This window comes from Ranitomeya variabilis, chromosome 1 (genome assembly GCF_051348905.1).
Source record: "Ranitomeya variabilis isolate aRanVar5 chromosome 1, aRanVar5.hap1, whole genome shotgun sequence".
NCBI lineage: Eukaryota > Metazoa > Chordata > Amphibia > Anura > Dendrobatidae > Ranitomeya > Ranitomeya variabilis.
The window spans coordinates 214,071,298-214,143,386 of record NC_135232.1 but is presented as its reverse complement, the minus strand read 5'-3'; positions in this window follow the sequence as shown (position 1 = coordinate 214,143,386).

Sequence of the window (72,089 nt, the reverse complement as noted above, 5' to 3'; positions counted from 1 at the left end):
GATGTAAGGCAACAGCATCCTGAAGACGTTTGGATAGGCCTCTGCGGAATAGCCCCTGAAGGGCAGCATCGTTCCAGGAGACTTCCGCTGCCCACTGTCGGAACCCCGAACAAGACCACTCAGCTGAATGTCGACCCTGATGTGCATTCATTACCATATCCTCAGCCAAACGGACCCTGTCTGGTTCATCATAGATGTGACCCAGGGCCTCAAAAAAAACATCAACAGTCATCCATTTGGGAGCAGAGGAAGCAAAAGAAAAAGCCCAGGCTTGTGGGGCACCCCGAAGAAAGGAAATAGTGACCCCCACCCTCTGAAACTCATCCCCAGATAAACGGGGCCTCAGGGAGAAAAACAGCTTACACCCCTCCCTGAAAGCCCTGAATTCCTTTTTGTCTCCAGAGAAGGGGTCAGGCAGTTTAACCAGAGACTCGGGGGACATAAGTGATACATCCCTACCCCCAGAACCAAGAGCCCCAGCAGAAACAGCCCCCTGCACTGTGTCCACCAGCTGCTGCTGGGATTGAGCCATTGTGCGCTGTTCTACGTTTAGTTTCTGGAACATTCGTGTCAGATGTTTTACTTGATCTGACAACACCTGCATGGGATCAATGATACAAGTTTTTTTTTTTTCTTCAAGAAAAGGAAAAAAAACAGTAAGGATCGTTTATAATGTCAGGTAAAGACCTTTGGTAACCTCTACCCCAGCTACAGAGGATGCAGAAAGGGAAATGCAGAGGACTCTTTCCCACAGGTACAAAGGGTCGAGGGTCCGAAGTCTATAGTAGGTCTATCAGCAGCCAGGAGTCAGGACCTGAGGAGAGTGGAGGTGCTCTGGAGTACTTTGCACCAACAAGACCTGTGGTCACATGACCGCACTTCAGAGAAGGGGGCGGAGCTACTGCAAAGCCCCACTGGGAGCCGACAGCAGCACAGGAAAGAAAAAGTGAAGAGGAGAAAACAGTAGTCAGGTCAGCAAAGCAATAATATCATACACTGAGAGGGCGGTGTGGTACAGCAGGAATAAACGGAGGGAGGTCAGGACGTAGCCGAAGGTCATACACAAAGAGGGCGGTGAAGTACAGCAGGGACAACCAAAGGAATATCAAGATGTAGCCAAAGGTCATGCACAAAGAGAGCGGCGACGTACAGAATCAGCAGACGGAAGACTTAAACAGGGACGAGACCAGATCAAAAACCAAGCAGACATACAAGGATAGGCATGAAGCACAGGCAGAGCAGGGTCAGACACACTGAGCTTAGAGTATAAACGACAGAGAATGACCCCACAAAGAGGCAATAAAAACCCTCTCAAGATCCTAAAAAAGAGGCTATCCACATTAACACTTAAACCACCTAACCAGCAAACCCAGCGAACCATGACACATCCAGCTCATCAATAGTTGTATCTTGGCCATGAAAATTGCCATCTGCATCATGTCAGTGCAATGACAGTTGGAAAAATGTGAAATGAAGTCTGTGCATCCATTCAGATGCCAAAAGGTGGACATCCAGGCAAAATAACAGGGTCAACAAGTTAGCTCATCTGGCACAAAAAACATGGCAGTGGAGATGGCTCATATGCTTCATAATAGTGGGTTCACAGATGAAGATGGAAGTACCTAGTGTGACGCACATTACACAAGTCTGGAATGGTGGCCCAAAAGGAGGTGAAGAAGCCTCAACTTCAATATTGTCATAAGAAGCGTTGGTTTGAGTTTGCAAACAAGTGCTAAAGGTGGACATTTAAAGAGCGATGACAGGATAGTCAATAGACTAGGCTCTGATAGGTGCAAATGGGTATGAAAGAAACAAGGAAAAGAGTCTAACATATTGAGAAATTAAAGGAAATGTCAAGGTTGGTGGATGAGGTCTTATGATATGGGGTTGTTTCACAGCCAAAGCCACTGGATACTTGACCAGGATCGATGGTTGTATTAATGCTGAGCTGTAAGTGAGTATCCTACAAGATGAGTTACATCATACACTCAAGTACTATGGGTATGAAAAGGACGGCATAGTGTTCCAAGTGGACAACAACACGAAGCATATGTCAAGATTGGCAAATAAATGGTTCAATGACAATGACATAGAGGTGTTGAAATGGCCCCAACAGTAGTCAAATCTCAACTCAATCAAACACTTGTGAGTAGAATTGAAGAAAAAGCTGTGTACATACTCAAGTGAGTTGGCCAGTATGCACCAACAGTGCGAATGTGTAAAAGAGACCTGAGATCAAATTTTCGGCGACACATGTTTGTATCTGTTCGAGTACATGCCCAAATGAATTCAAACACTGTTGAAAGCTAAAGGTGGATTACAAAATACTGAAAATTAAAATTTAGATCTTTAACCCCTTCATGTCAGGAGTTATATTCGTTTTTGCATTTTCGTTTTTTTGCACCTCTTCTTCCCAGAGCCGTAACTTTTTTTATTTTGCTGTCAATATGGCAATGTGAGGGTTTATTTTTTGTGGGACAACTTGTACTTTTGAACGACACCATTGCTTTTAACATATCATGAAAACGGGAAAAAATTCCAAGTGCAGTGAAATTGCAAAAAAAGTGCAATTCCACAATTGTTTTTTGTTTTGCTTTTTTACTATGTTCACTGAATGCTAAAATTGACCTGCCATTATGATTCTCCAGGTTATTACAAGTTCATAGACACCAAACATGTCTAGGTTGCTTTTTTATCTAATTTGTGGAAACATTTTTCCAAAGTTTGTTAAAAAAATTGTGCCATTTTACGATGCCTATAGCGTTTCCATTTTTTTGTGATCTCTGTTTGGGTGAGGGCTTACAGCTGACATGTGGAAGAAAAGATGTGGGCTCACCACCAGAGCCCACATCTAAGGGAGTGTGTCCGATATTGGCGTATTATTACTCCCGATATCGGAAAGGGGTTAAGAGTAAAACAGTAACATTGCAATGGCATGACAAGAATCTGCATAACTAATCATATGCTAAATAGTTGCAAGTCAAATTTAAGTATGAGATACCCAAGATGATTGTCTGTAAAATGATGGCAGTCTCAAGTTCAAGGCAGAAGTGGATAATGACATATGGAGCCTGAAAGTCAAAAGTTCAAATCATTGTTACCCTTTTGCACTTCCCTGTAGGTATTATGGTCAGATGATCACAGTCATAGGAACTAGAGATGAGTCTTTTGGAATTCGAGTTTATCAAATTTTCTCCAAAAATTTGACTGGCAGCTAATAAATTTTCACAAATGTCAATACTATTGTGAATGAGAGAATGGCTAATGAAATCATTTATTAACTAGTGATGAGCGAACATACTCGTTACTCGAGATTTCCTGAGCACACTCGAGTGTCCTCCGAGTATTTTTTAATGCTCGGAGATTTATTTTTTTTCGCCTCAGCTGGATGATTTACAGGTACTAGCCTGCTTGATTACATGTGGGAATTCCCTAGCAACCAGACAACCCCCACATGTACTTAACCTGGCTAATAGCTGTAAATCATTCAGCTGAGACGATGAAAACTGAATCTCCGAGCACTAAAAAATACTCAGAGGACACCCGAGCATGCTCGGGAAATCTTGAGTAACGAGTGTATTCTCTCATCACTATTATTAACCTTACATAAGCTAGTTCAAATGTGGTGTGGCAAGATGGCGTCTGCATGATAGAACTACACCCTGGAAGGAATCCTTGGAATGTGAAGTAGATACACTGAAGATCATATATGGAACAGACCTCACATGGACCTATCACAGACTGACACCATGGCTGCTCAGAAGATGTGTAACGCCCTCTTTCTCTCTGCTACATGAGCTTTTGTTTTGTAGTAATAAAATCAGTTTGCTGCCAGCTCTTGACAGGAGAGTAGCACACATCTGACATTGAGTCTGATGTATTTCTTCTATGCATGCACCTGGCTCATATTTATCAGGTATGGGGCAGGCAATCACTATGATCTCACCTTAAGAGATCACCCCAACACTTACCTGGTGACTCTGTGTTTTGTTAGGGGATCCAAGGATTGTGATGAATAGTAAATGCTCACACGAAAATTGAATAAACAAAAATGAATTTACTTAATAAATAATAAGAAATAAACAGTCACTAAAAACAAAATAACATTATTCATACATTACATTATTATGGTACAAGTCATCAGGCTGTCTCTGTATCTCCCATCTCTCTTCCATGTGTGTGTCTGTGTGTTCTCACTCAGATTCCAGTCATCTTTTATATCTTATACTGTCCAATGTATCTCAGTAAAAATTTCGATAGTCAATGGAATGCCAGGTAGAAACCCCCTTAAACCGGTCAGTTACTGACAACAAGTAGCTGGTCAGTTATTAGCAACAAATACATTTACTAATAACAAATAACTGGTCATTAACTAAACAACGAGATGACCCACCTAGCAGAAGGTCATCTGTTGGACATTTAAACTTCAATGACCTTCTGCGAACTCCATGAAAGTAAATATATAAATAATAACTGATTGAAAACATATCAATATCTCAATAATTAGTATTAATTAATTGGAGTGCTGAAAACCATTAAAAACTAACTTACTACACACTCTGATAGCCCAGGTACTGACCACTACTGTACAAGGTATAATTACTCATAATATCTCATAGCTGTGGATTGTGGGAAAGCCCACATGGCAATGCAAAATGACATTTGCCTGATCTCTGATGCGTCAGCAGTGTCGTAAATGGCACCAGGCAAGTTGTTTTTTTTATGAGTCACTAATCGAATTCCAAAATGTTAGAAATTTTTGTGAAACCATGAATGAAAAGAAATTCAATTTGAACTTGATCTTCTGCAGATTGATCCGCTCATGTCTAATAGGGACATATAGTGTAACATTTGTGGTGATTTTTTTAATGTCTACTTTTGAATATTATTCATGTTTATCAGATTCAGATATGGTATATCTTCATTGATTTCTAGTAGTAATCCATTCATCCTTCTGCCTATATTTATTACTCAGCTGGGGGTATGAAATCAATATTAAAATAGTGAAACAAATAAGTTATTTTTACACTTTCTCCCAACTATAATCCAAAGAGATGAATTGATTGAAATCCACTTATTAATTTGAACTCTAATTTGTTAATATCATGACATAAAGTTAATACTAAAGAGGTTGTGTGACATGTAAAATGCCTATCTAACGTTAAGCCCTAACCACTTTGTCAATTTTCTGTATTATTAAAATCCCAAACATTCTCTCTATCCTGCCACTCCCTATACAGTATGTGTTCTTTTTTGCTTACTTCCAGTGATGTTTTGTTTGAGACGGGAAATCACATGAGGATGACCCTGTTTTCACATCTCTACGGCTTCTGTAACACTCACAAAACTGGACCTCATCAGGGGCCAATGCTGCAGTCATTTATCTCAACTTCTGTCATTGCTGTGCCCTGATGATGTCTTTGGCTAGTAGTGGTGATGGAGAAGTGAGTGCAGGTTCAGTGGCCGCCACCACAGTCCTTACTTCTGACACTGTCACCTCTTTTCCTGAAATGAGACGTCATCAGGGGGTGGTGAAGCAGTGTGAGTGACAGCAGCTCTGCCACATTAATTTTTTCACAACCCTCAAATGAATCATTATCAAAGGAGAGGTGATAGAAGCAGGGTAAGTGACCCCAGAACTGCTCCCTAATGATGATTCATTTGAGGGCAGTAATAGAAGCTGTGGAGTGGCTCTCCTGTCACTCACCCTCCTATCACCACCCCCTGATAACATCTTGTTTCAGGGAAAGTGTGTGCACTGTCAGAAGCAGGCATGGTGGCAACTGAAGATCTGAGCAAGGGAGACAGATTTGTGGTGACGGCCACTCAAGATGTGGGCGGCAGATACAGAAGAAAACCTGTGGTCGTTAATGAGGATGCGGTCACTTCTCCATCACCGCTGCTGAAACAGCACATCATAAGGGGGTGGGGACAGAAGGTGTAAGTCAACACAGCGCTGCCCCTCACAACATCCTGCTTTATGGTGGGGTATAGAAACTGTGGGGAAGTGACTACAGGGCCAGTCTCTTGTTACATTCCATTTGAGACTCCCCAAAATGAAATTGTACAGGAAATAAAGCAAGAAAACAATCAGATACAGTGATTAGCAGGATAGGGAGAATAGAAGGGAATTTTATTATTAAGCAAATTGCAAAAGTGCTTAGGGCTTAAGCATAGATATTTATAAAGGGCAATAAAAGTATCGGGCAACCCCTTTAACTATTTTCAGAACAGAACTTTTTTTGCTTTTGTACACATTCATTAATAATAAGAATACATTTCATAGGATGATAAATTATATCCATTTACTTCCACTCAGGTCTCCCTGTCATAATAAACATTTAATTCATCTTCACATCCCATTCTATAAATATATCATTTAAACGATGTGCATAGAAACTAAAAGATATGTTTGGCCTGAAGGGAGTAAAGGATTTTCTGCTGAATTCTTTATACATTATGCATTATTCTCACTGCAAATGTGTAAAATGGATCACTGCAGGTGGGTAATCGATCTCTGGTGCTACAGAAGAGACTATAAGTACCGAGGAAGCGATAGTCTATGTCTTGAGGTTAAGAAGGATTACTCGCCACCCTGCTGGTGATATGCATAGGTTTCACTAAACAGATGGGATGAAGCTGGCAAATATTTCTAGCCTTGTGTTTATTTTCCAATGTTGTACATTTTTTTAAAAGGTTCACACAAAATATCTTAATAGTAAACTAATGGGCAAGTTGGAGATATTCATATGATCAATAGCACATGATCAAAACCAGCGATAGTATTTAAGAGATTTATAGAAATTAGAGAATCAATTATGCTAGATTAATTTGATGTGTGCCCCTATATTCTTAAAAGATTACTATTTAAATTTTGGATTTTAAGTGCTTCTTATACTGTAACTAGTGTAGAAGGAATGCAAACATATGCTCCATCAAAAACATATTGCAGCATTTTTCATAAAAGTACTTAAAATGGCATTGCAGCCTAAAATATCTATTACCTATAAATGAGATAAGTAAAACGTGTTAAATTGGAGCAAACAGTGGGATTGCAACAGATTCATAGCACCATTGATCATTTGTCCGGTAAGCAGGAGCAATTAAACCTTTATCAATATTTGTTATATTTAGTTGTCCCTTTAACTGGAAGCAAATTGATGGGGGTACAGGTCCTGAGATCGCCATTGATCAGTAAAAGTGTCCCTAGAAGTGTGCAGCTCAGGAGGCAGGAGTGCACGGCTCCTATGCTTTATATTATATCCATACTCAGCTGTGTGTTAAGTGCTCAGATAAATCAATGCAAATCAAATTCATGTCTAATATTAAGGACATCGCTGAAAGCAGTGAATATGAACGCTTTTCTGCTGTCTTTTTACACAATGTAGAGGATTGTATCAGGCATAGAATGCTCACATGACTTCAGGCGCAGCCAGTATGGATTTACCATAATGCCATACAGCTATCAAATCACATGGTATAGCACAGCCTATTAGGAGGGACTGTTATATCCTGTAAAAAAGCTGAGGCAGGGAATACAACAGCCACTTTGTGGAGAATATAGATAGTGAAGGGTTATAACAGCTTACCGATTAAACATGGAATAGGTAAGCATAAAACACTAAATAAACTGTACAGAAAGTTTGTGACAGCACAACTGTGAAGAATATTAGTGTGCAAGGAACAGGCAGTTGGTTACCACCACCGGTTACTATTCATTTATCCATAGCTATATACTGTACGTTGAGGTCACTTTAATATTACTAAGGCTGTGTTTGCATTTCAAGCTTGAATTAGGTTGGATACAGTCAATGGAGACATCAAAGTGTCATATACGTATCTTCACGGCAATTGAAATCTTTGCAGTAATTTTGATTTGTGGCTAATTAAAAAATTAGGAATGTTTAGGTTAAGTTTTATGTTAAGTTAGGATTTTTGTTTTTAATTTGGAGAAGCTGGCAAATTTGAATTTCTAAGGATTTGCTCACCTATACTGATTTCTTTACTGACTGGTAAATATATTAGTAATTAACATTAAAAACTTTTTTTTATTTTAAGTGTTGTTATTTCTTGCTATTTTGCAGTGAAGTGCTGTGTTTATTATTTTGCAGGAATTAGCAGTTTATGTTGCAGTTTAGCTTGCAGATTGTTTTTGGTTTCTTGGACCCTGGGAAATCAAATTACTTCTTTTAGGTCATGAAGATCAGACATTGAGATTAGAAGCAAGTTTAACATCAGCGTTTAGTTACAGATATTCAGTTACAGGTTATTACAGATATTCAGCTTATAAAGTGGGGGATTTGTATTGATTCTGTGTATTGACTAAACACCTTTAAGCTAGTATATAATGATTTTTATAACTTTTTAAATAATGCATAAATACATTTTAATAATAAACATTTTAATTAAATTGGAGAGTCCTTGCCTTTACCTTTATTTATATATCATGAATAGTACTGCATTTTTATTATTTTTTTATGCAACAATTTCATAGTTTCACATAATTTTGAACTTACTTCCTTTAGTCTCAAGAGTCTCATTTCTTAAAAGAAGTACATGGAAATACCAGAAAACAGTAGGTATTATCATGATGGAATACTGTTTTAGCCATAAGTAAATTGAAACATTTTCTCATTCTGTTTTAGAAGTAATACAGTCTTTTTATTTTGCAAAACAAAATTAATCACATGGTTGCTAGTGCAAAATAACCTTGCTGCTAGTTTAGGATGAAGAGTTTGTTTTCTATTCGATATAAAATGTAAAACAACATTCTATTCCCAAGAGAATTGAACATATTTTTATAAGGAATTGATTAAACGCTTAAACAGCAAAAAGCTTAAAGGTATATTCCAGTCAGATTCATTAATCACTTACAGTATCAATTTAATTGGTGATAAATTGATAAGGGTCATAACACAGCAAATACACATGAGTGATTCTTTTGAAAATTTAATGTGCCCAATGTTCAATGCCCAATGTTTAATTAGCCAAATGTTCCCTCAAAATTTGATTTGCATAATTAAAAAGCTCCTAATTACCTGTAAAATATGTGTTTAACACTTTCTCATTGGAGTCTATTGGACCTGTTTTGAGCTCAATCATGCAAACACTGCCTTTTTCATTTCCAAGTGACTTCAACCTACTGTAAAATGGATGGCTATTTTCACAAGAAGTCCAAAAATTATCCTTTTAATTCTGTTATAAACGGGAAGAAGTTACTTTTCTCAACTAGCATTTAATTTGCAAAATTTTTTTGGCAAGCAGTCCAAAAATTATCCCCTTTTTTGAAGTAGCAAAAAAGTACTGTTTTCAAAAATGAAAAAGCTATTCCTTGTTGTCACCAAATCTTTAAAAAAGATACTACTTTGAGAGTTATTTAATATTTGTGATCCCTCCAGAGACTTAATTTCCTGTAATTAGTCTAGCACTGGAAAACACAGTGATTAGCCAGGACACGTGTGGCTGGCATAGCTGTGCAGTGGCTGCAGCTAGTGATGAGCGATTACCGTAATATTGGTAATCGCTATATTCGTAACGAGTACTTTGTAAAAATCGCATATTCGTTCCGAATAGTGAGTACAATGCAAGTTAATGGGAAATGTGAGTAATTTTTTACTGGACCCTGAAATGGATGGGAAAGTGATGAAACAGAATGGGAAGAGCATGGAGAATATGTCTGCATGCATTTCTGACTCACATATGGTGTTAAGGCTAGCGGAACGCACCTAATGAAAGTATATATTTTATCAGGATAGATGCGTTCACAGCCCGGGGTCCACCGTGCAGGAGAACCTGCTGCTAGCAAATAGCGGAACTAATGGCAGTGTTAGCTAACTCTGTTACTTCACAGAGCAGCCGTGAACTCAAAGCGCTGCGCTCTGTTAGACTCCACAAAGGCACAAGTTAACTGTCTAAACAAGAACAGTCAGTGGTCTTGCACGCACACGAAACTCCTCGCCGGAGGTGCCAGCATTCTAGGGGCTTATCTCGGCCAGGTCCCTGAACACACAAGCATACGAACTCCTCGCCGGAGGTGCCAGCATTCTAGGGGCTTATTTCAGCCGGGTCCCTGAACACACTCATACAAGACCACACTGGCGCAAAGTACATAAATGAAAGCAATACTAGCGCATGGCCGTGCGGCCATGCGAGCCTTATATAGCTGCAGCAAGTAAAAGACCTTCCTAGAAGGACCAATGAGAGGCTGCCATACCTGAGCATGTGACCCTAAATCTCCACTGAGAGATCTTGCCCTGGGCATGCTCAGTGTGTGCCAAGCAGGACTTAGTGCTAGCACCTATAGGACCTTCCTGAAAGGACCAATGGACTTAGCTGCAGTATCTGACCATGTGACCCTCGATCTCCACTGAGAGATCTTACTCAGGGCATGCTCAGAAAGAGAAGAGCAGGACTTAGTCCCAGAAGCGTCTGCTCGCCGCTGCCCAGCGCTGACTTCAATGGCAGAAGCAGGAAAAGCAGCAGTAACTCTTTGTACAGAGTGGGACTGAGCAAGACGTCGGGACCGACGTCTCCGCTGAGCAGACTCCACTGCGGCAGGAGAAGAATGGGAGACCGCAGCGGAGATGGACCGAGATTCCCCCTGTGCAGAGGCGGGAACTCGACCCATAACATATGGTTTCTGGGAATTAGTTTGTCGCAGTATTACGCCACCTTTACAGATACACAATAACAACTACCAAACCTAACCTAAATTGCATTTAACACACCAAAAAGGTTAAGAAACAGTTTTTTCTGCATAATCACTTGTATTTAAGGCTAAATAAACCAGAGAAAAAAAATCCCTTTTAGCTTTTGTTCACACATATTGTTGTGGTTTTTTTTCACCTTTTACAATTGGGAGGGCCCTGACATATATTTTGTAGGTCCCTCTGTCATACATCATTTTTAGTTTGCCTGTTTTTCTGTGGTGTTTTTTCCAGAATAGAGGAGTTTTTTTCCTCCTTTTTTCCTCCTGTTGTGGTTTTTGCTGTTAGAGTAGGACTGGCAAGCGCAAGGACCTGTAACGTGGGTTGCAAGCTTTGGTATTGTAGCTATAATACTAACTAATACCTTAAATATTTTTAAAATATTTTCTTGCACACTTTTTTACTCTTACTTTTTGAGGTGCAGTTGAGCCCTGATGGCTTTGTAAATTCTGTTCACACGGAACAAATTAAAGTTAGCACTAAGCATCCCGTCGAAGGGCGTTACTAATAGGCTATGATCCAGATGCTGTGTATACTCTGTGTGAACACTACTGCAGATTATTTATTTGCACTGGTGTGCCAAGCGGCCAATCCCTGATTGTAGGCTGGCTGTCTCATTTGGTATTACCGCACCTGAGTAGTCGCCATCTTTACTTGTGCCAGTACGCTGCACCATGACAATGCATTTGATTTGAAGCCTAGACAGGTAAGCACCTTTGCCTGTTTTTCTGCCATGCTTTTTCCAGAATAGTGGAGGTTTTTTCCTCTTTTTTTCCTCCTGTTGTGGTTTTTGCTGTTAGAGTAGGACTGGCAAGCGTGAGGACCCGTGACGTGGGTTGCCAGCTTAGATATTTTTTTTATTCTTTTTCATAATATTAACTAATGCCTTACATATTTTTATATCATTTTAGGTTAGCTATTCCCCAGCACTTTACAAGGCCACCTACAACATACCAGTAGGTATGTTGATTTTTGACCTGAGATGACTCAGGTGGCCATGTAACATGCATTTTGGAGGGACTGCTGTTGCTTATACATTTGGGCAGTCCCTCATCCTACATACATATTCCATAGCAGTTTATAATGTGCCCATAGTAGCATTGGGCTTTACCCTCCCCCCTTTCTCAACCTCCATGTGATTATGTGGCCCTAAATTCAAATGTTCAGATGGCCTGCAGTAGGCAGGAAACCTGAACTTGGTGAGGGCCCAGAGGGGGCCCTGTAATGTACGCTTTGGACTGACGGCTCTTACTTAGACATTTGGGTGGTCCCTCCCTTATTGACACTCAGATAGTGGAATACGTATTCCATAGCAGCTTACAATGTGCTCATTGTAGCCTTGGGCTTCACCCCAATCCCCCCCTTCCTCTACCTTCATGTGATTCTGTGGCCCTAAATTCAAATGTTCAGAGGGCCTGCAGTAGGCAGGAAACCTGAGTTTAGTGAGAGCCCTCATGTGGCCCTGTAACATACGTTTGAAGTGCCCTCCTATAGAAATTTTGGAGGGCCCCTTTGTGTACATTTGAGAGTACCCTCACTTATTCATATTGTACGCCCCTCACTCTATTATTGAATTCATTTGAGGACTGAGACTACATGGAAAAAGGGTAAGAGACATGTAGTAAGAGAAGGTAGCAGTGAGTGTGGCTGAACTTTGTGAACCAGAAAAATAAATCTGCACTAGACAGCTGGATGACAAGCTCAATTATATCTCTTGGGCAAGTCAATCGACAAAAGATATATATATATAATTTTTTTTTTTAAGTGCATCTGAACAGCAAGGTGGATTGCTGTTGAGGGGAGATAGAGAGAAAAAAAAAATCTATAAATCTTCAGCACAGCGAGAGTGAGCGAGCTGAGTGTGGCCTGAGCGTAAGTGTGAACGGCGGTAAGTGTGTGACTTGTGATTCAGTGAGGAGGTATTTGGAAGGCCTTTAACAAATAACTGTGTGAATTTGTGTGAGTTGCTGAATTGGGAGTAGCTATATTCATAAGGAGTTAACTTAGGGTGGGGGCTCATAATTAAGGGGATATAAGGGGCAGCTGTTTGGGGCTCAAGTCCTTTTTGGAAGTGCATCTGAACAGCAAGGTGGATTGCTGTTGAGGGGAGATAGAGAGAAAAAAAAAATCTATAAATCTTCAGCATAGCGAGTGTGAGCGAGCTGAGTGTGACCTGAGCGTAAGTGTGAACGGCGGTAAGTGTGTGACTTGTGATTCAGTGAGGAGGTATTTGGAAGGCCTTTAACAAATACCTGTGTGAATTTGTGTGAGTTGCTGAATTGGGAGTAGCTATATTCATAAGGAGTTAACTTAGGGTGGGGGCTCATAATTAAGGGGATATAAGGGGCAGCTGTTTGGGGCTCAAGTCCTTTTTGGAAGTGCATCTGAACAGCAAGGTGGATTGCTGTTGAGGGGAGATAGAGAGAAAAAAAAAAATCTATAAATCTTCAGCATAGCGAGTGTGAGCGAGCTGAGTGTGACCTGAGCGTAAGTGTGAACGGCGGTAAGTGTGTGACTTGTGATTCAGTGAGGAGGTATTTGGAAGGCCTTTAACAAATACCTGTGTGAATTTGTGTGAGTTGCTGAATTGGGAGTAGCTATATTCATAAGGAGTTAACTTAGGGTGGGGGCTCATAATTAAGGGGATATAAGGGGCAGCTGTTTGGGGCTCAAGTCCTTTTTGGAAGTGCATCTGAACAGCAAGGTGGATTGCTGTTGAGGGGAGATAGAGAGAAAAAAAAAAAAATCTATAAATCTTCAGCACAGCGAGTGTGAGCGAGCTGAGTGTGACCTGAGCGTAAGTGTGAACGGCGGTAAGTGTGTGACTTGTGATTCAGTGAGGAGGTATTTGGAAGGCCTTTAACAAATAACTGTGTGAATTTGTGTGAGTTGCTGAATTGGGAGTAGCTATATTCATAAGCAGTTAACTTAGGGTGGGGGCTCATAATTAAGGGGATATAAGGGGCAGCTGTTTGGGGCTCAAGTCCTTTTTGGAAGTGCATCTGAACAGCAAGGTGGATTGCTGTTGAGGGGAGATAGAGAGAAAAAAAAAAATCTATAAATCTTCAGCACAGCGAGTGTGAGCGAGCTGAGTGTGACCTGAGCGTAAGTGTGAACGGCGGTAAGTGTGTGACTTGTGATTCAGTGACTTTGGAATCAGGGAGTTTCCAAGGGAGGAATTGCTTCTGTTTTTTTTTTTTTTTTGGTTTAATTAATACTTTGTATTTATTTTTAATTAACGTTTCTGTGTGGTGCAATCCCCATTAGGAAATGTGCTCCACAATTGTTAATGCCATCCAGTGCACATCTTGCCACATGTATGCAGTCCTTGACCAGCCGGTCGAGGGTGCATACTGCTGTGTGAGATGTGAGCACATTGTGCATTTGGAAACCCAGATACTGGATCTAAATGTGCAGCTGGCAACACTGAGATCCATAGACAATATGGAGAGGAGTCTTCTGCTCACAGAGCAGACGCTCAATGGGATAGATGAGGAGGGGGATGGTAGGATGGAGCTGCAGGACAGTGTGGCAGTTAGCTGGGTGACAGATAGAAGGCGGGGTAGAGGGAAGAGTGCCAGGGAGGCTAGTCCTGATCTGGCACACCCCAATAAGTTTGCTAAGTTGGCAGATGAGGGGGGTGCCAGTACAGGGGTAGCACTGCTGCAGCCAGGCATGTCCTCTGAAAGCCGGAGGAGTGACTGCTCCAGTAAGGAGGGAAAAAGGAGAGCAGGGCAGGCTAGACAGGTGCTGGTAGTGGGGGACTCAATTATTGGGGGAACAGATAGGGCAATCTGTCACAAAGACAGGGATCATCGGACGGTGTGCTGCCTACCTGGCGCTTGAGTCCGACACATCGCTGATCGGGTGGACAGATTACTGGGAGGGGCTGGTGAGGACCCAGCGGTCATGGTGCACATTGGCACAAATGACAAAGTTAGAGGTAGATGGAAGGTCCTTAAAGATGATTTCAGGGAATTAGGCTGCAAGCTGAAAGCAAGGACCTCCAACGTGGTATTTTCCGAAATACTGCCTGTACCACGTGCCACGCCAGAGAGGCAACGGGAGATTAGGGAGGTTAATAAGTGGATCAAGAATTGGTGTAGGAAGGAGGGGTTTGGGCTCCTGCAGAACTGGGCCAACTTCTCAGTTGGCTACAGGCTCTACGCTAGGGACGGGCTGCACCTCAATGGGGAAGGTGCAGCTGTGCTGGGGGAGAAAATGGTTAGAAGGTTGGAGGAGTGTTTAAACTAGGGATTGGGGGGGGAGGGTATTCATTTTATAGGAGGGGAAGATAGTGCAGATAGAGACCTGGGCACAAATAAGGAAGTTGGGGGTGGCGGTGGCATGGGGGGTGGGGTTAGAACAGTTAGTAATTTAAGAAAGAATAGAGGTACAGAGAGTAACATCAAGTGCATGTATACTAATGCCAGAAGCCTCGCCAACAAAATGGACGAATTAGAACTAATGTTGTTGGAGCATAATTATGACATGGTGGGGATATCTGAGACGTGGCTGGATGAGAGCCATGACTGGGCTGTTAACTTGCAGGGCTATAGCCTGTTCAGAAATGACCGTACAGATAAGCGAGGGGGAGGGGTGTGTCTATATGTAAAATCTTCCTTAAAACCCATCCTGCGTGATAATATAGGTGAATTTAATGAAAATGTAGAGTCCCTGTGGGTGGAAATAAGGGGAGGGGGAAAAAATAATAAATTACTGATAGGGGTTTGTTATAAATCTCCAAAACTAATGGAAGCAATGGAGAATATCCTCGTAAAGCAAATAGATGAAGCTGCGACTCAAGGAGAAGTCATTATTATGGGGGACTTCAACTACCCTGAAATAGATTGGGGAACAGAAACCTGCAGTTCCAGCAAAGGTAATCGGTTTTTGACAACTATGAGAGACAATTACCTTTCACAACTGGTTCAGGACCCAACAAGGAGGGGGGCACTGCTAGACCTAATATTAACCAATAGGCCAGACCGCATATCAAATATAAGGGTTGGGGGTCACTTGGGGAATAGTGATCACAAAATAATAAGTTTTCATGTAACCTTTAATAAGATGGGTAGTAGGGGGGTGACAAGTACACTAAACTTCAGGAGGGCAAATTTCCAACGGATGAGAGAGGATCTTGGTGCAATTAACTGGGACGATATCCTGAGACACAAAAATACACAAAGAAAATGGGAGACATTTATTAGCATCCTGGATAGGACCTGTGCACAGTATATACCGTATGGGAATAAACATACTAGAAATAGGAGGAAAGCAATATGGCTAAATAGAGCTGTAAGGGGCGCAATAAGGGACAAAAAGAAAGCATTTAGAGAATTAAAGGAAGTAGGTAGTGAGGGGGCATTAAATAAATACAGAAAATTAAATAAATTCTGTAAAAAGCAAATCAAGGCAGCAAAGATTGAGACAGAGAGACTCATTGCCAGAGAGAGTAAAAATAATCCAAAAATATTATTTAACTATATAAATAGTAAGAAACTTAAAAATGACAGTGTTGGCCCCCTTAAAAATAGTCTGGGTGAAATGGTGGATGAGGATGAGGAAAAAGCCAATATGCTAAATGACTTTTTTTCATCAGTATTTACAAAAGAAAATCCCATGGCAGACAAAATGACTAGTGATAAAAATTCCCCATTAAATGTCACCTGCTTAACCCAGCAGGAAGTACAGCGGCGTCTAAAAATAACTAAAATTGACAAATCTCCAGGCCCGGATGGGATATACCCCCGAGTACTGCAGGAACTAAGTACAGTCATTGATAGACCATTATTTTTAATCTTTAAAGACTCCATAATAACAGGGTCTGTACCACAGGACTGGCGTATAGCAAATGTGGTGCCAATATTCAAAAAAGGGGCAAAAACTGAACTCGGTAATTATAGGCCAGTAAGCTTAACCTCTACTGTGGGTAAAATCCTGGAGGGCATTCTAAGGGATGCTATGCTGGAGTATCTGAAGAGGAATAACCTCATGACCCAGTATCAGCACGGGTTTACTAGGGACCGTTCATGTCAGACTAATTTGATCAGCTTCTATGAAGAGGTAAGTTCCGGACCGGACCAAGGTAACCCAGTGGACATAGTATATATGGACTTTTCCAAAGCTTTTGATATGGTGCCACACAAAAGGTTGTTACATAAAATGAGAGTAATGGGGATAGGGGAAAATATGTGTAAGTGGGTTGAGAGCTGGCTCAGGGATAGGAAACAAAGGGTGGTTATTAATGGAGCACACTCGGACTGGGTCACGGTTAGCAGTGGGGTACCACAGGGGTCAGTATTGGGCCCTCTTCTTTTTAACATATTTATTAATGACCTTGTAGGGGGCATTCAGAGTAGAATTTCAATATTTGCAGATGACACTAAACTCTGCAGGGTAATCAATACAGGGGAGGACAATTTTATATTACAGGATGATTTATGTAAACTAGAAGCTTGGGCTGATAAATGGCAAATGAGCTTTAATGGGGATGAATGTAAAATAGAAGTAATAAGATGTATAACTATGTGCTTAATTCTAAAACTCTGGGCAAAACCGTCAATGAAAAAGACCTGGGTGTATGGGTGGATGACAAACTCATATTCAGTGGCCAGTGTCAGGCAGCTGCTACAAAGGCAAATAAAATAATGGGATGTATTAAAAGAGGCATAGATGCTCATGAGGAGAACATAATTTTACCTCTATACAAGTCACTAGTTCGACCACACTTAGAATACTGTGCACAGTTCTGGTCTTCGGTGTATAAGAAAGACATAGCTGAACTGGAGCGGGTGCAGAGAAGAGCGACCAAGGTTATTAGAGGACTGGGGGGGTCTGCAATACCAAGATAGGTTGTTACACTTGGGGCTATTTAGTTTGGAAAAACGAAGACTAAGGGGTGATCTTATTTTAATGTATAAATATATGAGGGGACAGTACAAAGACCTTTCTGATGATCTTTTTAATCATAGACCTGAGACAGGGACAAGGGGGCATCCTCTACGTCTTGAGGAAAGAAGGTTTAAGCATAATAACAGACGCGGATTCTTTACTGTAAGAGCAGTGAGACTATGGAACTCTCTGCCGTATGATGTTGTAATGAGTGATTCATTAATTAAATTTAAGAGGGGACTGGATACCTTTCTGGAAAAGTATAATGTTACAGGGTATATACACTAGATTCCTTGATAAGGCGTTGATCCAGGGAACTAGTCTGATTGCCGTATGTGGAGTCGGGAAGGAATTTTTTTCCCCATGGTGGAGTTACTCTTTGCCACATGGGGTTTTTTTTGCCTTCCCCTGGATCAACATGTTAGGGCATGTTAGGTTAGGCTATGGGTTGAACTAGATGGACTTACAGTCTTCCTTCAACCTTAATAACTATATATGGTGCCTCCCCACCAGGATGGGTTGGCGTATTGACCATATTCCCCAGATTAGTGCTGTATTCCCACATGAAACCAAAGTTCCCATTATTATTTTTTTTGCTACCAGAAAGTTTGTCCATGAAGTGAATGCAAGGCCTGCCCCAAAGCTTAACTCACCCCAAAAAACCTTTGAACTAACGTACTGGATGGCCACATAATAATAATAATAATAATAATAATCTTTATTTATATAGCGCCAACATATTCTGCAGCGCTTTACAGTTTAAAAGTTTCATGAAACCAAAGTTCCCATTTTTATTAATTTGCTACTGCCATACTGTTAGCCTATGCATTGAATGCAAGGCCTGCCCTGCCCCAAAGTTACATGCACCCCAATAACCCTTTGAACCAACATACTGGATGGCCTCATGAAACCAAAGTTACCATTATTAGAAATTTGGTACTCCCATACTGTTTTCCTATGCAATTAATGCAAGGCCTGCCCTGCCCCAAAGTTACACGCACCACCAATAACCCTTTGAACAGATGTCCTGGATGGCCACATGAAACCAAGGTTCCCATTATTCTTATTTTTTTTACTCCCATAAAGTTTGCCCATGAAGTGAATGAAAGGCCTGCTCCAAATTTGTACGCATCCCAATAACCCAAAAAGCCAACGTCCTGGATGGCCACATGAAACCAAAGTTCCCATTATTTCTATTTTTTTTACTCCCATACAGTATGCCCATGAAATGAATGCAAGGCCTGCTCCAAATTTGGAAGCACCCCAATACCTCTTGGAAGAGACATGGAGGATGGCCTACTAAAATTATCTTCACATTACAAAGGAGAGGGTCTCCTATACTTGTAATGCCAATGCAGTAAGTGTATGGGTGTACAAAAATTTCCCCCTGGGGGGTATACAGCAACATACTGTCAAAACATTTGGTTTACGGGCATCATGAACACCCTTGAAAACAATAATGTGGGCTTTGCATCACGGACCACGGTCACCATGGTGATCTACAGTACTGGTGGTTGATGATGAGGATAAGGAGAAGGAGGAGGATGACAAAAGCAAATAGGTCAAATCAGGAAGCATATACCCATGTGTGGGTGTGAAGAGGTGCATGGGAATAGAGTTCCCCAAAAAAAGACACTGGATTTGAGTTTATGTTTCGCTGCTATAATTCAGTGGTGTAGAGAAGTTTGGCACAATTCAGCCCTTGTTCATTTTTATAAGAGTCAGCCTGTCAGCACTTTCAGTTGACAGGCAGATGTGCTTATCAGTTATAATTCCACCAGCGGCACTAAATGCCCGCTCTGACAAAAAACGCTAGAGGCAGGGCAGGCCAGGACCTCCAAGGCATAGAGAGCCAGTTCATGCCATGTATCCTGCTTGGATACCCAATAATTAAAAGGCACCAAGGAATCATGGAGGACGTTGGTACAGTCAGCAAGGTACTCCCTCAGCATCTTCCAAAACTTTGCACTTCTTGTGAGAGAACCCCACGCCTCAGGGCCAGTGTAATTGGAGGGTATGAGAAAAGTCTCCCAGAACTTTGTAATTGTTTCCCTGCCCCTGCTGGATTGGAGTTGTGTCTCTCTCGCTGGTACTCCTTGGTTGTCCAACGAACTGTGACTGCTGTTGCCAGCGTTTTCTGATGTGAATTTTTTTAATAATTCCACAACAAGGGTCCTCTTGTACTGTACCATTTTAGTGCACCTCTTTGCCTCTGGAATGAGAGACAGAAAGTTCTCCTTGTAGCGTGGGTCTAGAAGAGTCACCAACCAGAAAAGACTTTCACCCAAAATTTTGAGAATGCGAGGGTCACTGGAATGGCAGCGTAACATAAACTCAGCCATGCTTGACAGACTGCTAACAGGCAAGGCTTCTGTGTCCTCACCAAGAGGACGACTGACCATTAGTGTTGAGCGATACCGTCCGATACTTGAAAGTATCGGTATCGGAAAGTATCGGCCGATACCGGCAAAGTATCGGATCCAATCCGATACCGATACCCGATACCAATACAAGTCAATGGGACTCATGTATCGGACGGTATTCCTGATGGTTCCCAGGGTCTGAAGGAGAGGAAACTCTCCTTCAGGCCCTGGGAACCATATTAATGTGTAAAAGAAAGAATTAAAATAAAAAATATTGCTATACTCACCTCTCCGACGCAGCCTGCACCTTACCGAGGGAAGCGGCAGCGTTCTTTGTTTAAAATTCGCGCTTTTCTTTCCTTTACTGAAGTCCCGGCTTGTGATTGGTCGCGTGCCGACCATGTGGCCGGGACGCAACCAATCACAGCAAGCCGTGACGTAATTTCAGGTCCTTCAGGATTTTAAAATTACGTTCCGGCGTTGTGATTGGTTGCGTCGCAGTCACATGGGCAACGCAACCAATCACAGCAAGCCGTGACGTAATTTCAGGTCCTTAAGGATTTTAAAATTACGTCCCGGCTTTGTGATTGGATGCGTCGCAGTCACATGGGAGACGCAACCAATCACAAGCCGTGACGTCACGGGAGGCTGGACATGCGCGCATTTTAAAATGGGCGCGTGTCCAGCCTCCCGTGACGTCCCGGCTTGTGATTGGTTGCGTCGCGATCAACCAATCACAAGCCGGGAGGCTGGACACGCGCGCATTTTAAAATTTTAAAATTTTAAAATGCGCGCGTGTCCAGCCTCCCGGCTTGTGATTGGTTGATCGCGACGCAACCAATCACAAGCCGGGACGTCACGGGAGGCTGGACACGCGCCCATTTTAAAATGCGCGCGTGTCCAGCCTCCCGTGACGTCACGGCTTGTGATTGGTTGCGTCTCCCATGTGACTGCGACGCAACCAATCACAAAGCCGGGACGTAATTTTAAAATCCTTAAGGACCTGAAATTACGTCACGGCTTGCTGTGATTGGTTGCGTTGCCCATGTGACTGCGACGCAACCAATCACAACGCCGGAACGTAATTTTAAAATCCTGAAGGACCTGAAATTACGTCACGGCTTGCTGTGATTGGTTGCGTCCCGGCCACATGGTCGGCACGCGACCAATCACAAGCCGGGACTTCAGTAAAGGAAAGAAAAGCGCGAATTTTAAACAAAGAACGCTGCCGCTTCCCTCGGTAAGGTGCAGGCTGCGTCGGAGAGGTGAGTATAGCAATATTTTTTATTTTAATTCTTTCTTTTACACATTTTTACATTAATGTTGTTTCGATACCGATACCCGATACCACAAAAATATCGGATCTCGGTATCGGAATTCCGATACAGCAAGTATCGGCCGATACCCGATACTTGCAGTATCGGAATGCTCAACACTACTGACAATGCTCTCCTCCTCCTTCTCCAGTTGTGCTTGTAGTAACATCTATAGCGCATGAAACTAGCTAGTGTTCTTCCTCATCCTCATGTTCCTCATTGTCACCCAATCCATGTTGGGATTGGGCTGTGTGTAATCACCCTGTATGGTTCCTTGCTCTATCTCATCATGCTCCACTTGAAATGCACACCTGTCCACAACCTCAAACAGTCACACTCCAAACTCCACTATGGTGAAGACCAAAGAGCTGTCGAAGGACACCAGAAACAAAATTGTAGCCCTGCATCAGGCTGGGAAGACTGAATCTGCAATAAGCAAGCAGTTGGTGTGATGAAATCAACTGTGGGAGCAATTATAAGAAAATGGAAGACATACAAGACCACTTATAATCTACCTCGATCTGGGGCTCCACACAAGATCTTACCCTGTGGGGTCAAAATGATCACAAGAATGGTGAGCAAAAATCCCCGAACCACACGGGGAGATGTAGTGAATGACCTGCATGGAGCTGGGACCCCTGTTGTGATCCGCTTTTTGGCTCCCCTGGTGGTGGCTGGTGGTACTGGAGACGTGTGTGCTTTTCTGCCTCAGCTCACCTGCTTCCATCAGTTTTGGGAGTTCCCTATTTAGCCTTGCTCTCCAGTCACTTCCTTGCCGGTCATCATTGTAACCTGAGTCATTCAGTTGCATGTTCCTGCTACTAGTCTGCTGATCAGCTAAGTGGACTCTTGTCCTTATTGTTTTGTTTTTCTTGTCCAGTTTACAGTTTTGTCATTTCCTGTTACTGGAAGCTCTTGTGGACTGAAATTGCCACTCCTGTGTCATGAGTTGACACAGGAGTCTTAAAGTAATTTCAGGATGGGTTTTTGAAAGGGTTTTTCAGCTGACTGTGAAGTCCTCTTTTGTATCCTTCCTCTATCTAGTAAGTGGACCTCGCTTTGCTAAATCTACCTTCATACTGTGTATGTCTTTTCCTCTGAACTCACCGTTAATATACGTGGGGGCTACTATCATCTTTGGGGAATTTCTCTAGAGGTAAGCCAGGTCTGTTCCTTCCTCTTCCAGGCGTAGTTAGTTCTCCGGCTGGCGCGTGGCATCTAGGCAGCCGTAGGAATGCTTCCTGGCTACTGTTAGTTGTGTGGTAGATTTAGGTCACGGTCAGCTTGAGTTTCCATCACCCGAGAGCTAGTCTGTTATTTTTGTGTTTCTGATGTTCCCATGCCATTGGGGAATCATGACAGTATGACCGGCCAGAGTTAAAGTAATTGGCAGAAGAAAGGAGAGTAAAAGAAGTCTGTAGATTTTTTTTTTTTTTTTTTTCCTCTCATGTTTGCTACTTAGTTGGCTCAGTTGTATTTCTGCTCTATTTACAGCCTTGCCTTTCTCTCCTTCTAATCCTTGAATGGCTCTGATCTCTCCGGTTTAAGGATGGACCCTCAGAGTTTGGCTGCAGGTTTAAATAATCTTGCTACGAAGGTTCAGAATTTACAAGATTATGTTATACGTACTCCTATTTCTGAACCTAAGATTCCTACACCAGAGGTATTTTCCGGAGATAGATCTCGGTTTCTGAATTTCAAATGTAATTGTAAATTATTCCTTTCTCTCAGACCTCACTCCTCTGGAGATCCTGTTCAGCAGGTTAAGATTGTGATTTCTTTGCTGCGAGGTGACCCTCAAAATTGGGCATTTTCATTGACACCAGGGGATCCTGCGTTGCTCAATGTGGATGCGTTTTTTATGGCTTTAGGGTTGCTGTATGAGGAACCTAATTTGGAGATTCAAGCTGAAAAAGCTTTAATAGCCCTGTCTCAAGGGCAAGATGAAGCTGAGATATACTGCCAAAAATTTCGTAAATGGTCTGTGCTTACTCAGTGGAATGAGTGTGCCCTAGCGGCAAATTTCAGAGAGGGCCATTCTGATGCCGTTAAGGATGTCATGGTGGGGTTTCCTACGCCCACAGGTCTGAATGAGTCCATGACAATGGCGATTCAGATTGATCGGCGTTTGCGGGAGCGCAAACCCGTGCACCATTTGGTGGTATCTTCTGAAGGGACGCCAGAGAAAATGCAATGTGACAGAATTCTGTCAAGAAGCGAGCGGCAGAATTATAGGCGCAAAAATGGCTTGTGCTTCTACTGTGGTGATTCCGCGCATGTTATATCAGCATGCTCTAAACGTACTAGGAAGGTTGACAAGTCTGTTTCTATTGGCACTTTACAGTCTAAATTTCTTCTGTCTGTAACTCAGATTTGTTCATTATCAGTTATTACCGTGGATGCCTATGTGGACTCTGGCGCCGCTCTGAGTCTCATGGATTGGTCCTTCGCCAGGCGCTGTGGGTTTGATTTGGAGCCTCTGGAAGTTCCTATACCTCTGAAGGGTATTGATTCTACACCTCTGGCTTGTAATAGACCACAGTTCTGGACGCAAGTGACTATGCGTATGACTCCAGACCATCAGGAGATGATTCGCTTCCTCGTGTTGTATAATTTACATGATGTTTTAGTGCTTGGATTACCATGGTTACAATCTCATAACCCAGTACTGGACTGGAAAACTATGTCTGTGTTAAGCTGGGGATGTCGGGGGGCTCATGGGGACATACCTTTGGTTCCTATCTCGTCATTGGCTTGAGGGTGCTAGACATCAGGTGGTGGTTTTGACTGATCACAAGAATCTGATTTATCTTGAGTCTGCCAGGCGCCTGAATCCTAGACAGGCGTGCTGGTCGTTGTTTTTCTCTCGGTTTAATTTTGTGGTCTCATATCTACCAGGTTCTAAGAATGTGAAGGCGGATGCCCTTTCTAGGAGTTTTGAGCCTGATTCCCCTGGTGATTCGGAACCTACAGGTATCCTTAAGGATGGGGTGATATTATCCGCTATTTCCCTAGATCTGCGACGTGCTTTGCAAGAGTTTCAGGCGGATAGACCTGATCGCTGTCCACCTGGTAGACTGTTTGTTCCTGATGATTGGACCAGTAGAGTCATCTCGGAGGTTCATTCTTCTACGCTGGCGGGTCATCCTGGAATTTTTGGTACCAGGGATTTGGTGGCTAGATCCTTCTGGTGGCCATCTCTGTCTCGTGATGTGCGTGTTTTTGTGCAGTCTTGTGATGTGTGTGCTCGGGCCAAGCCTTGTTGTTCTAGGGCTAGCGGGTTGTTGTTGCCCTTGCCTATTCCGAAGAGTCCTTGGACGCACATCTCGATGGACTTTATTTCTGATCTTCCTGTCTCTCAGAGGATGTCTGTTATCTGGGTGGTGTGTGACCGTTTTTCTAAGATGGTTCATTTGGTGCCATTGCCGAAGTTGCCTTCCTCGTCTGAGTTGGTTCCTTTGTTTTTTCAAAATGTGGTTTGCTTGCATGGTATTCCTGAAAATATCGTTTCTGATAGGGGTACTTAGTTCGTTTCTAGATTTTGGCGGGCATTCTGTGCCAGGTTGGGCATTGATTTGTCTTTTTCGTCTGCCTTCCATCCTCAGACTAATGGCCAGACGGAGCGAACTAATCAAACTTTGGAGACGTATTTGAGGTGTTTTGTGTCTGCGGCTCAGGATGATTGGGTTGCCTTTTTGCCGTTGGCGGAGTTTGCTCTTAATAATCGGGCCAGTTCTGCCACTTTGGTTTCCCCTTTCTTTTGCAATTCGGGGTTTCATCCCCGTTTTTCTTCTGGTCAGGTGGAGTCTTCGGATTGTCCTGGAGTAGATGCTGTGGTGGATCGGTTGTATCGGATTTGGGAACAAGTGGTGGACAATTTGAATTTGTCCCAGGAGAGGACTCAGCGGTTTGCTAACCGCCAGCGTCGGGTTGGTCCTCGCCTTCGTGTTGGGGACTTGGTGTGGTTGTCTTCCCGTTTTGTCCCAATGAGGGTTTCTTCTCCTAAATTTAAGCCTCGGTTCATCGGTCCCTATAGGATTTTGGAGATTATTAACCCTGTTTCCTTTCGTTTGGACCTTCCGGCATCTTTCGCTATCCATAATGTGTTCCATCGGTCGTTGTTGCGGAGATACGAGGTGCCGGTGGTTCCTTCTGCTGGGCCTCCTGCTCCTGTGCTGGTTGAGGGTGATTTGGAGTATGTTATAGAGAAGATCTTGGACTCCTGTATTTCCAGGCGGAGACTCCAGTACCTGGTTAAATGGAAGGGCTATGGTCAGGAAGATAATTCTTGGGTAACTGCCTCTGATGTTCATGCCTCGGATTTGGTTCGTGCCTTTCATAGGGCTCATCCAGGTCGCCCTGGCGGTTCTTGTGAGGGTTCGGTGCCCCCTCCTTAAGGGGGGGGTACTGTTGTGATCCGCTTTTTGGCTCCCCTGGTGGTGGCTGGTGGTACTGGAGACGTGTGTGCTTTTCTGCCTCAGCTCACCTGCTTCCATCAGTTTTGGGAGTTCCCTATTTAGCCTTGCTCTCCAGTCACTTCCTTGCCGGTCATCATTGTAACCTGAGTCATTCAGTTGCATGTTCCTGCTACTAGTCTGCTGATCAGCTAAGTGGACTCTTGTCCTTATTGTTTTGTTTTTCTTGTCCAGTTTACAGTTTTGTCATTTCCTGTTACTGGAAGCTCTTGTGGACTGAAATTGCCACTCCTGTGTCATGAGTTGACACAGGAGTCTTAAAGTAATTTCAGGATGGGTTTTTGAAAGGGTTTTTCAGCTGACCGTGAAGTCCTCTTTTGTATCCTTCCTCTATCTAGTAAGTGGACCTCGCTTTGCTAAATCTACCTTCATACTGTGTATGTCTTTTCCTCTGAACTCACCGTTAATATACGTGGGGGCTAATATCATCTTTGGGGAATTTCTCTAGAGGTAAGCCAGGTCTGTTCCTTCCTCTTCCAGGCGTAGTTAGTTCTCCGGCTGGCGCGTGGCATCTAGGCAGCCGTAGGAATGCTTCCTGGCTACTGTTAGTTGTGTGGTAGATTTAGGTCACGGTCAGCTTGAGTTTCCATCACCCGAGAGCTAGTCTGTTATTTTTGTGTTTCTGATGTTCCCATGCCATTGGGGAATCATGACAGACCCCCGTAACAAAGGCTACCATCAGTAACACACTATGATGCCAGGAACTCAGATCCTGCAGTGGCAGACGTGTCCCCTTGCTTAAGCCAGTACATGTCCAGGCCCATCTGAAGTTTATTAGAGAGCATTTGGATTATATCCAGAAGAGTATTGGGAGAATGTCATATGGTCTGATGAATCCAAAGTAGAACTGTTTGGTAGAAACAAAACTTGTCGTGTTTGGAGGAGACAGAATGCTGAGTTCCAAAGAACACCATACCTACTGTGAAGCATGGGGGTGGCAACATTATGCTTTATGGCTGCTTCTCTGCAAAGGGACCAGGATGACTGATGGTGCAACACCACATTATGGTTGTCAGGTCTGTTGTGAATTTGCTTTTTGCTCCCTCTAGTGGTTACTAGTTTTTTGACTCTGGTTTTTCTGTCATTCCTTTTATCCGCACCTGGGTCGTTAGTTAGGGGTGTTGCTATATAAGCTCCCTGGACCTTCAGTTCAATGCCTGGCAACGTAGTTATCAGAGCTAGTCTGCTGTGCTCTTGTCTACTGATCCTGGTTCCAGTTATATCAGCTAAGTCTGCCTTTTGCTTTTTGCTATTTGTTTTGGTTTTGTATTTTTGTCCAGCTTGTTCCATATCTACATCCTGACCTTTGCTGGAAGCTCTAGGGGGCTGGTGTTCTCCCCCCGGACCGTTAGACGGTTCGGGGGTTCTTGAATTTCCAGTGTGGATTTTGATAGGGTTTTTGTTGACCATATAAGTTACCTTTCTTTATTCTGCTATCAGTAAGCGGGCCTCTCTGTGCTAAACCTGGTTCATTTCTATGTTTGTCATTTCCTCTTACCTCACCGTCATTATTTGTGGGGGGCTTCTATCCAGCTTTGGGGTCCCCTTCTCTGGAGGCAAGAAAGGTCTTTGTTTTCCTCTACTAGGGGTAGCTAGATTCTCCGGCTGGCGCGTGTCATCTAGAATCAACGTAGGAATGATCCCCGGCTACTTCTAGTGTTGGCGTTAGGAGTAGATATATGGTCAACCCAGTTACCACTGCCCTATGAGCTGGATTTTTGTATTCTGCAGACTTCCACGTTCCTCTGAGACCCTCGCCACTGGGGTCATAACAGTTTGCCAGGCCAGTATTAAATGTTTAATGCATTGCAGAAGAGGGATTATAAGAAAGAAGATTCTGAGTTTTTTTTTTTTTTTTTTTTCTTCTTCCCCTTTACCTCAGAGTGGCTATGCTTGCTGCAGACATGAATGTCCAGACCTTGATTACAAGTGTGGACCAGCTGGCTACTCGTGTGCAGGGCATACAAGACTATGTTATCAGAAATCCTATGTCAGAACCTAAAATACCGATTCCTGAACTGTTTTCCGGAGACAGGTTTAAGTTTAGGAATTTCGTGAATAATTGTAAATTGTTTTTGTCCCTGAGACCCTGTTCATCTGGAGATTCTGCTCAGCAAGTAAAAATTGTTATTTCGTTCTTACGGGGCGACCCTCAGGATTGGGCTTTTTCGCTGGCACCAGGAGATCCGGCATTGGCTGATCTTGATGCGTTTTTTCTGGCGCTCGGTTTACTTTATGAGGAACCCAATCTTGAGATTCAGGCAGAAAAGGCCTTGCTGGCTATGTCTCAGGGGCAGGACGAGGCTGAAGTGTATTGCCAAAAATTTCGGAAATGGTCCGTGCTGACACATTGGAACGAGTGTGCACTGGCCGCTAATTTTAGAAATGGTCTTTCTGAAGCCATTAAGAATGTTATGGTGGGTTTTCCCATTCCCACAGGTCTGAATGATACTATGGCACTGGCTATTCAAATTGACCGGCGGTTGCGGGAGCGCAAAACCGCAAATTCCCTCATGGTGTTGTCTGAACAGACACCTAATTCGGTGCAATGTGATAGAAAAACCGCAAATTCCCTCATGGTGTTGTCTGAACAGACACCTGATTTAATGCAATGTGATAGAATCCTGACTAGAAATGAGCGGAAAATTCATAGACGCCGGAATGGCTTGTGCTACTACTGTGGTGATTCTACACATGTTATCTCAGCATGCTCTAAACGTATAGCTAAGGTTGTTAGTCCTGTCACCGTTGGTAATTTGCAACCTAAATTTATTCTGTCTGTAACTTTGATTTGCTCACTGTCATCTTATCCTGTCATGGCGTTTGTAGATTCAGGTGCTGCCCTGAGTCTCATGGATCTCTCATTTGCTAAGCGCTGTGGTTTTACTCTTGAACCATTAGAAAATCCTATTCCTCTTAGGGGTATTGATGCTACACCATTGGCAGCAAATAAACCGCAGTATTGGACACAGGTTACCATGTGCATGACTCCTGAACACCGCGAGGTGATACGTTTCCTGGTTTTACATAAAATGCATGATTTGGTTGTTTTAGGGCTGCCATGGTTACAGACCCATAATCCAGTCCTGGACTGGAAGGCTATGTCAGTCTCAAGTTGGGGCTGTCGTGGTATTCATGGGGATTCCCTGCCTGTGTCTATTGCTTCTTCTACGCCTTCGGAAGTTCCGGAGTATTTGTCTGATTATCAGGATGTCTTCAGTGAGTCTGAGTCCAGTGCACTGCCTCCTCATAGGGACTGTGACTGTGCTATAGATTTGATCCCAGGCAGTAAATTTCCTAAGGGAAGACTGTTTAATCTGTCGGTACCTGAACATACCGCTATGCGTTCATATATCAAGGAGTCTCTGGAGAAAGGACATATTCGTCCGTCTTCTTCCCCTCTTGGTGCGGGATTCTTTTTTGTGGCAAAAAAGGACGGATCTTTGAGACCTTGTATTGATTATCGGCTTTTAAATAAGATCACTGTCAAATTTCAGTATCCTTTACCGCTGTTGTCTGACTTGTTTGCCCGGATTAAGGGTGCCAAGTGGTTCACCAAGATAGACCTTCGTGGTGCGTACAACCTTGTGCGCATTAAGCAAGGTGATGAATGGAAAACCGCATTCAATACGCCCGAAGGTCATTTTGAGTACTTGGTGATGCCTTTTGGGCTCTCCAATGCGCCTTCAGTTTTTCAGTCCTTTATGCATGACATTTTCCGGAAGTATCTGGATAAATTTTTGATTGTTTATCTGGATGATATTTTGGTTTTTTCTGATAATTGGGATTCGCATGTGGAGCAGGTCAGGTTGGTCTTTAAAATTTTGCGTGAAAATTCTTTGTTTGTCAAGGGCTCAAAGTGTCTCTTTGGTGTACAGAAGGTTCCCTTTTTGGGGTTCATTTTTTCCCCTTCTGCTGTGGAGATGGACCCAGTCAAGGTCCGAGCTATTCTTGATTGGACTCAGCCCTCGTCAGTTAAGAGTCTTCAGAAGTTCTTGGGCTTCGCTAACTTCTACCGTCGTTTTATCGCTAATTTTTCTAGCATTGTGAAACCTTTGACGGATATGACCAAGAAGGGCTCCGATGTAGCTAACTGGGCTCCTGCTGCCGTGGAGGCTTTCCAGGAGTTGAAACGCCGGTTTACTTCGGCGCCTGTTTTGTGCCAGCCTGACGTCTCACTTCCCTTTCAGGTTGAGGTGGATGCTTCGGAGATTGGGGCAGGGGCCGTTTTGTCGCAGAGAGGCCCTGGTTGCTCTGTTATGAAACCTTGTGCCTTTTTCTCTAGGAAGTTTTCGCCTGCCGAGCGAAATTATGATGTGGGCAATCGGGAGTTGTTGGCCATGAAATGGGCATTTGAGGAGTGGCGTCATTGGCTTGAGGGTGCTAAGCATCGTGTGGTGGTCTTGACTGATCACAAAAATCTGATGTATCTCGAGTCTGCTAAACGCCTTAATCCGAGACAGGCCCGCTGGTCATTGTTTTTCTCCCGCTTTGATTTTGTTGTCTCGTATTTACCAGGTTCAAAGAATGTGAAGGCCGATGCTCTTTCTAGGAGCTTTGTGCCTGATGCTCCTGGAGTCGCTGATCCTGTTGGTATTCTTAAAGATGGAGTTATCTTGTCAGCTATTTCTCCGGATCTGCGACGTGTGTTGCAGAGATTTCAGGCTGATAGGCCTGAGTCTTGTCCACCTGACAGACTGTTTGTCCCGGATAAGTGGACCAGCAGAGTCATTTCCGAGGTTCATTCCTCGGTGTTGGCAGGTCACCCGGGAATTTTTGGCACCAGAGATCTGGTGGCCAGGTCCTTTTGGTGGCCTTCCTTGTCAAGGGATGTGCGGTCATTTGTGCAGTCCTGTGGGACTTGTGCTCGAGCTAAGCCTTGCTGTTCTCGTGCCAGCGGTTTGCTCTTGCCCTTGCCTGTCCCGAAGAGACCTTGGACTCATATCTCCATGGATTTCATTTCTGATCTTCCGCTATCTCAGGGCATGTCCGTTATCTGGGTGATATGTGATCGCTTCTCCAAGATGGTCCATTTGGTTCCTTTGCCTAAGCTGCCTTCCTCTTCCGATCTGGTTCCTGTGTTTTTCCAGAACGTGGTTCGTTTGCACGGCATCCCTGAGAATATTGTGTCAGACAGAGGATCCCAGTTCGTTTCCAGGTTCTGGCGATCCTTTTGTAGTAGGATGGGCATTGATTTGTCGTTTTCGTCTGCTTTCCATCCTCAGACTAATGGACAGACGGAGCGAACCAATCAGACTTTGGAGGCTTATTTGAGGTGTTTTGTCTCTGCTGATCAGGACGATTGGGTGACATTCTTGCCGTTGGCTGAGTTTGCCCTTAATAATCGGGCTAGTTCCGCCACCTTGGTTTCGCCTTTTTTCTGCAACTCTGGTTTCCATCCTCGCTTTTCTTCGGGTCATGTGGAGCCTTCTGACTGTCCTGGGGTGGATTCTGTGGTGGATAGGTTGCAGCAGATCTGGAATCATGTGGTGGACAACTTGAAGTTGTCACAGGAGAAGGCTCAGCGCTTTGCCAACCGCCGCCGCGGTGTGGGTCCCCGACTACGCGTTGGGGATTTGGTATGGCTTTCTTCCCGCTTTGTTCCTATGAAGGTCTCCTCTCCCAAATTTAAACCTCGTTTTATTGGGCCTTACAAGATATTGGAAATCCTTAATCCTGTATCTTTTCGTCTGGATCTTCCTGTGTCGTTTGCTATTCACAATGTATTTCATAGGTCCTTGTTGCGGCGGTACATTGTGCCTGTAGTTCCTTCTGCTGAGCCTCCTGCTCCGGTGTTGGTTGAGGGCGAGTTGGAGTACGTGGTGGAGAAGATCTTGGATTCTCGCCTCTCCAGGCGGAGGCTTCAGTACCTGGTCAAGTGGAAGGGCTATGGTCAGGAGGATAATTCCTGGGTGGTCGCCTCTGATGTTCATGCGGCCGATTTAGTTCGTGCCTTTCATGCCGCTCATCCTGATCGCCCTGGTGGTCGTGGTGAGGGTTCGGTGACCCCTCACTAAGGGGGGGGTACTGTTGTGAATTTGCTTTTTGCTCCCTCTAGTGGTTACTAGTTTTTTGACTCTGGTTTTTCTGTCATTCCTTTTATCCGCACCTGGGTCGTTAGTTAGGGGTGTTGCTATATAAGCTCCCTGGACCTTCAGTTCAATGCCTGGCAACGTAGTTATCAGAGCTAGTCTGCTGTGCTCTTGTCTACTGATCCTGGTTCCAGTTATATCAGCTAAGTCTGCCTTTTGCTTTTTGCTATTTGTTTTGGTTTTGTATTTTTGTCCAGCTTGTTCCATATCTACATCCTGACCTTTGCTGGAAGCTCTAGGGGGCTGGTGTTCTCCCCCCGGACCGTTAGACGGTTCGGGGGTTCTTGAATTTCCAGTGTGGATTTTGATAGGGTTTTTGTTGACCATATAAGTTACCTTTCTTTATTCTGCTATCAGTAAGCGGGCCTCTCTGTGCTAAACCTGGTTCATTTCTGTGTTTGTCATTTCCTCTTACCTCACCGTCATTATTTGTGGGGGGCTTCTATCCAGCTTTGGGGTCCCCTTCTCTGGAGGCAAGAAAGGTCTTTGTTTTCCTCTACTAGGGGTAGCTAGATTCTCCGGCTGGCGCGTGTCATCTAGAATCAACGTAGGAATGATCCCCGGCTACTTCTAGTGTTGGCGTTAGGAGTAGATATATGGTCAACCCAGTTACCACTGCCCTATGAGCTGGATTTTTGTATTCTGCAGACTTCCACGTTCCTCTGAGACCCTCGCCACTGGGGTCATAACACAGGTCCGAGCATTCCTACATGAACAGTTTCCTGGAAAGTGGATTGGTCATCGTATGTCAGTTGAATGGCTACTAAGGTCTCCCAATCTGACCCCCTTAGACTTTTATCTTGGGGTCATCTGAAGGCAATTGTCTATGCTGTGAAGATTCAAGATGTGCAACATCTGAGGCAATGGATACTGGAAGCATGTGCTAGCATTTCTTCTGTGATGTTGCTATCAGTGTGTCAAGAGTGGGAGAAGAGAGTTGCATTGACAATCTAACACAATTGGCAGCACTTCGAACACATTTTATAAGTAGTCATAAACTTGTAAATAACTCATGAAAGAATAAAGTTATGTTAAAACCAAGCACACCATTATTTTCTTGTAAAATTCTCAATAATTTTCATGTGTCACATGACCCTCTTCCAATTGAAAAAAATAAAGTTGGATACAAAATAGCTGACATCAAAATGGCCACCATGGCCACCACCCATCTTGAAAAGTTTTACCTGCCCATATACTAATGTGCCACAAATAGGAAGTTGATATCAACAACCATTCCCATTTTATTTAGGTGTATCCATATAAATGGCCCACCTGTTGTTTTTAACTATTCACTGCTTGAGAAAGGCTGGTCACAGCCGAAACATTGCCACACCATATGGGCTAATAAAGTCCACTTTTTTCATCATTTATTGAAGTGCTGCCTCCTTTTTTCTTTTTTTTCTTAGATTGATAGATAGATAGATAGATAGATAGATAGATAGATAGATAGATAGATGGATAGATAGATAGATAGACAGACAGACAGACTAGGCTTCAATCTGTAGATAAAAAGATAATGATTATTTGTAACAAAATGAAAACCAGACTTTTCTCATTTGCTCACATATATTGCAAATATCAATATCTCTGCTTCAAGAACATCTACATTAAGCAATAGTATGCTCAAAAATACATTATTATACACCATTACATCTTAATCATCTTTGCCAAATCAATACAAGGTTTTAGAAAAACATAACAGTTGTAATGCTTGTTTTGTTTCTAATATTGGTAAAAAGCAATAACTTAACTAATTGCAAACAACTAGCTTTTTCATAGCATGGCTTCTATTGAGATGCCCTCTAGTGAGCGAACTAAAATAATTAGTATTATATTCAATTAATGCCATAAACACTTCATTTGGAATGGACATTCCAAAAATATTGACGTTAACGTTAACCTGGAGAACTTGTTAGGACATGAGGCAAACCCCCACAAATGTTAGGACAAAGATACCCTGAGTTTCTGAGTTTCTCACACACTAATAATTAAATATGGAGAAGAAAAAATATTATATTGATAGGATTCATACCCATTTCATTGTTATGATATGTCACTTGCTGTGGATCTGACCTCTGGGACCCACACCAATCCTGCGAAAGAAAGAGGCCTTGTGTACAGAGTTATTCTAGACATTGTGGATGTTTCATTCTCTCAAAACCCTAGAGATCATATAGTAAGTGATGATTAATCATGGTATATTTTATGGATATGCCATAGCACACTAGGATGTGAATACCTCTTTAAATGCCTTTTACATGGGCTGATGATGGGAATGAACTGCACCTTGTTTACCACTGATCACTTTTCCATGTAACATGTCTATTGGATGGTCTTGAAATGCAGACTCTCAGCTTTAATTTGAGGGTATTCACAGCAAGATTGATGTAAGGGTTTAGGAATAACTGCTCTTTAATATGTAGCTGCCTGTTTATAAAGGGATCAAAGGTAACTGGACAATTATCTAAAAAGCTCTTTAATGGGCTGCATGGGCCATTCCTTAGTTAATCTATCATCAATTAGGCAGGTAAAAGGTCTGGAGCTAATTCCAGGTGTGGCATTTCCATTTGAAAGCTGTTGCTGTGAATCCACATCAAGCGTTGAATGGAGCTCTCTCAGTGGAAGTGAAACAGACAATCTTTAGGCAGAAAATAAAGAAGAAATCCACTAGAGAGATAGTAGAAATGTTAGGAGTGGCCAAATCAACAGTTTGGTACATTCTGCAAAAAAAGAGCGCATTGGTGACCTGGAAGTCAAAAGGGCCTGTAAGTCCACAGGAAATAGCAATGGTGGATGATTGCAGAAAAATGAAGATGAAGAAAAACCCCTTCACAACAGCTGAGTCGCCTGTCAGGGCAGTGGGGTACTCGGTACAGGGTCCGGTCGCAATTAAAGGGGTGGTTACAGTGGCAGCGACCCGGTCCATGGCCCTGGGTACCCAAGTAAAAAGGACGGTCTTTAAATGGGTTGTGGAAATAATGAAAGTTCATGACGCCACTTGTGGTTCTCAGTCAGGGGTGACCGACGCTGCTTAAAGGTGTCCTCTGGGGGCGATGGTGCTGCAGCAAAGATGGCATCGCTTCCCACAGGTGAAGCGGTGTGTTCAGGGCTCCCGATGTATTTGGCAGGGATGGTGAATGCTGCAAATAAATGGAGGACACAGGGTTGCAGTCTTTACCTGGTTTACTGGTATTAAGCAGCCTCTAAGTCCAGGCAGCCTGAAGACAAGTGGAAAACCCTTCGACAGGTCAGTTTGGGAGCCTTCCACTATGTGCTGGTCTGTAGTCCCTTGCTGCCTGTAGTTGTCTAACAAGGTCCTCTTTCTTCCCCTGTCCAGGTAGAGTACCTGCACAGTAGGCAACTTGAGCAGTTTCTTTGGGGTCTCTGTCCACGGTGACTCTGGACTCTGATTTCTGCTGTACCTCAGGCATTATGTGGGCAAGTCCCTTTTAGTTTTCTGCCCTCCAGTTCTGCCTTGAGACCTGTAGTTCCTCATGACCTCGGGCTCTCAGTGCCCCATTTCTGCTCTCAGCTTAGAGAGGCCCAGTCACAGCCTTTCTCTAGCTCCTCAGTCCTTCTGTGTTTCTTCACTGTCTGCTACCAACTGTCAACTGTCTGCTTGTCTGCACCAGACTAACTGACTCCTCCTCCAGACCAGCATGTTTATAGGGAAGTTCCCTTTGAACCAGGTTTAGAGCTCCCCCTTCTGGCCTGGAGTCAGAATGTGTTGCATGTAAGGTTACCTGTCAAAGGGATTCCTCCTGTCTCCAGGCATGGCACTACCCTCCCAGAGAGGAAGGCAGTCCGGGCATCACTAGGTGACTGGGTTAGGATCACTGCTGCCCCTGACAGCAGACCATACCTGCACGTCGCCCCAGGTGTCTGTACCAACCAACGGCATCGGCGTTTGCTGTGATTTGCTGGTCAATTCGGACCAGGCAATAACAGCATTATGTCAATATAGTTAATAAAAACATGTGACATGCTGTGATCGGTGCTGTGTGACACAGCACCAATCCCATCCATTACAATGGGTGGGGTGATCAAGATGTCACCTCACCTGATTAACGCCCTTTGGCGCTGAGTGGCTGAAGAATAGCTTCTGGCCAATCAGCGCCAAATGGGTTAATCTAAAAAAGCGATCATCGCCCTGCAAGTAATCTTTGTCAGAGATTTGGCATGCAGAACAATTGTATAGCCACTCTGTGTTACCTGAGTAAAAGAATCATTGATGGACAGTGCGATCCCCCCCCCCCCCGTGGTCTCCTTCCTCCTGCTTCAGCATCCTTCCCTGCTGAAATCCTGCATTTATCTGTGCTATGCTGTATGCTGTCTGCTTTGCAACACATCAGAGATCACAGCAGCAGCAACTCCCCCATCCCTGTTCCAGTACTCCTCCCCTCTTCCTTCCTCTTCCAATTGAATTTGTAGAGCACATTTTGCACTTTTTTTGTGTGTGCGACATCCTGTGCAGAGCATTTGTGCTCTTCCTGTGGCCGCAGCGCTCTGATCATTATCGGTGCTCATCACAGACTGTTCCACAGGATATTTTCTTTTTTTATTTAGTTAGCATAGCGGACGTTGCAGTGTAAGCGATGTATGATTTTTTTTTTAGAAAAAATTAATAGTAGTTAGTACAGCATAGTATTAGAGGTAGCAAGGTAGTGTAGCCAACGTCACAGTGTCAGTTACAACCAATCTTGTTTTAGAAAAAAAAAATGGTTAAGAGTAAAACATTGGAATATTCTGAAGTGGCCTTCTATGAGCCCTGACCTAAATCCTATTGAGCATCTTTGGAAAGAGATGAAACATGCCGTCTGGAAAAGGCAACCTTCAAACAAGAGACAACTGGGGCAGTTTGCTCTTGAGGAGTGGGCCAAAATACCTGTCGTGAGGTGCAGAAGCCTCATTGACAGTTACAGGAATTGTTTGATTGCAGTGATTGCCTCAAAAGGTTGTGCAACAAAATATTAACCCCTTTACCCCCAAGGGTGGTTTGCACGTTAATGAATGGGCCAATTTTTACAATTCTGACCACTGTCCTTTTATGAGGTTATAACTCTGGAACGCTTCCGGATCCTGATAATTCTGGCACTGTTTTCTCGTGACATATTGTACTTCATGATAGTGATAAAATTTCTTTGATATTACCTGCGTTTATTTGTGAAAAAAATGGAGCATTTTGAAAATTTCACAATTTTCCAATTTTGAATTTTTATGCCCTTAAATCACACAACGTACTTCATAGGAAACATTTCTCACATGTCTACTTTACATAAGCACAATTTTAGAACCAATTTTTTTTTCGTTAGGGAGTTATAAGAGTTAAAAGTTGACCAGCAATTTCTCATTTTTACAACACCATTTTTTTTAGGGACCACATCACATTTGAAGTCACTTTGAGGGGTCTATATGATAGGAAAAACCCAAGTGTGACTCCATTCTAAAAACTGCACCCCTCAAGGTGCTCAAACCACATTCAAGAAGTTTATTAACCCATCAGGTTTTTCACAGAAATGTTTGGAATGTTTAACAAAAAATGAACATTTAACTTATTTTCACAAAAAAATAACTTTAGCTCCAATTTGTTTTATTTATTTTTATTTTACAAAGGGTAACATGAAAAATTGGACCCCAAAAGTTGTTGTACAATTTGTCCTGAGTACGCTGATACCCCATATGTGCTAAGGAACAACTGCTGACGCACTACTCAGTAAATAACAATGCTACTAAGATGGGGGTGCTTAACTAGTGGCCGAATGATAGTCTAGCACAAAAAAAAGAAGAACAGAAGCCACTGAACAAATGTTAGCACACCACCTGTTGCATATCAAAAAGGGAACAACTTTAATGGGTAACACATGACAATAAAACCATTTAAAAACAATACAAAACAACACCCCCCGTCAGGCCCATATTGCTCATACATGTATATTGTGACATGCTACGTAAAGCCGGCTGTATGACCACATGGGGTACCGTTAATGTCTCCTGAGATGATAAAGGACTGGTCATGCAAGAAATCTGGGTACAAATAACCCACTGAACATCACACAGAGGGGAGAGGGAGAAGAAGAGCAATACGACCGACCCACTCAAACATAGTCCCCTAAAGAACCTGTGCCCCTGGAATATCCCAAATGTGAGCGCCTGAGATATGCAATATTATCCTGCAAGGAATCAAGGTCCGGGCGCACTCAGCAGGAAATCCCTGCGGCTCACCTGTGTGGAAAAACAACAGCCAAATAGTCACCTACAAATAGAGTCACATGAGAGCTGGACCGACACGGGGGAGAAGGACCCAACGCGTGTCGCGGTTACTCGGACCGCTTCGTGAGGGGAAAGTGCTTACCCTCAAGGCTGTATGTCCCATATATAGTGGATGGTCGGTGGTCCGAACACGCCGCACGTGTGCGCCGCCATGAACCGGACGTGACGTGACGTGACGTGAACGTGACGTTTCCGGAAATAAGATGCCGCCCGCGCCTGCGCACCGGATGAAAGTGATTGTAGAAGGGCAGACGTCTCTGCCCTTAGAGTCTCAGTGCGCAAGCGCCGGACCCCATATGTGGGGGTAAACCATGTTTGGGCGCATGGCAGAGCTCGGAAGTGAAGGAGCGCTGTTTGACTTTTCAATGCAAAATTGACTGGAATTGAGATAGGACACCATGTCGCGTTTGGAGAGCCCCTGATGTGCGTAAACATTGAAAACCCAAATGTGACACCATTTTGGAAAGTAGACCCCCAAAGGAACGTATCTAAATGTGTGGTGAGCACTTTGACTCACTAAGTGCTTCACAGAAGTTTATAATGTAGAGCCGTAAAAATAAAAAATCATATTTTTTCACAAAAAAGATCTTTTTGCCCCAATTGTTAATTTTTCCAAGGGTAACAGAAGAAATTGGACCCAAAAAGTTGTTTTGCAATTTGTCCTGAGTACGCTGATACCCCATATGTGGGGGGGGTAAACCACTGTTTGGGTGCATGGCAGAACTCGGAAGGGAAGGAGTGCCATTTGACTTTTCAATGCAAAATTGGCTGGAATTGAGATCGGACGCCATGTCGCGTTTGGAGAGCCCCTGATGTGCCTAAACAGTGGAAACAACCCAATTCTAACTAAAACCCTAACCCAAACACATCCCTAATCCTAATCCCAACCCTAACCATAAACCTAGCCACACCCCTAACCCAAACACGCCCCTAACCCTAATCCCAACCATACCCCTAACCCCAACACACCCCTAACCCTAATCCCAACCCTAACCACACCCCTAATTCCAACACACCCCTAACCCTAATCCCAACCATAACCCTAACCAAACCCCTAACCCTGACACACCCCTAACACTAATCCCAACCGTAAATGTAATCCAAACCCTAACCCTAACTTTAGGCCCATCCCTAACTTTAGCCCCATCCTTAACTTTAGCCCTAACCCTAACCCTAACTTTAGCCCCAACCCTAACCCTAACTTTAGCCCCAACCTTATCCCTAACTCCAACCCTAACTTTAGCCCCAACCCTAACCATAACGTTAGCCCCAACCCTAACCCTAATGGGAAAATGGAAATAAATGCATTTTTTTATTTTATTATTTTTCCCTCACTAAGGGGGTGATGAAGTGGGTTTGATTTACTATATTTACTATTTATAACAGTTTTTTTAGTGGATTTTTATGATTGGCAGCTGTCACACACTAAAAGACTCTTTTTATTGCAAAAAATTGTTTTGTGTCTCCACATTTTGAGAGCTATAATTTTTCCATATTTGATCAACAGAGTCATGTGAGGTTGTGTTTTTCATGGGACGAGTTGACGTTTTTATTCGTACCATTTTCGGGCAGAATGACCAAAAACAAGCAATTCATGATTTTTTTTTGGGGGGGGGGCGTTTACCGTACAGACCTAAAGTTTGGACACAACTTCTCATTTAAAGATTTTCTGTATTTTCGTGACTATGAAAATTGTACATTCACACTGAAGGCATCAAAACTATGAATTAACACATGTGGAATTCTATACTTAACAAAAAAGTGTGAAACAGCTGAAATTATGTCTTATATTCTAAGTTCTTCAAAGTAGTCACCTTTTGCTTTGATGACTGCTTTGCACACTCTTGGCATTCTCTTGATGAGCTTCAAGAAGTAGTCACCGGGAATGGTCTTCCAACAATCTTGAAGGAGTTTCCAGAGATGCTTAGCACTTGTTGGCCCTTTTGCCTTCACTCTATGGTCCAGCTCACCCCAAAGCATCTCGATTGGGTTCAGGTCTGGTGACTGTGGAGGCTAGGTCATCTGGCGCAGCACCCCATCACTCCCCTTTTTGGTCACATAGCCCTTACACAACCTGGAGGTGTGTTTGGGGTCATTGTCCGGATGAAATATAAATGATGGTCCAACTAAACGCAAATCGGATATAATAGCACGCCACTGCAAGATGCTATGGTAGTCATGCTGGTTCAGTATGCCTTCAATTTTGAATAAATCCCCAACAGTGTCACCAGCAAAGTACACCTATACCATAACACCTCCTCCTCAATGATTCACGGTGGGAACCAGGCATGTAGAGTCCATCTGTTCACCTTTTCTGTGTCGCACAAAGACACGGTTGTTGGAACCAAAGATCTCAAATTTAGACTCATCAGACTCAAAGCTCAGATTTTCACTGGTCTAATGTCCATTCCTTGTATTCTCTAGCCCAAACAAATCTCTTCTGCTTGTTGCCTGTCCTTAGCAGTGGTTTCCTAGCAGCTATTTTACCATGAAGGCCAGCTTCAAAAAGTTTCCTCTTAACAGTTGTTGTAGAGATGTGTCTGCTGCTAAAACTCTGTGTGGCATTGACCTAGTCTCTAATCTGAGCTGCTGATAATCAGAGATTTCTGAGGCTGGTGACTCGGATAAACTTATCCTCAGAAGCAGAGGTGACTCTTGGTCTTCCTTTCCTGGGGCGGTCCTCATGTGAGCCAATTTCTTTGTAGCACTTGATGGTTAATTTGCCACTGCACTTGGGGACACTTTCAAAGTTTTCCCAATTTTTCGGACTGACTGACCTTAATTTCTTAAAGTAATGATGGCCACTCGTTTTTCTTTACTTAGCTGTTTTTTTCTTGCCATAATACAAATTCTATTCAGTAGGACTATCAGCTGTGTATCCACCAGACTCCTGCACAACACAACTGATGGTCCTAACACCATTTATATGGCAAGAAATCCCACTTATTAAACCTTACAGGACACACCTGTGAAGTGAAAATCATTCCTGGTGACTACCTCTTGAAGATCATCAAGAGAATGCCAAAAGTGTGCAAAGCAGTCATCAAAGCAAAAGGTGGCTACTTTGAAGAACCTAGAATATAAGACATAATTTCAGTTGTTTTATACTTTTTTGTTACGTATATAATTCCACATGTGTTAATTCATAGTTTTGATGCCTTCAGTGTGAATGTACATTTTTCGTATTCATGAAAATGCAGAAAAATCTTTAAATGAGAAGGTGTGTCCAAACTGTTGGTCTGTACTGTATATTGTTCCACGTTTGGTAAAATTGATAAAACAGTTTTATTTTTCGGGTCAGTACAATTATAGCGATACCTCATTCATATAATTTTTTATGTTTTGCCGCTTTTATACGATAAAAACTATTTTATATAAAAAATAATTATTTTTGCATCGCTTTATTCTGAGGACTATAACTTTTCTATTTTTTCACTGATGATGTTGTATGGTGGCTCGTGACGTTTTAAGCGGTACCACTTTTTTATATCCGTCTTTTTGATCGCGTGTTATTCCACATTTGTTCGGCGGTATGATAATAAAACGTTGTTTTTGGCCTCTTTTTTTTTTTACGGTGTTCACTGAAAAGGGTTATCTAATGGGACAGTTTTATAGGTTGGGTCGTTATGGATGCTAAATATGTGTACTTTTATTGTTTTTTTATTTAGATAAAGAAATATATTTACTGGAACAATGATTTTTTTCTCTATTTAGGATTTTTTTTTTTTACACATGTAAATATTTTTTTTTTACTTTATCCCAGTGTGGGATCACAGTAGTGTCAGATCGCTGATCAGACACTTTTCACAGCACTGTGTCAGATCAGCGATCTGACAGGCAGTGCTCCAGGCTTGCCAACGCCTCCTCTGAGCAGGCTTTTACAAGCCACCTCCCTGCAGGACCCGGAAGGAGCCCCGCTGCCATTTTGGATCCGGGGCCTGCAGGGAGGAGGAGGTAGGAGAACTCGTTCTCAATGCGTTGTTCCCAGGGTCTCAGAGAAGCACGCAGGGAGCCCCCTCCCTGTGCGATGCTTCCCTATGGTGCCGGAAGGCGGGGTTTAATGTGCCAGGAGCAGTCCGTGACTGCTCCTGGCACATAGTGCCGGATGTCAGCGATAGTCAGCTGACATCCGGCCCCGATTGGCCGCTCTCCCCTCGTGAGCGTGGCTGATCGGTGATGACATTCTATCCCGTCGGAGGTCATACGGGCCCAAACCACCTCGATGGGAGAGTACGTCAGATGTCAGAAAGGGGTTAAGTTAAGGGTATCATAATTTCTGTCTTTCTGTCAAGGCCTATTTCATGAGTCTTATTTTTTTTTTTTTTGTGGAAGCATGGTTGACAAGCAATGTTAGACTTTCATTTGTTCAGTATCATAGATTTTTTAGTTATTACTTTTGTCAGAATCAAGCTATTTCTGTGACCATTGTGGGTTTTTATGTCTTTAAATGAGGGGTACCAACAATTTTGACAACGTGTGTAGTTGCATGTGACACCATGCGATAAAATCAATTTCCCTCAGCTGTTAATTGGGCAAATGCTGAAAAAAGGCAAAAGCCCAATGCGGCAACAACATGCTGGTGGTCAAGTATAAAAGCAAAAAGGATGTCCTTATATTGACTACCATACACCGTGACAACGGCTCCCTTGTCACTTTTCCTGGGACCACAGCACAAGTCCCAAAGCCAGATTGTATCTTTGATTACAATCGGTATATAGGGGTGTAGAACTCTCAGATCAGGTCCTCAAACCATACAGTGCCATGCAAAAAGCTAAAGTATAGTACAAAAAATTGGCCATGCACTTTGCACAAATGGCACTGTACAATGCTTTTGTGCTGATCCAATCTGCAGGCAACACAGGGACCTTCCTTCAGTTTCAGGAGGTAGTCATCAAGGTTCTAATGTTTGACACTCAGGAAGATGAGGGTTCCAGTACTTCTGAAACTGATAGTGCCTGTATTGTCCCACGACAACATTTTCCAGGAGAGGTTCCCTGTTATGGACCTGGTGGTTAGGAGCACCCGAAATGACCTGATGGTTAAAACAGAAAACTTGGGACAAGCTCTGAGGAGGTGGTTACTCTACTGACCGCAATCCCTAATCCTATCACACACACTAGAAATACCTGTGGAGCGTACCTAACTCTCCCTAGACACCTCTTCACAGCCTAAGAGCTAACTACCCCTAAAGATAGAAATAGCAGCCTACCTTGCCTCAGAGAAATTCCCCAAAGTAAAGGTAGCCCCCCACAAATATTAACTGTGAGTTAAGAGGGAAGTGACAAACACAGGAATGAAACAGATTTTAGCAAAGGAGGCCGAATCTTCTCTAGATAGACAGAGGATAGGAAAGGGAACTATGCGGTCAGTATTAAAAACTACAAAAACCACGCAGAGTGTGCAAAAAGACCTCCACACCGACTCATGGTGTGGAGGTGCAGCTCTGCACCCCCAGAGCTTCCAGCTAGCAAGGAAATATCATAATAGCAAGCTGGACTAGAAACATAGCATGTACTGAAAAATATATTCAAAAACCGATGAACAGCAAATTACTAGCAAGGACTTAGCTTCTGCTGGAGTAGACAGGTCATCTGAGAAATCCAAGAGAGATCTGAACCAGTACTGAGACATTGACAGCTGGCATGAACTAACGACCTGGGCAGAGTTAAACAGGGAAGCCAGCAGAAGCAATAAACTAGGGCAGCTGAGAAAGCCAACCTCAAAGATCAGCAGTTCCACTCAAAGCCACCAGAGGGTGTCCAAGGACAGAACTCACCAAAGTACCATTCACGACCACAGGAGGGAGCCCGAGAACGGAATTCACAACAGTACCCCCCCTTGAGGAGGGGTCACCGAACCCTCACCAGAGCCCCCAGGCCGATCAGGACGAGCCAAATGAAAGGCACAAACCAAATCGGCAGCATGGACATCGGAGGCAACAACCCAGGAATTATCCTCCTGACCATAGCCCTTCCATTTAACCAGGTACTGAAGCTTCCGTCTCGAAATACGAGAATCTAAAATCTTCTCCACCACATACTCCAACTCCCCCTCAACCAACACCGGAGCAGGAGGATCAACGGAAGGAACCATAGGCGCCACATATCTCCGCAACAACGACCTATGGAACACATTATGGATGGCAAAAGAAGTTGGAAGGGCCAAACGAAACGACACAGGATTGATAATTTCAGAAATCTTATAAGGACCAATGAAACGAGGCTTGAACTTAGGAGAAGAAACCTTCATAGGAACATAAAGAGAAGACAACCAAACCAAATCCCCAACACGAAGTCGGGGACCAACACAGCGACGGCGGTTAGCAAAAAGTTGCGCCTTTTCCTGAGACAACGTCAAATTGTCCACCACGTGAGTCCAAATTTGTTGCAACCTGTCCACCACAGAATCCACACCAGGACAGTCAGAAGGCTCAACCTGCCCTGAAGAAAAATGAGGATGAAAACCAGAATTACAAAAAAAAGGCGAAACCAAAGTAGCAGAACTAGCCTGATTATTAAGGGCGAACTTGGCCAATGGCAAGAAGGTCACCCAATCATCCTGATCAGCAGAAACAAAGCATCTCAGATAGGTTTCCAAGGTCTGATTGGTTCGTTCGGTTTGGCCATTTGTTTCCATTTGAGGATGGAACGCTGAAGAAAAAGACAAATCAATGCCCATCTTAGCACAAAAGGACCGCCAAAACCTAGATACAAATTGGGAACCTCTGTCCGACACAATGTTCTCCGGAATGCCATGCAAATGAACCACATGCTGAAAAAATAATGGAACCAAATCAGAGGAGGAAGGCAATTTAGGCAAGGATACCAAATGGACCATCTTAGAAAACCGATCACAAACCACCCAGATGACCGACATTCTTTGAGAGACAGGAAGATCAGAAATAAAATCCATGGAAATATGTGTCCAGGGCCTCTTCGGGACAGGCAAAGGCAAAAGCAACCCACTGGCACGAGAACAGCAAGGTTTGGCCCGAGCACAAGTCCCACAGGACTGCACAAAAGAACGCACATCCCGTGACAAGGAAGGCCACCAAAAGGACCTGGCAACCAAATCTCTGGTACCAAAAATCCCAGGATGACCAGCCAACACTGAACAATGAACCTCAGAAATAACCCTACTAGTCCATCTATCAGGGACAAACAGTTTCTCCACTGGACAGCGGTCAGGTCTATCAGCCTGAAACTCCTGCAGCACCCGCCGCAAATCAGGGGAGATGGCAGACAGAATCACCCCCTCTTTAAGAATACCAGCCGGCTCAGGGACTCCCGGAGAATCAGGCAAAAAACTCCTAGAAAGGGCATCAGCCTTCACATTCTTAGATCCCGGAAGGTATGAGACCACAAAATCGAAACGGGAGAAAAACAGTGACCATCGAGCCTGTCTAGGGTTCAACCGCTTGGCGGACTCGAGGTATGTCAGATTCTTGTGATCAGTCAGGACCACCACGCGATGTTTGGCTCCCTCAAGCCAATGTCGCCACTCCTCGAATGCCCACTTCATAGCCAACAACTCCCGATTGCCGACATCATAATTACTCTCAGCAGGCGAAAACTTTCTAGAAAAGAAAGCACACGGCTTCATCAAGGAGCCATCAGAACTTCTCTGAGACAAAACAGCCCCTGCCCCAATCTCAGAAGCATCAACCTCGACCTGAAAAGGGAGCAAAACATCTGGCTGACACAACACAGGGGCTGAAGTAAAACGACGTTTAAGCTCCTGAAAAGCCTCAATGGCCGCAGGGGACCAATTCACCACATCAGCGCCTTTCTTCGTCAAATCAGTCAAAGGTTTAACCACACTAGAAAAATTAGCGATGAAGCGACGGTAAAAATTAGCAAAGCCCAGGAACTTCTGAAGACTCTTCACAGATGTAGGTTGAGTCCAATCATAAATGGCCTGAACTTTAACAGGATCCATCTCGATAGTAGAAGGGGAAAAAATAAAGTCCAAAAAGGAAACCTTCTGAACTCCAAAGAGGCATTTAGAGCCCTTCACAAACAACGCATTAGCACGAAGGACCTAGAACACTATCCTGACCTGCCTTACATGAGACTCCCAATCATCCGAAAAGACCAAAATATCATCTGTCATGGTTCCCAATGGCAAGGGAACGTAAGAAACATATAAGTAACGAACGAGCTCTCGGGTGATGGAAACTCGAGTTGACCGTGAGCTAAATCTACCACACAACTAACAGTAGCCAGGGAGCATACCTACGGCTTCCTATATGCCACGCGCCAGCCGGAGGACTAACTACGCCTGGTAGAGGAAGAAACAGACCTGGCTTACCTCTAGGGAAATACCCCAAAAGATGATAGCAGCCCCCCACATGTAATAACGGTGAATTAAGAGGAAAAGACATACACAGTATGAAAGTAGATTTAGCAAAGAGAGGTCCACTTACTAGATAGCAGAAGGATACAAAAGAGGACTTCACGGTCAACTGAAAACCCTTTCAAAAACCATCCTGAAATTACTTTAAGACTCCTGTGTCAACTCATGACACAGGAGTGGCAATTTCAGCCCGCAAGAGCTTCCAGCTACAGAGAATTACAAAAACTGCAAACTGGACAAAAGGTACAAAACAAAAGGACAAAGTCCACTTAGCTGATCAGCAGACTAGTAGCAGGAACATGCAACCGAAGGCTCTGGTTACAATGATGACCGGCAAGGAAATGACTGGAGAGCAAGGCTAAATAGGAAACTCCCAAACACTGATGGAAGCAGGTGAACAGAAGCAGCAAAGTGTAAACAAGTCACCAGTACCACCAGCAACCACCAGGGGAGCCCAAAAAGCGGATACACAACAGTACCCTCCCCTTAAGGAGGGGGCACCGAACCCTCACAAGAACCGCCAGGGCGATCTGGATGAGCCCTATGAAAGGCACGAACCAAATCCGAGGCATGAACATCAGAGGCAGTTACCCAAGAATTATCTTCCTGACCATAGTCTTTCCATTTAACCAGATATTGAAGTCTCCGTCTGGAAATACGGGAGTCCAAGATCTTCTCTACGACGTACTCCAATTCACCCTCCACCAGCACAGGAGCAGGAGGTTCAGTAGAAGGAACCACCGGTACCTCATATCTCCGCAACAACGACCGATGGAACACATTATGGATAGCGAAAGATGCCGGGAGGTCCAAACGAAAGGAAACAGGGTTAAGAATCTCCAAAATCCTATAAGGAGTCAGGACCGATGAACCGAGGCTTAAATTTGGGAGAAGAAACCCTCATAGGGACAAAACGGGAAGACAACCACACCAAGTCCCCAACGCGAAGGTGGGGACCAACACGACGACGACGGTTAGCAAACTGCTGAGTCCTCTCCTGGGACAATTCCAAATTATCCACCACTTGTCCCCAAATCCGATGCAACCGATCCACCACCGCATCCACTCCAGGACAATCCGAAGATTCAACCTGACCAGATGAAAAACGCGGATGAAACCCTGAATTGCAAAAGAAAGGAGAAACCAAAGTGGCAGAACTAGCCCGATTATTAAGAGCAAACTCCGCCAACGGCAGAAAGGCAACCCAATCATCCTGATCCGCAGACACAAAACACCTCAAATAAGTCTCCAAAGTTTGATTAGTTCGCTCCGTCTGGCCATTGGTCTGAGGATGGAATGCAGACGAAAAGGACAAATCAATGCCCAACCTGGCACAGACTGCCCGCCAAAATCTAGACACGAACTGGGTACCCCTGTCAGAAACGATGTTTTCCGGAATACCATGCAAGCGAACCACATTTTGAAAAAACAGAGGGACCAACTCAGATGAGGAAGGCAACTTAGGCAATGGCACCAAATGAACCATTTTAGAAAAACGGTCACACACCACCCAGATGACAGACATCTTCTGAGAAACAGGGAGATCCGAGATAAAGTCCATAGAGATGTGCGTCCAAGGCCTCTTCGGAATAGGCAAGGGCAACAACAACCCACTAGCCCTAGAACAACAAGGCTTGGCCCGAGCACACACATCGCAAGACTGCACAAAAACACGCACATCTCGAGACAGGGAAGGCCACCAGAAGGATCTAGCCACCAAATCTCTGGTGCCAAAAATTCCCGGATGACCTGCCAGAGTAGAAGAATGAACTTCCGAGATGACTCTAGTGGTCCACTCGTCAGGAACAAACAGTCTACCAGACAGACAACGATCAGGTCTATCCGCCTGAAATTCTTGCAAAGCACGTCGCAAATCTGGAGAGACAGCAGACAAAACCACTCCATCCTTAAGGACACCAGCAGGTTCAGAATTCCCAGGAGAGTCAGGCTCAAAACTCCTAGAAAGAGCATCTGCTTTCACATTCCTAGAACCCGGTAAGTACGAGACCACAAAATTAAACCGGGAAAAGAACAACGACCAACGTGCCTGTCTAGGATTCAGGCGCCTGGCAGACTCCAAATAAATTAAATTCTTGTGATCAGTCAAAACTACCACCTGATGTCTGGCACCCTCAAGCCAATGACGCCACTCCTCAAATGCCCACTTCATGGCCAAAAGCTCCCGATTACCAACATCATAGTTTCGCTCGGCGACCGAAAATTTTCGCGAAAAGAACGCACAAGGTCTCATCACTGAGCAGTCGGAACTTTTCTGCGACAAAACCGCCCCCGCTCCGATCTCGGAAGCATCGACCTCAACCTGAAAGGGAAGAGAAACATCAGGCTGGCGCAACACAGGGGCAGACAAAAAGCGGCGCTTAAGCTCCCGAAAGGCCTCCACGGCAGCAGAGGACCAATTGGCAACATCAGCTCCCTTTTTAGTCAAATCCGTCAGAGGTTTAGCAACACCAGAAAAACCAGCTATAAATCGACGATAAAAATTAGCAAAGCCCAAGAATTTCTGGAGACTCTTCAGAGAAGTAGGCTGCGTCCAGTCGTAAATAGCCCGAACCTTGACAGGGTCCATCTCAATAGAAGAAGGGGAAAAAATATACCCCAAAAATGAAATTTTTTGAACCCCAAAAACACACTTTGAACCCTTTACACTCAAAGAATTCTCCCGCAAAACCTGAAAAACCCTCCTGACCTGCTGAACATGAGACTCCCAGTCATCAGAAAAAATCAAAATATCATCCAAGTACACAATCATAAATTTATCCAAATATTCACGGAAAATATCATGCATTAAGGACTGAAAGACAGAAGGTGCATTAGAAAGGCCGAAAGGCATTACCAAATACTCAAAATGGCCCTCAGGCGTATTAAATGCGGTCTTCCACTCATCCCCCTGCTTAATTCGCACCAAATTATACGCCCCACGAAGATCAATCTTAGAGAACCACTTAGCCCCCCTTATGCGAGCAAACAAATCAGTCAGCAAAGGCAACGGATACTGATATTTGACTGTAATTTAATTCAGGAGACGATAATCAATACAAGGCCTCAGAGAGCCATCCTTTTTAGAGACAAAGAAAAAACCGGCTCCTAAAGGTGATGAGGAAGGACGAATATGTCCCTTTTCCAGGGACTCCTTAATATACTCGCGCATAGCAGCATGTTCAGGTACAGATAGGTTAAACAAACGACCCTTTGGAAATTTACTGCCAGGAATCAGATCTATGGCGCAATCACAATCCCTGTGAGGAGGGAGTGAACCAATCTTAGGCTCTTCAAAAATATCACGATAATCAGACAAAAATGCCGGAATCTCAGATGGAATAGATGACGAAATGGACACCATAGGAGTGTCCCCATGAGCCCCCCGACATCCCCAGCTTAACACAGACATAGCCTTCCAGTCAAGGACTGGGTTATGAGACTGTAACCATGGTAATCCAAGCACCAAAACATCATGTAAATTGTACAACACAAGGAAGCGAATCACCTCCTGATGGTCTGGAGTCATACGCATAGTCACTTGCGTCCAGAACTGTGGTTTATTACAAGCCAAAGGTGTAGAATCAATACCCTTCAGAGGTATAGGGACTTCCAGAGGCTCTAAATCAAACCCACAGCGCCTGGCAAAGGACCAGTCCATAAGACTCAGAGCGGCGCCAGAGTCCACATAGGCATCCACGGTAATAACTGACAATGAACAAATCAAGGTTACAGACAAAATAAATTTGGACTGTAAAGTGCCAATTGAAATGGACTTGTCAACCTTCCTAGTACGCTTAGAGCATGCCGATATAACATGAGCAGAATCACCACAATAGAAGCATAACCCATTTTTACGCCTGTAATTCTGCCGCTCGCTTCTGGACATAACTCTGTCACATTGCATTTTCTCTGGCGTCTCTTCAGAAGATACCGCCAAATGGTGCACGGGTTTGCGCTCCCGCAAACGCCGATCAATCTGAATTGCCATTGTCATGGACTCATTCAGACCTGTAGGCGCAGGGAACCCGACCATAACATCTTTAACGGCATCAGAAAGGCCCTCTCTGAAATTTGCCGCTAAGGCGCACTCATTCCACTGAGTAAGCACAGACCACCTACGAAATTTTTGGCAGTATATCTCCGCTTCATCTTGCCCTTGAGACAGGGCTATCAAAGCTCTTTCAGCTTGAATCTCCAAATTAGGTTCCTCATAAAGCAACCCTAAAGCCAGGAAAAACGCATCCACATTGAGCAACGCAGGATCCCCTGGTGCCAATGAAAATGCCCAATTTTGAGGGTCACCTCGCAGCAAAGAGATTACAATCTTAACCTGCTGGACAGGATCTCCTGAGGAATTGAGGACCTGAGAATTACGTCACGGCTTGTGATTGGTCGCGTGGCGGTCACATGGGCGGCCGCGACCAATCACAAGCCGTGACGTCATCTAAGGCCATTCACGCGCTCATTCTTAGGAAGGAAGGCTGCCGGAAAGAAGCCGAGGGTGAGTATATTCCTATTAGGTATATACTCACCCTTGGACGCGCCCTGCTTCTTTCCGGCAGCCTTCCTTCTTAAGAATGAGCGCGTGAATGGCCTTAGATGACGTCACGGCTTGTGATTGGTCGTGGCCGCCCATGTGACCGCCACGCGACCAATCACAAGCCGTGACGTAATTCTCAGGTCCTCAATTCCTAGAATTAGGAATTTAGGACCTGAGAATTATGTCACGGCTTGTGATTGGTCGCGTGGCGGTCACATGGGCGGCCGCGACCAATCAGAAGCCGTGACGTCATCTAAGGCCATTCACGCATGCATTTTAAGCAAAGAAGGCTGCCGGTTCCCTCGGTAAGGTGCAGGCTGCGTCGGAGAGGTGAGTATATCAATATTTTTAATTTTAATTCTTTATTTTACACTTAAATGTGGATTCCGATACCGATTTCCGATATCGCAAACATATCGGAACTCGGTATCGGTATTCCGATACCAGATTCAGAAGATCGCCGACCTCATGGCCGACCCCACACAGGGGTCGGGTCGGGTTTCATGAAACCCGACTTTGCCAAAAGTCGGCGACTTCTGAAAATGGCCGACCCGTTTCGCTCAACCCTACTCAACACTAATCGGAACCCATGTCGTGTTTGGAGAGCCCCTGACGTGCCTAAACAGTAGAAACCCCCCACAAGTGACCCTATTTTGGAAAGAAGACCCCCTAAGGAACTTATCTAGATGTGTGGTGAGCACTTTTAACCTCCAATTGTTTCACAAAAGTTTAGAATGTAGCGCCGTGAAAATTAAAAAATCATTTTTTCTTTCCACAAAATGATGTTTTAGCCCGCAATTTTTTTTCCCAAGGGTAATAGGAGAAATTGGACCACAAAAGTTATTGTCCAATTTGTCCTGAGTACGCTGATACCCCATACATGGGGGGAAACCACTGTTTGGGTGCACGGCAGAGCTCGGAAGGGAAGGAGTGCCGTTTGAAATGCAGACTTAGATGGATTGGTCTGCAGGCGTCATGTTGCATTTGCAGAGTCCCTGATGTACCTAAACAGTAGAAACCCCCCACAAGTGACCCCATATTGGAAACTAGACCCCCCAAGGAACTTATCTAGTTGTGTTGTGAGAACTTTGAATTAACAAGTGTTTCACTACAGTTTATAACGCAGAGCCGTGAAAATAAAAAAAAAAAAATTTTCCACGAAAATGACATTTTAGCCCCCACATTTTTATTTTCCCAAGGGTAACAGGAGAAATTGGACCACAAAAGTTGTTGTCCAATTTGTGCTGAGTACGATGATGCCCCCTATATGGGGGGAACCACTGTTTGGGCGCACGGCAGGGCTCGGAAGGGAAGGAGCACTGTTTTACTTGTTCAAAGCAGAATTGGCTGGAATTGAGATTGGATGCCATGTCGCGTTTGGAGAGCCCCTGATGTGCCTAATCAGTGGAAACCCCCCAATTCTAACTGAAACCCTAACCCCAACCCTAACCCCAGCCCTAACCCTAGCCCTAACCCCAACCCTAACCCTAGCCCTAACCCCAACCCTACCCTAGCCCTAACCCCAACCCTAACCATAATGGGAAAAGGGAAATAAATACATTTTTTTAAATTTTATTATTTTTCCCTAACTAAGGGGGTGATGAAGGGGGGTTTGATTTACTTTTATAGCGTTGTTTTGGCGGATTTTTATGATTGGCAGCCGTCACTTTTTATTGGAAAAAATAGTTTTTGCATCACCACATTTTGAGAGCTATAATTTATCCATATTTTGGCCCACAGAGTCATGTGAGATACTGTTTTTTGCGGGACGAGTTGACGTTTTTATTGGTACCATTTTCGGGCACATGACATTTTTTGATCGCTTTTTATTCCGATTTTTGGGAGGCGGAATGAACAAAAACCAGCAATTCCTGAAATTCTTTTAGGGGGGGCGTTTATAGCGTTCCACGTGTGGTAAAATTGGTAAAGCAGCTTTATTCTTCCGGTCAGTATGATTGCAGCGATACCTCATTTATATAATTTTTTTATGTTTTGGCGCTTTTACACAATAAAAACTATTTTATATAAACAAATAATTGTTTTTGCATTGCTTTATTCTGAGAGCTATAACTTTTTTATTTTTCTGCTAATGATGCTGTATGGCAGCTTTTTTTTTGCGGGACAAGATGGCATTTTCAGCGGTACCATGGTTATTTATATCCGTCTTTTTGATCGCGTGTTATTCCACTTTTTGTTCGCCTGTATGATAATAAAGCGTTGTTTTTTGCCTTGTTTTTTGTTTTTTTTGCGGTGTTCACTGAAGGGGTTAACTAGTGGGATAGTATTATAGAGCGGGTCGTTATGGACGCGGCGATGTCAAATATGTATACTTTTATTGTTTTTTTATTTACATAAATAAATGGATTTACTGGGAAAAGTTTTTTTTTACTTTATTTGGGGATTTTTTTTATTTTTTTTATACATTCTATTTTTTTTTTTAACTTTCTACTATTGTCCCAGGGTGGGACATCACTGTATTAGATCAGATTGTTGATCTGACAGTGTGCATAGCACTCTGTCAGATCAACGATCTGACAGGCAAGTTTAGGAGTCTTTCCGGCGCCTGCTCTCAGCAGCTCTCAGCAGACGCCGGCTAGCCAGGTCATTTCATGACCTGGAAGGAGTCCCGCGGCCATCTTGGATCCGGGGACTCCTTCCGGATCGCCGGAGCAACGCGCGATCCCCCTCTATGCCGCTGTCACTACTGACAGCGGCATCAGAGGGGTTAAATGCCCGCGATCGGCGCTAGCGCTGATCTTGGGCATTGCTGCGGGGTGTCAGCTGTCATATACAGCTGACACCCGCACCCGATCACCGCGGCGCTCAGCGTGAGACCGCGGTGATCGGTGCGCCGTACTAGTACTGCTGCTGGCACAAATGCAGTGCCGGCAGCGCAGTACTAGTACGGCGCATGACGCAAAGGGGTTAAAGGTCATTTTTGGGGAAAAAATTTTGATTTTTTTATTTTCATGGCTCTACTTTATAAACTTCTCTGAAGCACCTTGGGATTCAATGTGCTCACCACACAGCTAGATAAGTTCCTTGAAGGGTCTAGTTTCCAAAATGGGGTCACTGTGGGGGTTTTCCAATGGTTAGGGACATCAGGGGCTCCTCAAACGCGACATGGTGTCCACTCTCAATTCCAGCAAATTATGCGTTCAAAAAGTCAAAAGTTACTCCTTCCCTTCCTAGTTCTGCTGTGCAGCCAAACAGTAGTTTTCACCCACATATGAGGTATAGGCGTGCTCAGGAGAAATTGCTCAACATCTCTATGGTCCATTTTCTCCTTTTACCCTTGTGAAATTAAAAATCATTGCTGAAAGATCATTTTTATGACTGAATCTCCTACACCAACTAATGAGAGTCCAAAAGTAAACAGGATAGCAATGATATCATTACCCAATTCACCTCCAAATGTAAACCGAACGAAAAGAAAGCCTACTAACACATTTTTTTTTCAATTAGGCCCAAGAAAAAATGTTGGCGCGGCTGTAGGAAGGGGGGTGAAATTCCTCAACAAGAAAAACACACCTAAGGAAATAAATAGAGATCGACAAACCATTCTCAATCCCAGTGAACACATTTTGGAAAATAATGAACTGACTCTACTAAATAAAGGCTTAAAATTTGCTCCTGCTACAAAATGCAATAAATGTCAAGCTTTTATCGGTATCAAACAATTCATGGGAAAACTATCAATAAAGAAATATTATATAAAGAAAAATGCTAATGAGGTGCAGCTGGTACCAATGTCTAATCTTGACCAAGTAGCAGGTCATCAATTCAGACATACCAATTTAAAGAGCAAATCCAACTTTCATCCTATGAATGAGTAATCAGAAGCATTTGAATCTTTTCAAAAAAATGTGATTGATGATATAAGGAAAGTGAGTGATAAAAAAAAGTAAAAATTTCAGTTATAATCTTACTTACCAAGAAAAAAAAGCTATAGTACAACTGCAGGAATATTGGAATCTAGTAATACATCCTGCAGATAAAGGCGGTGCAATTGTGGTCCTAGATTAGGCTCAATATAATAACAAAGAATCCTTAAGATTATTAAGAGACACTAAGACATACAGTAAAGACCAAAAGTTTGGACACACCTTCTCATTTAAAGATTTTTATGTATTTTCATGACTATGAAAATTGTACTTTCACAATGAAGGCATCAAAACTATGAATTAACACATGTGGAATTATATATTTAACAAAAAAGTGTGAAACAACTGAAATTATGTCTTATATTCTAGGTTCTTCAAAGTAGCCACCTTTTGCTTTGATGACTGCTTTGCACACTCTTGGCATTCTTTTGATGAGCTTCAAGAGGTAGTCACCGGGAATGGTTTTCACTTCACAGGTGTGCCCTGTCAGGTTTAATAAGTGGGATTTCTTGCCTTATAAATGGGGTTGGGACCATCAGTTGTGTTGTGCAGAAGTCTGGTGGATTCACAGCTGATAGTCCTACTGAATAGACTGTTAGAATTTGTATTATGACAAGAAAAAAGCAGCTAAGTAAAGAAAAACGAGTGGCCATCATTACTTTAAGAAATTAAGGTCAGTCAGTCTGAAAAATTGGGAAAACTTTGAAAGTGTCCCCAAGTGCTGTGACAAAAACCATCAAGCGCTACAAAGAAACTGGCTTACATGAGGACCACCCCAGGAAAGGAAGACCAAGAGTCACCTCTGCTTCTGAGGATAAGTTTATCCGAGTCACAAGCCACAGAAATCGCAGGTTAACAGCAGCTCAGATTAGAGACCAGGTCAATGCGACACAGAGTTCTAGCAGCAGACACATCTTTACAACAACTGTTAAGAGACTTTGCGCAGCCGGCCTTCATGGTAAAATAGCTGCTAGGAAACCACTGCTAAGGACAGGCAACAAGCAGAAGAGACTTGTTTGGGCTAAAGAACACAAGGAATAGACATTAAACCAGTGGAAATCTGTGCTTTGGTCTGATGAGTCCAAATTTGAGATCTTTGGTTCCAACCACCGTGTCTTTGTGCGACGCAGAAAAGGTGAACAGATGGACTCTACATGCCTGGTTCCCACCGTGAAGCATTGAGGAGGAGGTGTGATGGTGTGGGGGTGCTTTGCTGGTGACACTGTTGGGGATTTATTCAAAATTGAAGGCATACTGAACCAGCATGGCTGCCACAGCATCTTGCAGCGACATGCTATTTCATCTGGTTTGCGTTTAGTTGGACCATCATTTATTTTTCATCCGGAAAATGACCCCAAACACACCTCCAGGCTGTGTAAGGGCTATTTGACCAAGAAGGAGAGTGATGGGGTGCTACACTAGATGGCCTGACCTCCACAGTCACCAGACCTGAACCCAATCGAGATGGTTTGGCATGAGCTGGACCGCAGAGTGAAGGCAAAAGGGCCAACGAGTGCTAAGCATCTCTGGGAACGCATTCAAGATTTATGGAAGACCATTCCCGGTGACTACCTCTAGAAGCTCATAATTCCACATGTGTCAATTCATAGTTTTGATGCCTTCAATGTGAATGCACAATTTTCATAGTCATGAAAATGCAGAAAAATCTTTAAATGAGAAGGTGTGTCCAAACTTTTGGTCTGTACTGTACCTGAAATTGGAAGGTGATCCTACAGAGATATCTATAGATGAAATGAAGGCCCTAATTAGCAAGGGCCCTCAGGAAGGCTTTCTAAACAAAAATGAATATATTAATAATGCACATCCTCGTATGGCTGCCTTCTATTATTTGACAAAAATCCATAAGGATAAAACAAATCCCCCTGGTAATAATCTCAGGTATAAACTGTCTCACCTCCAATTTATCGAGGTATGTAGATTGCTTCCTATAAGATCTAGTTCCAGATCTTCCAGCTTACCTAAAAGACACTAATCATATACAGTGCCTTGCAAAAGTATTCGGCCCCCTGGAACTTTTCAACCTTTTCACACATATCGTGCTTCAAACATAAAGATACCAAATGTAATTTTTTCGGAGAAGAATCAACATCAAGTGGAACACAATTGTGAAGTTGAACGAAATTTATTGGGTATTTTAAATTTTTGTGGAAATTCAAAAATTGAAAAGTGGGGCGAGCAATATTATTCAGCCCCTTTACTTTCAGTGCAGCAAACTCTGTCCAGAAGTTCATTGTGGATCTCTGAATGATCCAATGTTCTCCTAAATTCCTAATGATGATAAATATAATCCACCTATGTGTAATCAAGCCTCCGTATAAATGCACCTGCTCTGTGATAGTCTCAGGGTTCTGTTTGAAGCACAGAGAGCATCATGAAGACCAAAGAACACAACAGGCAGGTCCGTGATACTGTTGTGGAGAAGTTTAAAGCCAGATTTAGATACAAAATGATTTCCAAAACTTTAATCATCCCAAGGAGCACTGTGCAAGCGATCATATTGGAATGTCATACCACTGCAAATCTACCAAGAAGCGGCTGTCCTTCTAAACTTTACCTCAAACAAGGAGAAAACTGATCAGAGATGCTGGCAAGAGGTCCATGACCACTCTGGAGGAACTGCAGAGATCTACAGCTGAGGTGCGACAGACTGTCCACAGGACAACAATCAGTCGTACACCGCACAAATCTGGCCTTTATGGAAGAGTGGCAAGAAGAAAGCCATTTCTCAAAGATATCCATAAAAAGTGTTGTTTAAAGCTTGCAACAAGCCACCTGGGAGACACACCAAACATGTGGAAGAAGGTGCTCTGGTCAGATGAAACGAAAATCGAAATTTTTGGAACAATGCCAAACGATATGTTTGGCGTAAAGGCAACCCAGCTCATCACCCTGAACACACCATCCCCACTGTTAAACATGGTGGTGGCAGCATCATAGTTTGGGTCTGCTTTTCTTCAGCAGGGACAGGAAAGATGGTTAAAATTGATGGGAAGATGGATGGAGCCAAATACAGGACCATTCTTGAAGAAAACCTGTTGGAGTCTGCAAAAGACCTGAGACTGGGAAGGAGATTTGCCTTCCAACAAGAGAATGATCCAAAACATAAAGCAAAATCTACAATGGAATGGTTCACAAATAAACTTATCCAGGTGTTAGAATGGCCAAGTCAAAGTCCAGACCTCATTCCTATCGACAATCTGTGGAAAGAGCTGAAAACTGCTGTTCCCAAACGATCTCCATCAAACCTCACTGAGCTTAAGCTGTTTGCCAATGAAGAATGGGCAAGAATTTCAGTCTCTCGATATACAAACTGAAAGAGACATACCCCAAGCAACTTGCAGCTGTAATCGCAGCAAAAGGTGGAGCAACAAAGTATTAAGTTAAAGGGGCCGAAAAATATTGCACGCCCAACTTTTCAGTTTTTGAATTTCCACAAAAATGGAAAATAACCAATAAATTTCATTCAATTTCACGATTGTGTTCCACTTGTTGATTCTTCACCAAAAACTTACATTTGGTATCTTTATGTTTGAAGCATGATATGTGGGAAAAGGTTGAAAAGTTCCAGGGGGCCGAATACTTTCGCAAGGCTCTGTACTTCAATGTTTGAATTAAGTAAAATGGCAATATCATTATCTTTTAGGTACTCTAGATATTACATCTCTGTACACCCAAATCCAACATGATTAGGGGTGTGGAGCAGCATCACATTTTTTAACAAGATCCAAGAAATTACCTATTGCTCAAATTAATTTTAGCAAAGAATGTATGATGTTCATTTTAACGCATAATTCTTTTAAATACGAGGCGAACTACTATACCCAGCAGTGGGGTACCGCCATGGGGACCAGATTTGCACCCAGCTATGCTTACTTGTATGTGAGTTACAGGGAAGAATCCTACATATACCCACAAGGCAGGCTGCGTCCGGGTCTGGTCCTCTGGCGTCGTTTTATTGATGACATCATTTTTATTTGGTCCGACGGCCAACACTCACTGTCAGATTTTTATAAGGAAATTAATAAAAATTATTTTTATCTATATTTTACCTCTATAATCAGTTCTGAGACAGTGAATTTTTTTAGATTTAAATATTTATATTGAAAACAATGGAATAAAAACCATGTACATACACCAAAATTATTGATGCTAACAGTTACATTAGCATGGACAGCTGTCACATACGAAGCTGGTTAATTAACATACCACGTAGTCCGTTTATAAGGGTCCATAGGAATTGTACAAATTTAAATATTTTCTGGAAAGAAGCAGAAATCCTGACCAAAAAATTTGTGGACAAGGGGTATAACCAAGATTTCCTGAGAGCTGTGAAAAATGAAGTAAAACAAATCCCCAGACTGGAATTAATTAATGACAAAATGAAAAAAGATCCATCAATTGATGAAAATCAAATCAATGTCCCTATTATTACACAATATAATGCTAATACGAAGATATTAAAGAAAATTGCTAGTAAACATTGAGACATTGGATGACAAAATAATTGGAGATAAGATACCTAATGACCCCAGATTCATATATAAAAAAGCTAGTAACCCGGAGTACCTAGTTGCTCAATCAATAAGAGAACATCCTATACAAAGACAGTCTGCCCTTTTCAGTAAAGATCTTAAGGGATTTTATTCATGTAAAAAATGCAAAGTGTGTAAATCATTGAATATTAAGAAAAAAATGGAAATCAAGGAAGGGGATAAAAGTTACACCATAAATGATTTCATCACATGTACATCCCAGGGGGTCATATATTCTATTAATTGCACCTGCAATAAAATGTATGTGGGGAGAACAAAAAGACCTATGAATGTACGTATCAATGAACACTTAAGGAATATAAAGAAAAAATATGATGATCACCTCCTTTCAGGACTTTTTGCTAAATTGCATGGAAGCTCAATTACGGGTATTGATATAACTGGTATTCAGATCATTAAGCAACACTGGGGCAAAGGACATTTTATTAAAAGGATGTCAAAAGCGGAATGCAGGGGGATATTTGAGTTGAATACATTAAAACCGAGGGGACTCAATAATGAAATTGAATTGTTTGCATTTGACTGATGGCGGGCTACTATAAAAAGCCCTGGCAAGAGACTAGGACCATCCCTGATAAAGGAAAACGCTATTTTCCAAAACGCGTAGGAACAGGTTCTATCAGTCTGCTGCAACTAAGAGTACTCACCACATGACCGCATTGTGTCACATGACTGCTGACGTCATGTGGTTCCTGCAGGTCCTGTGAGCACACACATGCTTTACCAGCACTGCTGGACACCGTATCCAACTGCTTTTCACCGGCCTGGCCAGCGCTTTCTAATTCCCGCATTCACAAGACCCCGAACTGGATTCAGGCTATTCAGGCAACTCAGGTTCACTACAGAGACCATTGTACGTATGCACGCAAGCACCTTGAGCATCAGGATTCCACACTACGATTGGAAGGATATGCACTGTATGCACAGAGGCACCTTTATCATTAGGACTTTCTCACCAGCATCCAAGGTAAAAGTCCGCATTGCTTTTGCTCTTTGTTTGCCACTTTAGACTTCCTATGTTAACCCCTTCATGACCCAGCCTACTTTGACCTTAATACCTGGCCATTTTTTTGCAATTCTGACCAGTGTCACTTTATGAGGTAATAACTCAGGAACGCTTCAATGGATCCTAGCAATTCTGAGATTGTTTTTTCATGACATATTGGGCTTCATGAAGGTGGTAAATTTAGGTCGATAATTTTTGTGTTTATTTGTGAAAAAAATGGAAATTTGGCGAAAATTTTGAAAATGTTGCAATTTTAAAATTTTGAATTTTTATTCTGTTAAACCAGAGAGTTATGTGACACAAAATAGTTAATAAATAACATTTACCACATGTCTACTTTACATCAGCACAATCTTGGAACCAATTTTTTTTTGCTAGTAAGTTATAAGGGTTAAAATTTGACCAGTGATTTCTCATTTTTACAACAAAATTTGCAAAACCATTTTTTTTAGGGACCACCTCATATTTGAAGTCAGTTTAAGAGGTCTATATGGCTGAAAATACCCAAAAGTGACACCATTCTAAAAACTGCACCCCTCAAGGTGCTTAAAACCACATTCAAGAAGTTTATTAACCCTTCAGGTGTTTCACAGCAGCAGAAGCAACATGGAAGGAAAAAATTAACATTTAAATTTTTTGTCACAAAAATGATCTTTTAGCAACAATTTTTTTATTTTTCCAAGGGTAAAAGGAGAAACTGGACCGCAAAAGTAGTTGTTCAATTCGTTCTGAATACGTTGATACCCCATATGTGGGGGGAAACCACTATCTGGGCGCACGGCAGGGCTCAGAAGGGAAGGAGCACCATTTGACTTTTTGAATAAAAAATTGGCTCCAATATTTAGCGGACACCATGTTGCGTTTGGAGAGCCCCTGTGTGCCTAAACATTGGAGCTCCCCCACAAGTGACTCCATTTTGGAAACTAGACCCCCCAAGGAACTTATCGAGATGCATAGTGAGCACTTTAAACCCTCAGGTGCTTTACAAATTGATCTGTATAAATGAAAAAGTACTTTTTTTTTCTTCACAAAAAATTTCTTTCAGCCTCAATTTTTTCATTTTCACATGGGCAACAGGATAAAATGGATCTTAAGATTTGTTGGGCAATTTCTCCTGAGTACAACGATACCTCACATGTGGGGGTAAACTGTTGTGAATTAGACTTTTTGGCTCCCTCTTGTGGTTACTAGTGATATGACTCTGGGATTGTCTTTCCTCAGTTTGGCACCCACCTGGGTCGTTAGTCCAGGGGTGTTGCTATATAAACTTCCTGGATCCTTAGTCCAGTGCCTGGCATCGTTGTAATCAGATCCTTTCTGTTTGCTCCTGTCTGCTGGTCCTGGTTCGTGCAAAATTAAGCTAAGTCCTGCTTCTTTGTTTTTTTGGTTATTTGCTTTGCTCTTATTTTTGTCCAGCTTGTACTAAATGTGATTCCTGACTTTGCTGGAAGCTCTAGGGGGCTGGTGTTCTCCCCCCGGGCCGTTAGACGGTTCGGGGGTTCTTGAATATCCAGCGTGGATATTTTGATAGGATTTTTGCTGCCCATATAAGTCATCTTACTATATTCTGCTTTTAGCTAGTGGGCCTCTCTTTGCTAAATACCTAGCTCATTCTTACGTTTGTCTTTTCCTCTTACCTCACCGTTATTATTTGTTGGGGGCTTGTATCCAACTTTTGGGGTCTTTTCTCTGGAGGCAAGAAAGGTCTTTCTTTTCCCTTCTAGGGTTAGTTAGTTCTCCGGCTGGCGCGAGACATCTAGAACCAACGTAGGCACGTTCCCCGGCTACTGCTATTTGTGGTGCTAGGATTAGATATATGGTCAGCTCAGTTACCACTGCCCTATGAGCTGTTTTTTTGTGTTTGCAGACTTAGTAAGACCCTCTGCCATTGGGGTCATAACAGTAAACCACTGTTTTGGCACACGGCCCCTGTGTGCCTAAACATTGGAGCTCCCCCAAAAGTGATTCCATTTTGGAAACTATACCCCCCAAGGAACTAATCTAGATGTGTGGTGAGTACTTTGAACCCCCAAGTGCTTTACAGAAGTTTATAACGCAGAGCCGTGAAAATAAAAAATAATTTTTCTTTCCTCAAAAATGAATTTTAGCCCGGAATTTTTTATTTTCCCAAGGTCAACAGGAGAAATTGGACCCGAAATGTTGTTGTACAGTTTGTCCTGAGTATGCTGATACCACATATGTTGGAGTAAACCACTGTTTGGGCGCACGGCAAGGTTCGGAAGGGAAGGCACGCCATTTGTCTTTTTGAATGGAAAATGAGCTCCAATTGTGAGCGGACACCATGTCGCGTTTGGAGAGCCCCTGTGTGCCTAAACATTGGAGCTCCCTCACAAGTGACCCCATTTTGGAAACTAGACCTCCAAAGGAACTAATCTACATGTGTAATGAGCAGTTTAAACCCCCAAGTGCTTCACAGAAGTTTATAATGCAGAGCTGTGAAAATAAAAAAATATTTTTTCTTTTCTCAAAAATGATTTTTAGCCAGCAATTTTTTATTTTCACAAGGGTTACAGGAGAAATTGGACCACAAAAGTTGTTGTCCAGTTTGTTCTGAGTATGCTGATACCCCATATGTGGGGGTAAACCACTGTTTAGGCACACGTCGGGGCTCGGAAGTGAAGTAGTGATGTTTTGAAATGCAGACTTTGATGGAATGATCTGCGGGCGTCACGTTGCGTTTGCAGAGCCCCTGATGTGCCTAAACAGTAGAAACCCCCCACAAGTGACCCAATTTTAGAAACTAAACCTCCAAAGGAACTTATCTAGATGTGTGTTGAGCACTTTGAACCCCCAATCGCTTCACAGAAGTTTATAACGCAGAGCCATTAAAATAAAAAAACATTTTTCTTTCCTCAAAAATAATTTTTTAGCCCAGAATTTTGTATTTTCCCAAGGGTAACAGGAGAAATTTGACCCGAAAAGTTGTTGTCCAGTTTTTCCTGAGTACGCTGATACCCCATATGTGGGGGTAAACCACTGTTTGGGCACACGTCGAGGCTCGGAAGGGAAGTAGTGACGTTTTGAAATGCAGACTTTGATGGAATGATCTGCGGGCGTCACATTGCGTTTGCAGAGCCCCTGATGTGCCTAAACAGTAGAAACCCACCACAACTGACCCCATTTTGGAAATGAGACCTCCAAAGGAACTTATCTAGATGTGTGTTGAGCACTTTGAACCCCCAAGCGCTTCACAGGAGTTTATTATGCAGAGCCATGAAAATAAAAAACATTTTTCTTTCCTCAAAAATAATTTTTTAGCCCAGAATTTTGTATTTTCCCAAGGGTAACAGGAGAAATTTGACCCCAAATGTTGTTGTCCAGTTTCTCCTGAGTACGCTGATACCTCATATGTGGGGGTAAACCACTGTTTGGGCACATGTCGAGGCTCGGAAGGGAAGTAGTGACGTTTTGAAATGCAGACTTTGATGGAATGCTCTGCGGGCGTCACGTTGCATTTGCAGAGCCCCTGATGTGCCTAAACAGTAGAAACCCCCCACAAGTGACCCTATTTTGGAAACTAGACCCCCAAAGGAACTTATCTAGTTGTGTGGCGAGCGCTTTGAACCCCCAAGTGCTTCACAGAAGTTTATAACGCAGAGCCGTGAAAATAAAAAAAAAATTTTTTTTCCTCAAAAATAATTTTTTAGCCCACAATTTTTTATTTTCCCAAGGGTTACAGGGGAAATTAGACCTCAAAAGTTGTTGTCCAGTTTGTCCTGAGTATGCTGGTACCCCATATGTGGGGGTAAACCACTGTTTAGGTGCACGTCGGGGCTCGGAAGGGAGAGAGCACCATTTGACTTTCAACGCAAGATTGGCTGGAATCAATTGTGGCACCATGTCGCGTTTGGAGACCCCCTGATGTGCCTAAACAGTGGAAACCCCTCAATTCTAACTCCAACACTAACCCCAACACACCCCTAATCCAAACTCTAACCATGACCCTAATCACAAACCTAACCCCAACACACCCCTAACCCTAATCCCAACCCTAACCATAACCCTAACCACAAGCCTAACCCTACTCTTAACCCTAATTCCAACCCTAACCACAACACACCCCTAACCCTAATCCCAACCCTAACCACAACACACCCTTGACCCTAATCCCAACCCTAACCATAACCCTAACCACAAGCCTAACCCAAACCCCAACACACCCCTAACCCTAATCTTAACCCTAATTCCAACCCTAACTCTAATTCCAACCCTAACCCTAAGGCTATGTGCCCACGTTGCGGATTTGTGTGCGGATTTTTCCACACTGGTTTTGAAAAATCCACAGGTAAAACACACTGCGCTTAACCTGCGGATTTACTGCAGATTTCCAGTGTTTTTTGTGCGGATTTCACCTGCGGATTCCTATTACGGAGCAGGTGTAAAACGCTGCGGAATCCGCACAAAGAATTGACATGCTGCGGAAAATACAACGCAGCGTTTCTGCGCTGTATTTTCCGCACCATGGGCACTGCGGTTTTGGTTTTCTATAGGTTTACGTGGTACTATAAATGTGATGGAAAACTGCTACGAATCCGCAGCGACCAATCCGCTGCGGATCTCCAGCCAAATCCTAATTCTAACCCAAACCTAACTGTAACAGTAACCCTAATTGTAACCCTAACCCTAATTCTAACCCTAACCCTAATTCTAGCCCTAACACTAATTGCAACCCTAACCCTAATTCTAACCCTTAGTGCAACCCTAACCCTAATTCTAACCCTAATTGCAACCCTAACCCTAATTGCAACCCTAACCCTAAGTGCAACCCTAACCCTAAGTGCAACCATAACCCTAAGTGCAACCCTAACCCTAAGTGCAACCCTAACCCTAAGTGCAACCCTAACCCTAAGTGCAACCCTAAGTGCAACCCTAGCCCTAACCCTAACCCTAGTGGAAAAATAAAAATAAATATATTTTCTTTATTTTTTTATGTTCCCACCTATGGGGGTGATAAAGGGGGGGGGTTATTTACTATTTTTTTTATTTTGATCGCTGTGATAGAACCTATAACAGCAATCAAAATGTACCTGGAAAGAATTTGCCTGCCTGCAGATTCGGCGGGCGCACTGCGCATGCACCCGCCATTTTGGCGGCGCCCATGGAGAAGACGGACGGACACCGGGAGGGACATCGGAGCTTGGTAAGTATGGGGGGGTGGGATCGGAGCACGGGGGGAACGGAGCACGGGGGAGCAGACAGGAGGACGGAGGGGAGCAGGGGACATGACAGGAAGGAGAGAAGGAGATCAGTGGCGGTGGGGGGGCAGATTGGGGTCTCCAGCCATGGCAGATGCTATTGCAGCATCGGCCATTGCTGGATTGTAATATTTCACCATTTTCATAGGTGAAATATTACAAATCGCTCTGATTGGCTGTTTCACTTTCAACAGCCAATCAGAGCGATCGTAGCCATGTGGGGGCGAAGCCACTCCCCCGGGCTAAAATACCACTCCTCCTGTCCCTGCAGATCGAGTGAAATTGGAGTTAACCCTTTCACCCGATCTGCAGGGACGCGATCCCTCCATGACGCCACATAGGCGTCACAGGTCGGATTGGCACCGACTTTCATGACGCCTACGTGGCGTCAAAGGTCGGGAAGGGGTTAATGAATAGTGAAAAATACAACACATTACTATAATAAGGAGAAGGTGTTAGACCTGAAACCAGTGCAAATTAATTACTCATAATTTAATTTTATTACACTGGTCTGTTTGTTTAAGACCCTAATTTTGCAGCGTTTTACAGGTAGTATATTAGCTCCACTAACTATACTAATCTACTAATTATTTTTTATATTGATAGATTGAGCGATTCTTAACATGGCAATACCATATGTCTATGTTTGATTTTTTTTTGTTCTTGTTTTTTTTTAATGGGGCGAAAGGGGGGTGATTTGAACTTTTATATATTTTTAAATTTTTTAAATATTTTTAAAAACATTTTTTTTATTTTTGGCATGCTTCAATAGTCTTTGTGGGAGACTAGAAGCTGTCATAATCCGATCGGCTCTGCTACATACAGACGATGACCAGATCGCCTGTATGTAGCAGAAATGCTCACCTGCTATGAGCACCGACCACCAGGCAGTGCTCAAAGCAATCTGGCTATGACAACCATAGAGGTATGCTGGAGTCCTCTGGTTGTCTTTCCAACCCATAGGTGACCTGCGATCATGTGACGAGGTCACCAATGGGTGGAATTTCTGGCTCTCTTCCCGGAAGTGTGAGTTAGATGCCGCTGTCAGAAATTCACAGCGGCATTTAACTAGCTAACAGCCATGAGTGGATCGCAGTTCTACCCGTGGCTGTTGCGGGCACGTCAGCTGTATAGATCTGTCGATTGAAAAAATGTACAGCTAATAAAACACATTGCTAGGGCTGGCGGAATGCACTGAATAAATATAAAGATAGTAATAAGGTGTGTCCGCAGCCCGGGGTCCACCGTGCAGAGATGGAACCTGCTGCTAGGTAATGGCGGCACTATATGGTGGTACTATGCCAGAATAAACATGGGTTCCGTCACCAGGCATGAACTGATGCAAACTTTACAGGGAAACAAAGGAAATGCTGTGCCCTGTTATCACTCACAGGGTGCAGCAGATGGACATTAGTGGGATCCCTGAAATTCTCCCCCACTATGCTGGTGATTGATCTTGCTCTGACCCACGGTGGCTTTTGAGCCCGCGCCTGAGAAGTCAGATGCTGAGATCAAGCGGGAGTTCCCACCCTACACTGACCGGTTGTCAGGATAACCGGAACTCGGTTATCGTAATTCCGATACAGCAAATATCGGCCGATACCCGATACTTGCGGTATCACAATGCTCAACACTAGTGAGCAGTCAACAACTCAAGGGATGGGAATAATTCGGAGCTTTCATCCATCGACAGGCAAACATCCACACAAACGTAAGCAAGTTTATACTAGCGCATGGTCGAGGGGCCATGCGAACCTTTTATAGCTGTAGCCTTCTGGGACCTTCCTAGTGTTCCAATCAGAGATGCCACAGGACCTGAGTATGTGATGTGACCCCCAACCTCCAATGAGAGGTTGTCCCGTGGGCATGCTCAGTAGAAGAAAAGCAGGACTTAATCCCTGGAGCAACTGCTCGCCGCTGATCAATGCTGGTTACAAAGGCTGAGCCTGGAAAGGCAGGTGTAACCAAATGCACAGTATCTGCTTGAGCCAGATGCTGGGATCGACATCTCTGCTGAGCAGGCTCCACTGTGGCTGGAGGTGAATTGGAGACCGCAGCGGAAAAGGTTTGAGATTCCCCCAATGAAGCAGTGGGAACTCAACACCTAATATTACCCCGCTCCTAGGCCCCCCTCCTTGGGCCTCACTATGCTCGAAGGCAGCAATGAGCTGAGGAGCCTGAATGTGCTCAATAGACTCTGAGGACCAGTCCTCTGGGCCATGACCCTTCCAATCCACCAGATAGAATTTTTTGCCACATACCACCTTACTCCCAATGATAGCGTTCACCTCATAATCATCCCGATGTCCTGGCAGATGACTCGGAAAACCAGGACATGTGAACGGGTTTTAGGAGGGACACATGAAAAGTGTCAGTGATATCTAGGCATGGAGGAAGAGCCAACCGGTAGACCACAGGATTAACTTGTTCCAGGACCTTGAAGGGACCAAAGTAGCGAGACACAAACTTAGTGGACTCAACTCGCAGCCTGATGTTACGGGCGGAAAGCCACACTACAGTAAGTCACCAGGAGCAAAGGTCGGAGCGGGGTGCCAGTGTGCATTGGAAGAAATCCTCATTCTCTCATTGGATGGCATCCTGTGTGTGGTCCCAAATGTCACGTGCCTCCACCGTCCAGTCTGCCACCCTAGAATCGGTGGATGACATAGGCATGGGCACAGGGACACGCGGATGCTGGCCGTAGTTAAGGAGGAATGGAGTCTGCCCAGTGGAGTCGGCTATGGCGTTGTTTCGAGCAAAATCCACCCATGGTAGCAAGGATGCCCAGTCATCCTGCCTGGTGGAGACAAAATGTCACAGGTATGTGACCAGAGTCTGGTTGGCCCTCTCTACTAACCCATTTGTCTCGGGATGATATGCTGAAGAGACATTTAGCTCAAAGCTGACTAAACAACAGAGCTCTCTCCAGAACCGAGATGCAAACTAGGGACCTCGGTCACTGACAATTTTGGCAAACATACCATGTAGGCGAAAAACATGCTTAATGAACAACACCGCCAAGGCCCATGCAGAAGGTAACCATGAAAGAGGCACCAAATGCACCATTTTGGAAAAATGGTCTGTGACTACCCAGATAACGGTGGAGCTATGAGACTTGGGTAAGCCCACCTCAAAGTCCATCCTGACCATTCCCAGGGCCTGTCCGCCACTGACAGGGGGTAAAGTAGCCCAGCAGGCCATTGCCGAGGAGACCGATTCTTGGTGTAGGAGACACACGCCCAAATATAGTCTTTGACATCACGGGCCATATGCGGTCACCAGTACGTCCTCGCCAGGAGCTCAGATGTCCTTCTTGGTCCCAAAATGTCCACCCACCCTGGACGAGTGAGCCCAAGAGAGAACCTCCAGTCACAAATTAGGTGGAACAAAAGTCTTGCCTGGAGGCACAGACTCTAAGGAAACCGGGGCCACAGTTCTCAGGCTCTGTAAGGTAACAATTAGTCAAGGCTCCTCCTCCTCCTCCACAGATGACACTATGGAGCGGGAGAGAGCATTGGCATGGATGTTCTTCTCCGCAGATAGATAATGGATGGTGAAGTGGAAGAGGGGGAATAACAAGGATCATCTAGCCTGGCGAGAGTTTAGCCGCTGGACTGTCTGTAAATAAACCAAATTTTTGTGGTCGGTGTATACTTAAAAGGGAAAACGAGCCCCCTCCAGGAGGTGTCTCCAATCCGAAAAGGCTAACCTCATAGCTAGCAACTCCCTGTCCCAGATGGAATAATTCCTCTCTGCTGGTGTGAAGGTCTTAGAGAAAAAGAAGCAAGGATGCTTCCGACCTTGAGCATCCTTTTGGAATAGGACTGCTCCAGCACTGACGGATGAGGCATCCACCTCCATTATAAAAGGTTTGCCTACATTGGGGAGATGTAGAATGGGAGCGCTAGCAAAGTGGGACTTGATAGAGAGGAAGGCCTTGGAGACCTCCTCCGACCACAATTTGGGATTTTCTCCCTTCTTGGTGAGGGCTACCAAGGGATCTACCAAAGTTGAGAAGTGTGGAATGAACTGGCAATAAAAGTTATTGAACCCCATAAAGCGCTGCACCGCTTTGAGAGAATGGGGTTCCTGCCAGTCCATCACAGCCTGTAGCTTGGCAGGATTCATAGCCAATCCCTGGGCGGAGATTATATAGCTCAGAAAAGGCAAGTAATCCTGCTCAAGCACACACTTCTCCAACTTGGCATAGAGGGAGTTTGCCAGTTGGAAATCTCTGCCTACACTGGGCTCACTCCAACCTTCACTCATTAAAACAAAGGTCGATGCGAGTTGATACAGCTATTAGTTCCTCCAGTGTGGCGGGAGTCACCCTGGTGGCCAAAGCGTCCTTCACATGGTCAGCCAGCCCCCTCCAAAATACAGGAATGAGTGCTTTATCCGGCCACTCCAGCTCTGATGCTAAAGTCCGGAAGTGAATGGCAAAATGACTGACCATGGATGAGCCCTGTGTCAATGCCAGCAGTTGGAGAGCTTTATCATGGGTGACTCGAGGTCCTAAAAAGACCTGTTTCAGAGTTCAGAGTGGTGCTTGCTGGTGGGATCCAACCCGGTGTGCTTTGCCCTATTACACTTTATTGGTAAGCGTCCTTTCTATTTCTATTACTTCAGGTTATGGGACACTTGTTAACTCACGAGTTGAGTGTCACAGTTTACTGAGGGGTCCTTGCCTTTCTAATATGATGCATGATATACCTAGCGGCAATTTACACCGGAGGATACACACCTTCTTTTTAACCATCCTTTGATACTATACTTTGTATTAACTTGTTATGCACTTTATGCTTGTTTATTTATTAAAATTGATATATTTTTCACTACCTCTACGCTCCAATTGGTACTCCTTTCTCTATCTGTTTCAGAGTGCTCAGGAACCGTGGAGCACTCTGCACCAAATGATCGATGTGCTCCCACAGCGGCGTAGCCCACTCCAACTCCCTGTCTGACAGGAGCGATATAATGAATCCCACCTTTGCCCGCTCTGTGGGAAAACGTGCAGCCAGGAGCTTGAGGTGTATTGCGCATTGGCTCACGAATCCCCTACACACCTTAGTGTTGCCAGTAAACTTATCTGGCAACGGGAGACGGGATAAGGTAGGAACAGGGGGGCAGTGGACAAACTAGCTGCAGCCACGCTAGCAGCCTGAACAGCTACTGTGGTAACATCCACAGCTGAGGTTGTGCGCTCGAGAGCCGCCAACCTGCCCTCCAGCTGCGGGATGTACCGCTGCAGTCGCTGTTCATCCGCCATTACTAGCCAGACCCTGATGCTAGTATAATGTTAGGGTTGGCGGAACGCACCAAATAAATATAAAGATAGTAATAAGGTGCATTCGCAGCCCGGGGTCCACCGTGCAGAGATGGAACCTGCTGCTAGGTAATGGCGGCACTATATGGCGGTACTATGCCAGAATAAACACAGGTTCCATCACCTGGTATGAACTGATGCAAACTCTGTTGCTTCACAGAGTGGCAAGGAAACAAAGGAAATGCTGTGCCCTGTTAGCAGTCACAGAGTGCAGCACATGAACACTAGTGGGACACTAGTGGGATCCCTGAAATTCACCCCCACTATGCTGGTGATTGATCTCGCTCTTGGTGGCTTTTGAGCCCGCGCCTGAAGATGTCCTGAGTCAGATGCTGAGACCAAGCGGGAGTTCCCACCCTACACTGACCGGTTATCAGGACTACTAGAATAGAGGCCACTAACCATCCTAACTAGGGATAGGAAAGTGCATTGGTTGAGCACCGCACCGCACTGGCAGTGGCAGCAAACTGACGCAGTAATTCATGTCTAGATGTGCAGGAGAGCACTGTCTGGTGCTAGGTAGCTTCCACCATTTGCGAGCAGTCAACAACTCAAGGGTTTGGAATGATTCGGAGCTTTCATCCATTGACAGGCATACATCCACACACACACATAAGCAAGTTTATACTAGCGCACTGCCGAGTGGCCATGCAAAGCTTTTATAGCTGTAGCCTTCCGGGACCTTCCTAGTGATCCAATCGGAGATGCTACAGGACCTGAGCGTGTGACCTCCTACCTCCAAAGAGAGGTCTTCTCGTGGGCATGCTCAGTAGAAGAAAAGCAGGACTTAGTCCTTGGAGCGTCTGCTAGCCACTGATCAATGCTGGTTACAAAGGCTGAGCCTGGAAAGGCATCTGTAACCAAATGCACAGTATCTGCTTGAGCCAGACACTGGGATCAATGTCTCTGCTGAGCAGGCTCCACTCCTGCTGGAGGAGAATGCGAGACTGTAGCGGACATGGTTTGAGATTCCTCCTGTGCAGCGGTGGGGTCTTGACTAGTGTTGAGCATTCCGATACTGCAAGTATCGGGTATCGGCCGATACTTGCTGTATCGGAATTCCGATACCGAG